The sequence below is a fragment of the Peromyscus eremicus genome, chromosome 5, assembly GCF_949786415.1.
Source record: "Peromyscus eremicus chromosome 5, PerEre_H2_v1, whole genome shotgun sequence".
Classification (NCBI taxonomy): Eukaryota; Metazoa; Chordata; class Mammalia; order Rodentia; family Cricetidae; genus Peromyscus; species Peromyscus eremicus.
Window position 1 is genome coordinate 128,585,512 of NC_081420.1, and position 71,777 is coordinate 128,657,288.

At 47.1% G+C, this 71,777-nt stretch overlaps 1 protein-coding gene across 1 annotated transcript; it reads right to left on the reverse strand.

Annotated features, from left to right (window-relative positions):
• Nucleotides 1-19,273: 19,273 nt before the first annotated feature.
• On the reverse strand, nt 19,274-22,230 carry Cbln1 (cerebellin 1 precursor). Its single transcript, XM_059262668.1, has 3 exons — nt 21,967-22,230; nt 21,683-21,802; nt 19,274-20,410 (listed from the first exon to the last, which is right to left on the reverse strand). Exons 1-3 carry the CDS (start codon nt 22,228-22,230, stop codon nt 20,213-20,215), a joined length of 582 nt encoding a protein of 193 aa, XP_059118651.1. The 3' UTR covers nt 19,274-20,212.
• Nucleotides 22,231-71,777: the final 49,547 nt, after the last annotated feature.

Here is a 71,777-nt window from a genome sequence, read left to right on the forward strand (position 1 = left end):
ACTAGCCAGTTAGCAGCTACACTTGGTGGTCAGGATTCTAGTGTAGCCCCGAGCCTCTCTCAGGTGAGCTTTTAAAACCACATGCTGGGTTGACATACTTCAGCTAGCAAGATCAGTTAGCCAGAAGTGGAACTACAGGAGCCAAAAAGCAAGGTTATTCCATTTAGAGACTCTCCTAGAACTGTGGACTGCGGTGGGTTTGGGCTTTGCTCTTCTTTTAGCAGGTGATGCTGTCTGCTTGCTGAGTGTTACGGCCTGACTGGTACTTCCGTCATGGAGTCAGTTGTACTAAGGTCTGGGAGCTGTTGTAGAGTCAAAACATGTTGGACTCGTAGGGCAGAGAATAGAATGCGGTTTCTGGCAGGGAGGGGGGTTGGCTGGCGGGAAGAATGTGTGGCAAGGGTGCACAACTTCTGTTATATGAGATATGCATACAGAGGCTAGGTCTCATGTACAGCAAGGTGAATAGTGCACTGCATACTGGAAGTGGCTAAGAGAGTAGACTTTGAGTTTCTCACCACACACACACACACATACAAACACATACACACACACAATCATACACACACATATACATGCATACACATATACACACACATACATACACACACATACACACATACATACACACACAGAGACAAACATATACACACATACCTACATACACACACATATACACACAAAGAGGGGTTGGGGGTATGAAGTGATGGATGTGCTGAGCAACTTGAACGAGGCAATTATTTCACAATGTGTGTGCATATCAGGATATAACATGGTATACTTTAAACATATACAATTTTATGTGTCAACAACACCTGCATAAAGTTAGGAAAATTAACATTTTTAAGGTAGATGAACTGGGAAAGCTATATAAATTTCAGGCAATGCACAATTCAAAACAAGGACAGCTATCAGGGATAAAGAGGGGCATTACGTAGAGAGAAAGGAATTAATTTTTCCAAAAAGATACAGTATTCTTTAACATGTATGTAGCTAGCCACAGAGTTACCACATTTCCTGAGGTAAAAACTGCAGAGAGAAAAACAGTAAAACTTAATGTAGAAATAAATTGGAGGCAAAAATATATGAAATTATAAAAAAAAATTAAAGAGAAAATGAACCAAACTTGATTCAGTTCCAAATGTGGAACTAGAACTGATTCTTTAAAAATATCAATATAGTGATAAGCCTCTAATCTCTAAGCTAACAATGGGTGGGGATGGGGAGAAGACACAAATTACTTCTTTTAGAAATAAAAAGGAGTCCTCACTGCTGATTCTGTGAGCATTAAAAGATCCACAAAGGATTAAGAATAACCGCACTTTGATAATTTAGATGAGATGGACCAATTTCTTGAAAGGTATAGATTACCAAAACTGAAGCAGTTATCAAAGAAATTGCATCAAAAACTAGTAGTCTTCCGAGAAGAAGCTAGGCGTGGTGACACACACCTGTAATTCCACCACTCCAGAGGCAGAAGCAAAAGGACCAGAACTTTAAGATCAGTCTGAGCAAGATCCTGTCCCCAGAAGAAAGTGGCAGGGTCAGGTGATTACGTCTGTGAATTCTACCAACGCCTTGAGGGACAGATCAGACTGGCTCTCTATAGTGCCTTCCAGAGAACAGAAGCAGAGGGGCCACTTCTAATCCTCTTGATAAGAGTAATATTAAAACCAGACAGATGCGTCCAAAGAAGGAAGACTCTGGGCCTAGACCTCTCATGAGCACAAATGTAAAATCCTTAGTAGAAATACCAACGAGTCCAATACACCAGTGTGCTAAGAGAATTATACACTATGACCCAGGCAGCGGGTTTATTCAGGTATGAGGCGGTGGCTCAAAATCTAAAACAGATCAAAACAACCCACAATATCAACAGGTTGAAAGAAATGAGAGAAGTTGTGTGACCATATCAATCGATGGAGAAAACATTTCATAAAATCTGTCAGCCATTCATGACTAAAACAAAGGCTTAGAGAAGTGGGAATGAAAGAGTCTCAATCCGATGAAGAACATCTCCAGAAACTCTACGTTAACACTATACAGAAAAGTAAGAAACAGGATGCTCCCCCACCCCACGATGGGGAAAAGGCCCCTCACCAGTCCTGCCCATCATAGTCTTAGCTAGTACAGTAAGAAGGAAGGAAAAGGCAGAGGGGTAGACTGGAAAGAAATAAAACAGTCTTTGTTTGCAGGTGATGAGATTTCCTATGTAGAAAATTCCAGAGAATCAACACAATAAATCCTGGAACTTACAAGTGATTATAGCAAGGCTGCAAGTTACAAAGTTAATATTTATACAAAAATTTCCTTCATTTTAGCAGCACATGAAAATAAAAACACCATTTATAACCAAACTAAAATGGCAAGTACTTAGATATAAATCTAACAAAATATGTGCATTATCTGTATACAGAAAAACTAAAACATTGTGGTGAAAAATGCATCTATATGCAAGATGAAAAGGAAGAATCTGTTTTCACACAGACCTTCCATCTTTTCAGGCTCAAATGGACCTGACTGACAAGTGCAGAACTAAGAAACTCCCAAAAGGAAACATGAGCAAAGTGACCATGTGCTTGGCAATGGGCTTTGAGATGTAATAGCCGAAGCACAACCTATGAAAGAAAAGCCAAGTTGGACTTCATTAAAAATTAAGACTTTGCCAGGTGGTGGTGGTGGCGGCGGTGGTGCATGCCTTAAATCCCAGCACTGGGGAGGCAGAGCCAGGTGGATCTCTGTGAGTTTGAGGCCAGCCTGGTCTACAGAGTGAGATCCAGGACAAGCACCAAAACTACGCAGAGAAACCCTGTCTCGGAAAAAAAAAAAAAAAAAAAAAAAAAAAAAAAGTTAAGACTTCTGCTGTCCAAAAGAGTGGTGTGTTGCAGAATGAGAAGATGAGCTACAGACTGGGAGAAAAATATTCTTAAAACATACATCTAATAAAGAAGTTGTATCCCAAAGACCATTAAGAACTTAACATAAGACACAAAGAAAGCAGCTTTTAAGTGGATCCAAACAGACATCACACTAATGAAAAAAAATTGGTAAAAGAAAATGCTAAAAGATACACAACATCATTGAAATTTGTAAGTTGCTTATTTAAAAGGGAGAGAGAGAGAGAGAGAGAGAGAGAGAGAGAGAGAGAGAGAGAGAGAGAGAGAGAGAGAACTATATACTAATGCAGTTAAAATCCAAAACCCCCAAAGCACTCAGTGCTGGTGAAGTGCAGCACATTCATCGTGGCTGGTTCCTTACAATGACACACATTCTCACCATGATCCATCATTTGTGCTTTGGGGCACTTCCCAACTATTCTGAAAGCCTTTCTGCATCTTGCACGTGTGTGCCTGTGTGTCCATGTTCTTGTGTGTGCCTGTGGAGGCCAGAGGACAGCCTTAGGTGTTGCTCCTCAAGAGCACCGTCCGTATATTGTTTTTAAGACAGAGTCCCTCACTGACCCGGAGCTCACAGTGTGGGCTAGGCTGGCTGGCCAGTGAGCCCCAGGCACCTTCCTGTCTCTTCCTGCACCGTGCTGAGAGTCCAAGTCTGTAACACCATGCCTTGCTTTTTTCCCCCCTGATGTGGGTTCTGGGGTTTGAACTCAGGTCTTTGTGCCAGCGAGAAAAGTATGTTACCTACTGAGTCATTTCCCTAGCCTCTAATCTGAAAAACGTATGTCCACACAAAACCTGCATGCAAGTGTTTCTGGTATCACCTCAGTTGTCCCAATGGTAAGCATTCAGCATAGGCTTCAACAGCTGAGGCTAACAGAATTGGTACCTCTAATGTATGCTAATGAAAATAAATGAGCTGTAGCCCGTGAGAAGATACAGGAGAACCAATATAGGCTGTCTAGTAAGAGAAGCCACTCTGAGAAGGCTACATGCCATGTAAGTTCAATCATATAACAGTCTAGACATGACATATACAGACAGTTCAAAGGTCGGTGATTGCTGTGGGCTCCAGAGAGAAGAGCAGGGGATGAATACATGGGGCATAAGATATCTTTAGGACAACTACATTTTTAATGGTGGATAAGTGGAATTATATAGTTTTGAAAACTCACAAGAGGTTTGTGTTTCAGCACAAACAGTAAACTTTAAAATATGTATGTTTTTAAATTAGGAGGTAGGAGAATCCTAAGACTTACCACAAACCGTGACTAGAGACTCTAAGTGTGCTGTGAATGTCAGTCCTAACCTTGGTAAAGGGAAGGGGCGGGGGGGGGGGGGGGGACACAGAACTAAGTAACTGGAAATGAGGCAGAAGAATGTCACATACACACCCTGGCTGATAAAGTTATTTCCTACGTGGGCACTGGTTCTGAACAGCTCTGAAACCACTACTTGTGCCGTAACTGAACCATTAGGTAAATAGGTGCTGCATGGTCCAAGCCATTTTTCTTAGAGGGTAATTTACAGATAACGGTAGAGGCTGGGCTGGTGGTGGTGGTACACACCTTTAATCCCAGCACTCGGGAGGCAGAGGCAGGTGGATCTGAGTTAGAGGCCAGCCTGATCTCCAGAATGAGTGGGGCAGTGGTAGGGAGAGTGAAGACTAGTACAATCCCCATTATACTGGATTTAAGTTGGAGAAATCACTGTGAGCTCATTTTCAGCAGGTAGAGATACTTATGTACATGTAGATATGTTTACTGATGTACATATATAAATATATATATATTGGTTATAAACCACACACACATTCTTATTCTATCAGCTAAAAGGTCCCACAATCAACAACACTTGATTTCTGTGTTATTCAGCTTTTTATTGCCACAATGAAATACCTGAGACAAACTATTCATGAATAGAAGAGGTTTGTTCAACCCAAAGTTTTGGAGACTCATTGCGTCTGATGAAGGCTCTGTGGCAGCTGGCAGAGCATCTGGTGGATGGTGGGAAGCAATTATGAGTAGCAGACACATCTCAAGCCTGAAACAAAAGAGAGGTATTTGGGTTCTCCACAGTCATGAGGGCATGTCCCCAATGACCTAAAGACTTTGCTTCCCATAAGGGGTCAGCACAGCAGTTTCCAATGTCATTATTCAATGAAAAGAACCAGTTCTCAGTAGAGAAATGGCTGAGTCTAAGACTGGCTTGGAAAATTCTTGGGATGAGCCTGCGGTATCTTGATGGGTCCAAAGTGAAATATCTCTTAAAAATAGACACCCGCCGGGCGGGTGGTGGCGCACGCCTTTAGTCCCAGCACTCGGGAGGCAGAGCCAGGCGGATCTCTGTGAGTTCGAGGCCAGCCTGGGCTACAGAGTGAGTTCCAGGAAAAGGCGCAAAGCTACACAGAGAAACCCTGTCTTGAAAAACCACAAAAAAAAAAAAAGCAAAAAAAAAAATAGACACCCACTGAAGGTGGTATGTCAAATGAACATGGCTGCCAATCGAAAAAGCCTCTGAGACTAAGCTAGAAGAATTGTAATGCAGTGTATAAAACCGTACTCACAAGTCAATACTGGCATAGACCGTTGAATAAAGAACTGGGGGAGGCAGCTCTCCCTTGTACTTTGGTCCCTGATGTCCCCGGCACTCGTGGAGGGAAAACTGCCTCTCACTCCTTACAGAGAGATGGCATGTTGTGAGGCCATGACAGACTAAAAGACATGGGTGGCAGGGGAGTGGAGATGACCTGCTGTGGAAAACCTAGTAAACCCTTCCTTCAGTCAAAAAGCGTTAGTGCCAACAGCGACAAGCCATGGTATACACCTTTACAACAACGTGACAAGACAACATTTTAACTTCTGAAGTCTCCCTACTCCAGTCACTAGCCCCAGTATAATCATGAGGAAAATACTGGACAAATCCCCAATACTACAGAAGACTTGACAGTTCAAAACAAGGAACGGTCCAAGAAATGCTACACTTGAGGGGAGCCCAGAGAAACGTGACGGTCAAATACATCATGGTGTCCTGGGTGGGATAATGGGAGAGAAACAGGAATCAGGTAAAATTGAAGAAAGTTGGCTTGTTAATCATGATAAACACACCACACCAGTCTAAGACATGGTTGCATTTTGGATCTGGACTGTTCCTGTGGGCTCCTGTTTTGAATCCTTGGGGCCCAGTTTGTGGCACTGTATTGAAAGCTGTGGAAGTAGATCCCTAGGGGCAGGACTTTGGCATTTGCCTGGCCCCTGCTTCCGGTTTTGCTAGCCCTTCCTTCTGACCCACCTCTGGAGAGCTTTCACCTCACGCTGCAGCCCACCATGGACAGAAACACTCTTGGAGTCCTGCCTTCCCCACTGTGAGGGACTGAAATCCTTCTGAAACCTGGAGCCCAAAGTCAGCCTTCCCTGCCTTTAAACTGCTCTGTCAGAAGGACACATGAGAACTCCGTGCTGTCTTTTCAATTGTTCTGCAAAGCTAAAACTTTCTGAAAAATTAAAGGCTACTGAGAGGCCTCCTGCCTCTGCCAAGGTCTCATAGGACTATCATTCCCTCTCTGCCGCACACTGCCACTTGCCTGTGTTGGTGATCCCACTAGCACATGAGCCTCCCTCGGCCCATCCCCCACACTGACTGTAAAAGGAAGCACATTCTCTGGCAAGATGACCTGCACTTACAGGCAAGTGTTCCCGGTAAGCCTGGGATAACCTGTCCCCTGCCTGTACCATCTCCGGGGCATGCTGTCTCAATAAGCAACTTGTCTGTCTCCTATGCACTGGCCTCTCTCTTCAGAGCCCTGGAGTACTTTATACATCTCCAGCCCAAACCCCAGGAGCAGAGTTCAGCTCAGCCCTGCCTGGCCCTGCCCAGCAGTCCTCTGTCGCTCGTCCCGGGATCTGGACCCTTTCTGCAACCCTGTGGATCCTGTGCTTGGTTAGAATCAGCAGCCTGGGCTTTCCTCTGGATTGCTGTCCTCCAAATCAGCTAAGCACTTCTATTTTTAAAGTCCTTGGCTTCTCTCTGTCTCACTCAGAAGGGTGCTGTGGGACACAGCTCAGGATGAATGTTCCATCTCTCACCCTCCTTCTCTCCTCCACTTTTATGCCATCACCAATACTGTCCTCCCGTGGTGCTGTCAGGGGAAACTGAGCTCGTAATTCTTCCCAGGAAGGCTTTAGAAAGGGAGGAGATTAAGTTCAATCAAAGTGTCAGGCTTGAATTGTTTGTGTGTTTGGGTGTCAGGTGAGGGGACCCCCCTTTTGGGCCTCATACCCTCTGCTCTCTCTCCTGCCTGAGCGATGTTTCCCCTTCTGAAGTCCAACCTTTATTAGATGACAAAAGGATTGAGTCAAGTAAGTGCGCGCGCACACACACACACACACACACACACACACACACACACACACACCCCTTCTGAGTCTCTGCAACAGTAGAATTACACCCACCCAGAGTCCCCTCATGAGTCTCATGTTTCCCCACAAGTTCATTTCTGCTCAGGGCTTCAAGCCCTACCCTAGCACTGCTGTGGCCACAGTCTATTCCTCCAGCTCAGACCCGTCCTCTGGCCTCCACACCTGGATATCTATTGAACATCTAGTTGATGTAGATGTGGAATAGCTGAGAAGCCCTTCAAATGCTACCTCTCCCCCACTGACCTCCAGCCCCTCTGCCCTAGTTCTTTTCCTCCCTCAGACCATTAGCCACACACCCATCCTACAACACAAGCAGAAATCGTGGGGAAGGTAGGTCCTACCCTTCCAAACCTCTCCCTCATCTTCCTGTCTCCGTCCTTCACTCAGTCTGAAGGATTGGCTGCCAAGTCTCAGGTCCATCTTCGTGCTCAAGCCTCACCACTGCTCACTGCCTTCGTAACCTGTCTGCGTCCCTCAGCCCGCTGCTTCTGTCACAGCCTGCTCCCTTCTGCATGTTGCCATGCCTGCCTTCCAGGCCATTCCCTTCTCAGCAGCCAACATGGTACCTGCTCAGTGCAAAGACATCCCAGCATCCTCTGCTTCAACTCCTTTCTTTCACAGGGCACTCTTGGAATGAAGGTCAGAACCCTCTCCCTGGCTGGCCTCACCTTGACCTCCCTTCCTGCCCTACTTTGGGAGGACATCTTCCCTTCCGAGGTCTTTCGGAGTTTCAAGAGAATGTTTCCAGCCTTGGCATTTGTTTGGACATGCTTTCCTCTGGCTGGAATGCACCCTACCCCTACTAACCTTGGGGAGCTGATGTGTGACTTAAAGATCTGTTTCCATCAGATCCAAGGTTCCAGAAGACAAAAACATGTCTTCTGCAACTGTTTTTTAGATTTATGTTATCTGTTTTATATGTACGAGTGTTTGCCTGCATGAGTTTATGTACACAGCAGAAGCCTAAGAACATCACAAAAGGGTATTCGTTCCCTGAAACTGGAGTTATAGGTGATTGTGAGCCATCATGTGGGTGCTGGGAAGTGTATCCAGGTCCACTGCAAGAGCTCTTCCATCAGTGGTTCTCTACTGTCCTAACGCTGTGGCCCTTTAATACAGTTCCTCATGTGGTGGCCCCCAACCATAAAATTATTTTCATTGCTACTTCAAAACTGTAATTTTGCTACTGTTATGAATCATATTGTAAATATCTGTGTTTTTCCGATGGTTTTAGGCGACCCTTGTGAAAGGGTCGTTTGACCCCAAAGGGCTGCAACCCATAGGTTGAGAACCACTGTTTTAGATGATGAGCCATCCTCCAGCCCCTTCTTCAGTGTTTAACAGTAACTGCACCTCTGTGGGGATGCCAGCATAGGGTATAGCTGTGAGCCTGAAGCCAGATCAGGGGGCTTAGCTGCTACACTGTAAACCCAGGGAAGAGCATGCGGCTCAGAGCAGGAGCTCATGGGTTTGTACATTGATGCTGGAGCCACCTGTCAACCCTAGGAAAGGAGGTTTTAATTTCCTTACTTCCCGTACAGCTCAGTGTTACTCCCCCATGGACCCAGATCATAAAACTGTGGCAGAATTAGGACTGGATGGGGTTGGTGAACTGCCTCCAAAGCCCATGCTGTTGATGGGCCACTTGCCTTGATGTCCCTCTGTTCATGGGGCCTATGAGCCAGGAAAGTCCTGAGGCTGAGGCTCCCTTCTTGCGGCCAGACATCCACATGTGGGGAGGGAAATAGGGAGTGGGGAGGGGACCTGCAAAAGCCCGTAAAAGAGTACTTGATCGATCTCTCTCTCTCTCTCTCTCTCTCTCTCTCCTCTCTCTCTCTCTCTCTCTCTCTCCTCCCTCCCTCCCTCCCTCCCCTCCCTCCCCTCCCCCTCCCTCCCTCCCTCCCTCCTCCCTCCCTCCCTCCCTCCCTCCCTCCCTCCCTCCCTCCCTCCCTCTCTCCCTCCCTCCCTCTCTCTCTCCCTCCCTCCCTCCCTCCCTCCCTCCCTCTCTCTCTCCCTCCCTCCCTCTCTCTCTCTCTCCCTCCCTCCCTCCCTCCCTCCCTCCCTCCTCCCCTCCCCACTCTGCCTTTTGTCTTACTGGTAGCCACTGACATTCCTAGAGTGCCTCTCTGCCCTTTAACACGCCTCACCACAGCCTTGCTGATTATCCCCATTTTCAAATGAGAAGATTGAGTCCCAGACCAAGCTAAGAGGAAAAACTGCTGGAAGCTGCCAGGTGCTCAGAGAAGCACCGAGAGGGATCCTGGCCAGCCAGCTGCAAGAGGCCCATGCTTCCTGCCTTCGCTTCCCGAGGAGCAGACATGGCTCCTTAGGCTGCTGTCTCTGCGCGGGGAAACAATGGAGAAGCCCAGTCCTCCTTTAGACAAGAAGAGCTAGGGACCCTATTTTCTCCCCAGGGCGTGTGGAATGTCAGCTTAGCGACTCTGTTTATTGCACTCCAAAGGTGACACCCAAGGGACTGTCATCATTTCCTATGTCCTTCTTTGTCCTTCACTTAAATTTTTGTGAGCTACCCAAGGGTATGTGGAACAATTCTCATTGTGCTTAAGGTAGCCCGTTCCTATTCCTTTCTACCAGAGCCCAGCTGGAACACCAGGATGAGGCTCAAATCAGAAGACTGGAGCCCTTCACGCCCCCTGACAGGTTCCCTATACTTGGAAATTAAGCTGCTGCCACCCTAACAAAAAGGGGGTGCGGTAGGCGTCATAGTGACAACACCAGAATGGGCACAGGTCTCCCAGGTCATGTCCGAGGTCCAGGATGCCCAGCTCAGGAATGAGGGGACATAAGGAAGGAGCTGGGAATTCATATTCTAGAAGACAGGCGGGCCCATGGGTGACAAAGAGCAGGGAGAGACAGCAAACAGAGTGGAAGTGACAGTGTGGAGGGACAGATTCAACTGGCAGGAGTGTGGTGGGCAGGCTCTCCAGCAGGTGCAGCTGCTACAAGGGCCCTTGTGAAGCTGCCTTCATTACTGCGTGGAAGCCAGACAGGAACACGGAGCACCGCAGTGGGCTGTCAGGGCAACTGCAGGAAGTGCCGCCTCCCTGGCATCCTGTGTGAGGGGAGCCCGCTGGCTACATGGACAAGACGCCTCTCCGCTGCGAAACAGGAGCTAATTGCACATCTCAGATGATCTCTTCCGGATGACACTGTAACAGCCTTTGTGTAATCATGCTTCATTATGGAAAGGAGCCAGTCTCCTGCTTCCCCGTTGCCCTGGTAAGCACACACCTGCGCAGAGCTGCTGACTCAGCCTCTGCGGTCCCACTCCCCTATCCCCCAGCCCAGGCCAAGTACTGGCAACTGGCAAGTGTCTATAAAGACAGGCCTGGACAGCAAATCACGCTGACCGTGTGACACTGCAGAAGCCTCTCACCCAGTGAAGATCCCAGGTTCAGAATCTTCAGGGTCGGGGGCTAGCGGATGCACTTCTCAGGATCTGTGAAGAAGCTGGAAGGAGCAGATGACAAAGGGACGTGATACCTAGTTTATGTGGTCTCTGAACAAGCAGAGACACAGTAGCTGAGCACCACCACGGCCTGACTCGCCTTTTAGTGGGACCATCCTTACCATCCAAGAGAGGAACAACGCCGGGCAGTACAAGAACAAGCCAGAACCAGATGGGCTGCTGCCCTTCTGGTTTAGTTTGAAGGTGATGCTTTCAGGATTGACTAACGGATTCGATGGTGGTTATAAGGGAGAAAGAAGAGTCAGGCTGATGCGAGAGTGTCTGCTCCTGCCACCAGAAGAATGATGCTGCTATTGACTAAGGCAGAAAGGCACAACACACACACACACACACACACACACACACACACACACACACACACACACACTTGCCCATGCACAGACACACCCGCACATGCACAAGCACATATACAATACGTTGAGCAAGAAATCTAATTCTGTTTAGGATCAGTGAGCCAACACCCATGGAAATGGGAACTAGAATTTCTGTGGAAGCTCAAAAGCAAAGGCCTGGACTTCACTGAATGCTGGAACCTTTGTCACATTGTGTGAGATGCTTCCAGTGCCTTCTCTCACAGCTGTTCCCACTGTGATAGGCACATACCAGTGAAGGGAGGTATTTCTTTTGTGTTGCTGTGGAGCCAGCTTAATTGTGAGATGAGCACAGTGTACAGCTCTCACTATTGCTCCCGACACAGTCTTTGTCGGTGCCATGTGCCTTGGCATTGTGACGTCACCAAAGACACACATTGTTTCCCCAGAGGAGCACAAGCCCACGGGTGCTAATTTGTGGCTCCTTTGCAGATTTTTCTGAAATACCAATTCTCATTCCTCAAATACAGGTTGGGGACTGAGAATTTCCAGCTCTAACAAGCCCCTGGTTAGTAGCAATGGCATGAAGCCACCTAGATATATCCCATACATATGTCATATTAGGATCGGCTGGGGGTTCTTTCCTTTCTTAAGAAGAAAACTTACTGTGGAATTACAAGACAAGAAAGAAAGCATGAGAGACAAAGATCATTGTGGAACTTGATCATGGCACCTGGTTTCTGTCTTCGGAAGGCACATTCAACAATTTTCATTCCTCATAGTTCAAGAGAGCTGCAGAAGCTCCAGCCCTTCCATTGTCCTTGCTTCAAATCTATCCAAGAAATCCTGGTAAACCTCTCAAGGCCTTTCATTGACTAAAGAAGTGTCATGCCGGTCTCTAAATCTCACCCTGTGAAAAGACAATGAAGGTGCTGCTGGATCAGGCCAAAGTCCTATCTCCCTAGAAAAGTGAGTGAAGGGCCTCCACTTCATTTTATCATCAAGGGGTGTGTGTGTGTGTGTGTGTGTGTGTGTGTGTGAGAGAGAGAGAGAGAGAGAGAGAGAGAGAGAGAGAGAGACAGACAGACAGACAGACAGACAGACAGACAGAGCAGAGGTTGATGCTAGGTGACTGCCTCACATGCCACGATATTTTTTGAGACAGGGTCTCTCCCTGAATTTGGAGCTCACTGATTCAGTTTGAACTCAGTGCGGATCCCACTTACGACAGAGGCAGAGACTCACAAAGGCTGTGGAGGAAGGCAGCCGCAAGCATCACAGCCTCACAGAACCACACAGCCACTCACAGTGCTACTGTGTTTGGGACTGTTCCTGGTCTTCACATCTTAGTATTGGAAATCTGAGTGAGGCAACATGGGTATGAAGAAAAAGACATGTACAGTGAAGCTGGGATTGGCTGGGTTGTGCTCACTCTAATGAAGGGCACCTACTATGCAGCCCGGAAACTCAGTGACTTCTTTCCGTACAGCACAGGGAACCTCAGCTAGTCTCTGTGGAAAGTCTCTGTAGAGGAGCAGGCAGTCTCAGGCTGTGAACATCCAGGAGGAGGGAGCCACCGTGCAGGCTTTCTGAGAACACTGTCACCGTTTGTATTGGAACCAGGGGAAGACTCTGCCATTTCCCTGAGCCCCACCTGGGTGAGGCTTTGCCATTCCCATGGGTCTGGGTGTTGGGGTCCTTGGCATGGCCAAGCTCGTGTCACTAACACACACTTATTGAGGGCTACCTCTGTTCCTTACACACATTCACTCAGAGCTTCCTCCACCCCCACCCCCACCCCCACAGGTCTGGCTGCTGGTGAACCTCCAGAGCAGTCTCGCACCTGGGAGGCCTCAGAAGCCCCTAGAAGTAAGGAAAAGTACTCAACCCTTGGAAGCCACACAAATAGGCACCTTTAGCCTGGTTGGCATTGAGAAATGCCCTGTCTCTCAGTAACTTCAGAATAACCCATCACCTGGACGGGACTCCTTCCAGAGGACAGAATGAGAGGTAGAGCATGGAGAGCATTGCTGAGGCCTAAGGAGATCAGCATGGATTAGTAGCATAGCAGGCTATGAGCAGCAGCATCTTCATTCCATATTTGGACTGACTTGGTCATTATAAACTCATCTGAACTCTCAGCAAAGCATACAATGGGGAATTTATTTTTGAGCCTCTCAGAATACAAGGGAGAGTCTTTAATACCAGATCTGAGCAGCGCACACAGCTTCCTTTCAAATGAAGAGGAAGAAATGCCCAGTTGCCTCTCTTTCCTCTTTGAAAGCTTGCAGTAATTTCTGACTATGGAAGAAAGGGGCCTGAGTGCTTCACCTGGTGAGCAGGTTTAAGTGGGCTTCAGAACATTCCAGAGAATTCCCTGTTGGATGCTGGGGCCGAGAAAAGGAGGGGGCATAAATGTTACAGCTCTGATGGGAAAGGTTTCCCTTACAGAAGTGTTGCAACTCTGAGAGGCAAGGTATCCTGGTAGTTGGGAGCCATGAAACACCACAAAGTCACAGCGTACAACAAACTTCACTCAAGAGATTTATTGGGAAAGACACAAAAGGGTGGCGGCCTCTGGGCAAGAAACAACAGGGAACTGAGCATGAGGCAGGCTACATATAGGGTCCCTTGGGGGCGGAGCTTTCTAGGGTGGAAATTTCCAAAGTGGGGATTGGTGGGATTTCAAGTCCTGAGCTTGGGGCGAACCCAGGGATGGGTGGGATTTTGAGCTCAGAGATTGGTGGGTTTTTAAACCCATAAATGAGCTTGGATCTTTTACTCTACAAGAGGACTTGGGGAATTCTTGATTTTTTTTTTTTTTTTTTTTTTTTTTTTTTTTTTTTTTTTTTTTAGGAGACAGCTAGGCCTACTTCACCCCCAGGATCTTCACATCCCAAGGCTGTGAAGTAAATACAGATCCATTCTCTGTTAATTAAGACAAATTCTCGGAGATGGTATGGCTGCCATGAGTGGAGTTGCCATCCCCTTCGCTGGCCAAGGCTACTCTTTATACCTGGCAACCTACTGGGTTTCACCAGCTCCTGGACACTGTGGGGTCTCTGTATCCTACCACTCATGGTTGGTGCTTCAATACCTACACATTACTGTAAACAAACTGCTTGATTTCAGATTCCTGAAACAACCCATCAACTAATGCTAATCTATGATTTTTTTAAAAAAAGATTTTAAATTTGTAGTTATTATTAGTGTGTGTTGCAGACTATATTCCTCTTTTGGGAGTCAATCTTCTTCTGTAGGGTCTAGGAATTGAACTCAAGTCAGCACACTCGTGTGGCAAGCACATTTGCTGGTGAGCCATCTTACTGGTCCTGATTCATGGTATTTTATGCTGGAGGGAAGACAATATTGTTCTTGTCCTTTAAGAAAAATCAAGCCTGGCCCCTGCCCACTATGGTGCTCACAGCATGTTGGGCATGGTTTGGGCAAGCGGCAGGGGAAGATGAATTGTAGGTCCACTACAGACAACCGATGCAATACAATTCCATTCTGACACAAATGTGCCTGTCCAGAGGGACAGTGGGGGTTTAGGGAGGTCCCTAATGCTGAGCTGTACTTCAAACTCTTACAATCCAGTGAGCCCCATAACCAGACTACCTATAACTATTCATCTGTTCATCAAGAGATACTTTTCTTTTATGTATTACTGTGAGCCGGTATAATCTAAGAGGTCAGATGGGGAGTCAAGGGGTAGGTGCTAGATCGCAGTTAGGAAAAGCTCTGTAGAGCTGAGGCAGAGTCCTAAGGTCAGGTTGGAGCCTGAACACAACAAGGAAAGTGTCTCTTGTCCCTTACTTCACACCCATCACTGTATCCTCAGAATGATGACATACCTGGGCTCTGGAATGTGTCCACACAACTTCGCAGGCAGTCTCATCTATGCACAGGAAAGCACCTTCTCAAAGACAAAACCTAGCAGATCTGAACACCATCCCACACATCTTTGCTTAGCCTCCTTCTTATTGCCCCTGCTTGTTGCCATCCTAGGGTCACAACTGGGACTTCCTGGGGACAGACTTATCCTCTACTGAATGGGGAGAGTAAGTGGAGAGGGCAGGAAGGTCTTCCCAGCTACCTGAGGCTGGGGGATATTTCCATATCAGTGTTCCTGCTGGAGAAATAGGGGATCAGGGGGGAGGGACTTCGGACTCCAAGAAGTCCTCCAAAGAACATTTTCCTTGACTGTGCTCATATCCTGCAGTTGTACCAGGCACAGTTTGCTTTAGATCATGACATCATCACTGGACACTGGCCCTCCACCAGGTACTGTGATATGAGCACAGAGCCAAGGAAGGAGAGGACGAGGAAGATACAGCTTTGGAAGGAATCACCTACGAAGGCACACAGCCCCATGCCAGCAGGGAACAGTGTTCGGGGTCTAATAAAGAGCACACAGACCTGCAGACAGAAACATTCATCAGCATTGAACAACGCAAATCTATAAGCAACAGGAATGAAAAACAATATCTGGGGTGAGGGCTGGGCCCTGACATGGGGACCTGTGCTGGTGGAGGACCCTCACAGGATCCAGTCCTGAACCCACAATGCCCTGTATCTGCTGTATGCTCTTTAACCTGGTTTCAGATGTCCAGTCTGACCAAAGTGGAAGTTCTCCCAGATGTTTCTTTATGCCCCACCCCTGTGATGGTGCGGCACACCAGGCCAGCTGTCTACTACTCTTTATTGTCACTACCATTCATGCAGCACCTACTATATACATCAGCTGGGGATGAGCACGGAATATCTTTTACCATAGTGAAGACTCTATTGTCTCCATTTGAAATATGAGGAACTGAGGCTGAAGAGAGAGTTGTAGCCTATGATGAACCCTATGCAAAGAACTCAAGAGACCTTTGTAATGATCTCTGGGAAACCTATTTCCTCCACAGTATTAGTTCAAAGGGGGGAAGACGGGTGCACCTGAGTATTCCCTCTGGCCTCTCCTGGTCATTCCTTGGCTTCACTGTTTGACGTGACTGTGATGGGAGTGTACAAGCTCCTGTTGAGAGGGAACCGGCTGAGTGCTGGGAAGCAATGGCTTAAACTCAGGTTGGGATAAGAAAAGTTAGACCAACTACCAGAAACTGTAGGCCACCCTTAGCAGTCTGGAGCTGAGGAAAGTAAGGCTGAGGGTAGCATAAAATCACAGTCCGAGGCGGGAGGGACCTTCCCCTAGGTCCAGGGCCCTGGGATCCTAGTCCTCCTCCTCCCCACCAGCGCCTGCCCCTCCCCTCTCCCACCCCATTAAGACGACAATTAGAGGCGGGTGAGGCGCTCTCTCCACCTGGGTAATTATGTTCTCATTAGGAGTCGATCCACAGCAGCATGCTGCTCATGCTCAGGCGCAGTCCCCTGTGGGCTCCCCCAGTGCTGCAAGCTCCTGGCGGCTCCAGGGAACTTGGATGGGCAGCCTCACCCAGCGGCCCACAGGACTTCTAGGCACAGTGTACTCTATGAAGCTTTCCTGGGTTCCCCTCACCACAGCCTATGCCTCTTAGCTCACATCGCCGCAGAGAATAAGCTTTAACCTCTGCCCTCAGAGAGGCAGAGGTGTGCGGAGGTAGAGCTGGGTAAGAGTCTACACTCCTTAAAGGGTCGCAGAGAACCGATGACAATTCTGCCGTCCTGGGGTCAGTTCTGCCGTCCTGGGGTGTAGAAGGGGCGACCAGACACTCTCCAGGCTGACGAGGAGGAAGTAAGCAAGGTGACCAGAGTCTTGAGGGAGACGTTTTTTCAGACCCAAGGTGAGGTAATATTCGGGGTGGTCCTGGAAACCCTACAGGTTGGGATCTGAAGCAACTTATTTTAAATGAAAGCAGGAGGTTCGGCCCAGATCTGCCAGGATCAGAGGCTTCAAAGCCTTAAAGGGAACCAAAGTAAGGTATAGGTTTTTAAATCGCCCCACCCACCCACCTCCCAAGCTTCTGAATGGGACAGGAAGGAAGTCCCCAGGAAACTGCGGCTCTCCGGGCCTTTCTTCCCCACCCATCTCCAGTCTGCCACTTGGAGTCTCTCCTGACCCCATCTAGGGCCCAATTTTCATGCGTAGGTTGGCTCACCTGTTTCGCATCAAAGGAATACTCAGCCTCCATCTTCACCCCAGAGGAGAAGATGCCCAATTGTCACATGCCGGGAGAGCGTGGGGAGAGGTGTCCACCACCCTGCTCAGGCAATGTGGGTGGCCGTTCCATGTGAAACCCAAAGCAACAGGGAGACAAGCCCAGCCCCAAGTGGCTCCTTCCCTGCCAGCACCCACCCGGCCCTCCCTGGAGGGCAAGGAGCAAGTGGGCAGAAAGCCTCCTAGGGAGAGCATCACCTGCTCTGTGGATTGGGGCAGCTCCCAAGAAAAGGCAGCCTTTTAGCCGAACTTGGGTGCTCTGTGGAATGGGATTTTGAAAAACAAAGGAAAGAAAGAGCAGCTTCAACTTCAAGGCTGGGGTAGCATGTGTAGGTACACAGAGAGAGGCACGGGAGATGGATAGTCAAAGGGCACGGGGAGGGGCCTGACATGTGAAGGAAGAGATGCAGAACCAGATGCTAAGTGGTTTCAATGCCAACCTCAGGAGCATGGACCGGATCCTACCAGGGGCCAGGTAGAGCTGGAGCAGAATCAGAGAGAACTTTTCCTCTTCTTTCCCCTGGTCCACTGGCTCTGCCTTCACTTGCTGAGACTCTGATCTGTGCCCCAGTGGGGACCCACAGCCTCCTGCCCCCTTCCCAGTTAGTGTAGTGCCAGCCACTCACTGAGGCAGTGGAACCTGCAGGCCCCTGGCTCTAGACCAGAGAATGGTTGGGTCCTCAGAGAAGGAGGGACTCGGGAGATGTTTAGACTCCTCCCTGCCTTTGTGCAGAAGGGCAACCTGGGGGCAGAGAGACTTGCCCATGTTACCCGGGTGGAACTCAGCCTGGTGGTTCCCCAGCATCAGAGCCCTGGCCACTAGAACTGGGATGGTTCTGCCCTCAGAGAGAGGAATGGACAGCATTCTGGAAGCTCCCTGAGCTCCAAGATGTTCTGGAAGCAGCTTGCAGGCGTAGCAGGCACTTAACCCCCATAGCCTGTATGTAAGCCGGGATAGGTGGAGCTGGCCTCTCCACTTTGGAGGGTAGGCTCTGCACAGTTGAGTGGTTGGTCAAGGTAGTTCCCTGACAGACTCACATTGTCCTTGACCTCTCCTTCCCAGCATGAAGCCTGAAGACAAAGCTCTTACAAAAAAAAAAAAAAAAAAAAAGGAAAGAATCGCTTTTCCACTAAACTCCTGTAAGGCGCCTCTTCCTTCCGGTGGGACTGAAGCGGGGAGGAGACCTGTGGGGATGGAATAAACCAGCACTTGATTAAGCCCCTGTGGCCCCCCACGGTCCCCTGGGCCCCTGGGTCTGTGAAGGGTGCTGCTGCCCGAGGCACCTTAGACTGTGTGATTGAGAAACAGGACTGAAGTTCCCAGTCCGGCGGTGTTTGTGAAGAGATCAGTGGGAGCAGAAGGCAAAATACCAGAAATTTTGCCTGCCGCGCTGCTATTAACCCCGTTTCCCCGTCCTTCCTTCCAGAACCATTTAAACTCGAATCTGAATCTCAGTCCAAGAAAAACCCTCGACGAGGGCCCAGAACCACGGAAGCCCACCCGGGCCGCGGATCACCCGCTTCTGGCATTGCGTCACCGGCGCCCAACACAGGCTCAGCGTTCCAGACTTAAAACGAAGTCGTTTATTTCAATTTTGCTTTCACATTACGTTTCGATACAATCAAAACTTCTGGACGAACCCCTTTAAAGTCCTGCGACGGAGCGCAATCGCAGGTCTGAGAGCCCGGGTTGTTTGGCGGGAGGACCTCGGGTTCAGAGGCGCTGGTACAAAATGTAAGGTGCTTCGGGAGCTGCGAAGCGGATAGAGCTGGAGACATCCAGGGACAGTAGGCGCGAGGACACTGTCACACAGGGCAGGCGGGGTTGGGTCCTAGAATTGGGAATAATTCCTGATGCATTTGTAATTGAGGATGGACAATAATGCTTCCAGGCCCTCAGTTACGCCCTGCAGGATTTGGGTCAGATTTCTCTCGTTCCTTCAAAGCAGGGGTCACCAGGAAGGCAGACCGGGCCTGCTGCGGGAGGAAGCGCAGAACTCCCCTTGTGCCCGGGCCTCTCTGGTTGCATCTTCCAAGTCTCCTGCTTCTCCGCCCGTCTTGGGCAGCCCAAGCCCTCAACCTCGCAACCCGGAAAATGCGAAGTTTAGAAAGCTGTTTCAGAAAAATAAAAGTCCCACTTTTGACTTTATTGGATTAAAGCAAAATTAAATTTTGGCTATTCACACGTATGTTACAGAGGGAGAGGAAGCGTCCCGAAGAACCTCGTTGGCGTTTGGTGGAGCCACAGAACACGGGGCATTGACAAGCATCAGAAAACAAACACCAAGCAGCCTTAGATTTCACGATCACTCCGAACAGGACAGAAATACGGAATACAGCCAGCGTCCACCCGTAAGAGTTCTTCGTGTACAAATGATACATATACATATTTATGTATAGTTAAACCAGTCACCACGAAGGCGAGTCCTTCCTCCGCTAACAAGCAGCTGAGGACGTCTCCACAGCTTAACTCGCGCGTTTGAAAAGCAAAACCTGTTATATTAAAACTACCTGCCCCATTCAAAAACAGAAACAGAAAACAAACTGATCCCCTCTTCAAACTGGTGGGGGGGGGGGAGGGCATACTAAGTTTCAGTAAGTGGCAGGGTTGGGAGGGGTCGGGTCGGGAGAAACATTTCACATTACTTCGTTAATTGTTGGGGACGTGGACGTGGGTAAGGAACAATGACAAGGCAGTCTCTTCCTCGATTACTGCGACTGGCTTGGGGGAGGCGAGTTTATTTTTGGAAATAAGAGTGTGCAGAGCTAAGCGAAATTTACTTCTCTTAGTAAGGGAGCGGACGAAGCTGGACCGCGGGCGGCGCGCACCTCTGTACCCAGTCGTAGCTAGGAACACGTAGGAAGTTTCCGGTGGCGCCGCTTCCTCGCCCTGGTAATTTTCGGCCTCTTTCTCACTCCCCTCCTGCCTTTCTCCTGCCTCCATTCCCGTTACGAGCCAGTCAGAGGGGAAACACGAGGAATCCAGAAAAGGTTGAGTACTTCCAGCCCCCCATCAAGTTCCCCCGCTCCAGCTTGAGGTATGCTCGGTCGCCTTTCTCCATCTGGATGAGGACGCCGTTGCTGGCGGCCTCGCGGGTCACGTCTTGGTCACCGGCGAAAGCTGAAATCACCGGCCACCCGTTCAACATGAGGCTCACCTGAGAAAGAGAAAGGCCTGCATCAGAAGCGCCACTAAGCGGGTACCCAAGCGGCGGGGGAGAGAGCCAACCTAGGTGCTTGGCTAGCTGCCGCAAAGGCCTGGGGGCACTGATGGGGCACGAGGCGTGCGGGGCGAAACGGGGCTTATCTGCTCACTGCGGAGGCGCTAACAGGGACCCACACCGTATCTAGGTAGAGGAAGGGTCTGCCTCTCCAGAGCGGCAGTCGGGTTCCTTCCAGTTTCTCGAAGGAGCGCGCCAAGCGAATCCCGTCTGGGTATAACGCAGTTTAGTAAACCCGCAGGTGGGTGCAGCGTCCTGAGACCTTTGGCCTCTCGCCAGCTCGCCCAGAGCAACTCTGCTCCCCGCGCGTCCCGAATTACTAAGCAAACACCCGCACCCCGGGCCTCCTCCGGTGTCTGTAGCCAGGACACGGGGGCAGGGGGCGCACAGAGAAGACGCAGCGCCAAACGAGTTAGAAGCGGCCAGGAATGGCTGTCCGGAATTCCAAGACATGCAAAACAGCACTAGAGCTCCGTCCCTAAGCCATCCGCTCAATTCTCGCCCCAGATCCTGCTGCGCCCGCCATAGCCTGGTTGTGCCCTTGCGGTAGCAGCGTCGGCCTAGGGCCAGGCTCCCTGTCCCCAGTCGCGCTTTCTGCCTCTGCGGGAGCTCTAACGTAACCTCTCTGGGGACCTGGCTAGCGGGTGGGTGCTGGCCCGGACACGGCTGGACCAGGAGGAAGTAGCACTAGCCCTCCCATCCCCACCTCGACCTTTTTCTTTTGTCCACCCTTAGACACTCAAGTTTAAAAACAAATCTGCAAAGGAAGGCTGTAGGGTTAGAGAATGAGATTCTGTTCGCAGGGCTGAAGAAAAGCGGAAAAGCCGCCAGAAAGGCTGTGGGCAGCAGAGAATTGTTGAGCCTAGAAAGCGGGCGTGGAGGAGATCTTACAGAAGCCGTAGCTGTCTGTGGAGCTAGCAACCCTTACAGGAAGTCCCCGGAGTCACTAAGGAAAACCGAGGGACCTTTACAGAAGGGCTTGGAAAGCGAAGGCCAGAAAACTGTCTCTGGAGATGTAATTGAGTCTCAGAAACTCGGGACAGCTTAAGGAGTGATGCATACCAAAGAACCAGGAGGCCCTGCTATCCATCCCCGGAGCAGCCGGGGCGTGTGCCGCTGATTCCTGCCTCCCGCTGCCACAAAGCCTTCGACAGACCCCTACGGCCAGCAACCCCCTACTGAGAGTCTGGCCCCCAGGTGGCACCTGACCTGGATGGTCTGTCTGTTGTAGACTTTCACCACGTGGAAGTTAAAACTGTAGATCCCTTTGCGCGGGGCGATGAAAGTGCTCCGTTCTGAGTCAAAGTTGTTCCCGATGTTCACTAGTACCTATAGGGAGACAGGAACGAAAGAGGATAGACCGGAGCCCGTTCCAGCGTGGTCCTCGCGCCTCCGCAGAGCCCTTGGAGAAGATACCACATCTGATTTCCACGCTCTCCCTGTCACCCCCTCACCAATCCGTCCTGGATGCTGCCAGAGAACGGGGAACTCACCTGGTCGAAGTAGATGATCATGGTGCGATTACTCATCTCGGACGGCTCATGGTTGGTGCTCCTGATGGCAGAGAAAGCCACCTTGGCGCTGCCCGAGCGCACGGAGATGCCCAGAGCAGTGCCCGTAGGGTCAGACGTGGGGTTGGAGTCACACACCACCAGACACTTGCCCTCCAGCACGATGGGCTCTGTCTCATTTTGCCCGCGGGCTGGGCCTGCCAGCCACACAGCCCCCAACAGCAGCAGCTCCACGACGCCCAGCATCGCGCCGCCGGCGCCCACCCCGCCCCCCACCCCGGGGGCTGCCAACGCCAGCCGCCCCCCTCCCCAGCCCTGCTCCGAAGCCCCCTCCTCAGCTCTGTGTACAGCTCCTCCGACGCCTCCCGGGCCGCTACGCCTCTCCCTCGGACTCCAGGACAAACGTCCCCTCCCGCGGTGCACCCGGAGCCCCGCCCGGGCCTCAGGGGTGCCGCGGCCGCCCAGCCGCACTTGGATGCATAGCCTCTGCTGCCTGGTCCCCGCTGTTGCCGCCGCCTCCTGTCCGCACTCGCCGCTGCCGCCGCCGCCGCCGCTCTGAATTATTGATGCAGCGGGCGCTGCAGCCGGAGCGGGCAGAGAGCGCGCGCCGGGCACAAAGGCGCGGACCAAGCCTGGCCCCGCCCCCGCCCCTCCCAGCCAGCCTCCCTGAGCGGCCCCGCCCCGCCTCCGTCGGGGCCCCGCCCCCCAGCCAATCGCGACGCACCGCGCTCCCCGCCGAGCCAATGGCTGCCCTGTCCGCGCGCGGCCACCTGACCCAGGGCGCCGTTGTTATTAGGCGCGGCGAGGCGGGCGGCGCGCGGCAGCGGGGCTGGGCTCCGGCCGGGAGTCGGTGGAGGGAGCGCGCGCGCGCTCCCGGACAGTCCACCGCAGCCGCTTGCCCCGAACCTTCTCCCTGGCCGCGCTGCCCGCAGCCGCCTCGACCTCCTCGCGCGCCCTGTTCGCGGGCTCTCAGGTAGGAGGTGGCGCGCGGCGGCGGGTCGCGAGTGCAGGATCACACCGGCCCAGAGGCGCCGCGCGGGTGCGGGGGGCGGGCAGGAGCGCCCCCCCGTGGGCGCGGGCGCGCGGGGCAGCGGCAGCCGCGGGCTGGTTAAGGGCACGTACGTGCGGGGCGGGGCCTGCGTGGCGGCCCGGGGGGCGCACGTGGCGCGGGCTGGACATCCGAGCGACCCGGGGTCACGCGTGGACTCGTTCGCTCGAGGGCAGGTGTGCGGACGAGACAAGGTGGGCCTCGCGCCCGGACGCCGCGTGCGAAGCGAAAGCCAGTAGTTTCCTCCTTGCTTCTTGGAACATGTTTTGCGTCCGCGTCCATAGGAGCTTGTGCGCCTTTCCGGCGTGCCTTGTGCACCTGCCCCCTGCCCCGTAGACTTAAACCACACACGTATTCGAAAGCAAAATGAAAATACATCCTCACTTGGTGTGAGGAAAGGAGCTGCGGAGGCGGGCCGGTCCCGCGCCTCGAGGCAGGATCGCAGACAGGTAGGCCGAGGCCGGAGGGCCGCGGACCTTGGACCTTGCGTGGCATCCAGACTGAAGCGGGCAGGGCTGGTACTTGTGCGCGGCAGGAGCACCCCAGCGGCCACCCGCCGCGGGAACCTCGCTGAGTGCAGCGATGCTGGCCGGGCTGTTGGTACCAAGGCCGGCAGCTTTTCCCGTGTTGGCCTCGGAAATCCGGAACAGCCACCCCTAGCCCCTTCCCCAGCCTTCTTTCTCGAAGATTTTTTTTTCTTAGTAGCAACTTAAAGAATTACTGGAGGAAACCCAGTAGCAGACCTCCGCCTCTGTTCTGAACCCTGCCTATAAGTGCCAGAGGAAAGGGGTGGACGAACAAGCAGCAGTTTCACTTTAAAACAGGATACTTTTTCCAGCTCCTGTATTTTGAGAAATCCCCAGAAGGCATTGCCAGCTGTGGGTATGCCTAATGTTCTCATGCTCTGGCATGAAATAGGAGGTGAGAGCTGGATAATGAAGTGATGGCTCTAACCCTGAAAGGTGTCCGGAAAACACCCGCGGGAGCAGTAACCTAGCCTTGCAGTGTCCTGCCCACTAGCGACATTGTTGTCCACTCGAATGTCTCCTAGCGCCTGCTGAGTGATGCCCAGTCGGGTGCAACCAAGAGCAAGACATGAGGGTCAGAATTCTGTTTTCGTGGAGCACGTAAACAGGGAAGATTGTCCTCAACTAGCCTGTGCATCCTGCCCTCCGAGGAGGCGTTAGTGAGCCGTGCCCACTGCTGAACGACAACCTGATGTCAAGGATTCCTTCTATTTACATATCATCGCTCTCTGATCCACACCTGTGCTTCTCAAGGCCTGCAGGCCTTCTTTGCATGTACATTCTTCAGACAAGTTTAATTGACCCATCCTCTGTTTTCTTCCTTCCCTTCAAAACTCAACGCTTCTTTTCCTGTCCCAGTGAACAGTGGGAGAACCTCCTACATGTGACCTGTTTCCATCCCTGTGGCCTGTTTGAGCCATTCTCATAAGGCTGCACTTTGATTCGTGGTCTCTAGCCTGGGTCACTTGCAAGAGCCTGGTGGTGTACCGTTCCCAAATCAGTGACTCACTTCGGGCCTTACCCTCTTCATTTGATGAGTATCTGTGAAGGCCTGTGACCTCCACGTCTCTCCATGTGAGATTTATTTCAAATCCATCATGCCCCTAGTTCCCTCGTCCCTTTCCTGTGTACTGTATGAAAAATAAATGAATGTTAATGTAATGTTTTAAGTATATGCTGTCCCGAGTTGTGATGACTAAAGAATGCCATGCAAATGAGAAGTCATTAGGAATGTCCGACTCGGTCACTTTTAGGCTTCTCATGTTTTTAGAGGCAGGATCCTTCTAGAGCGGTGGCTTCCAACCTTCCCAGTGCTGCGACCCTTTAATACAGTTCCTCATGTTGTCATGACCACCATCCATAAAATTATTTCATTGCTACTTCATAGCTGTAATTTTGCTACTGTTATGAATCATAACGTAGATATCTGGTCCGTGACTCCTGTGAAAGTATCCTTGGATCCCTGAAGGGATCGATCTCGACTCACAAGTTGAGACCTGCTGTTTTAGGGGCAGGTGAGAGCACCAGTTCAGACTGGCTTAAAATTTTTACTTGGTCAATGGCAAATTGGCCATTGTCTTGGCCTTTAAAGTACAGCACGATTGGATACTAGGTTCTCTTCAAGCTTTGGCTGCATATTCGGACAGATTGTTTTTATATGCTATAAACCTTTACGAGGTACTGTCACCTTAGTCCTAGTAAGAAACAGCCCCCTTTTGTCAATACTTGCAGCTAAAGTCTCAGAACCTTTCTTACATGGGGCAGTTATTCATGATGCTTTCTGAGGTTTAACCTTAAAGCCAAAGTGCAGCTCATACGGTAGAACCAAATAAATATCAATAATTGATTGTAACTTTCAATTTTTTTCAAAACTCTGTTGGAATTAGTTTTTATCTTTTCATTTTTTACATTTCCAGAAGATAGGTTCCTAAAATTCTTTAACATTCATCAAATGATGTGAACAAATGAAAAATTGAGTTGGAATAATAAAAAGAATTGGTTGTTTCTGAAATGTTCGGCTGTGAGGTTTAACTTGTTTCGGCCTTCTGGTATGAAATATTAAAAACTGCTTCCGTGAGGCTTGTAAATTAATGGTAGAAAGATTTAGTGAACTACAGATTACCCAGGATGAATTTGAACTGCTTTAGTTATCCTTTACTCCGGCCTTGCATTGTGGTGAACTCCAAGGCAGTTTCCTCTTGCTGTGTGCTGAGCTTTGAGAAGGAAGTCAACACGTGAGCAGCAGTGTCCACAGGCATCATGCTCCCATGCTCCGGCAGCCCTGCTCCCCTGCTTTCACCCCAGGGAGAACAAACAGCCTGCGGATGAGAGGGCGCATCCAGGAAAGGCAGTCTTTTCTCACAGGACTCGTTCCTTTGTTAAATCAAAATGGATTCTCCACACCAAACAGGATTTCCTCTCTGTAGTCTTGGTTCAAAGGTGCAGTCAGTGCTGATCCCTGGGATTTGGTTCATTTTTTCTTAAAGTAAAAGGGAAGGACTGCTTGATTCTGAAGAGTATTACATTTAGGGTATCAAAGGCCATTTCAGATCAGTGCCTAGGAGACAGATATCCTACAAAGTATGGGTCTGATCATAAGTTATTCCAAGTATGAAATAGTCTTTCAGCTTTCACCAAAACCTGTCTTCCCATGGTAGATGTAATATTTTTGCTTTCCAGTCCTAAAGGTTTGCTTCAAAATTAACCTTGTAATTGAACACTTTTAATAAAACTAAGCCTTTTGTTTAGTGAAGACTAGGTTTTTAACATTCTGCTTTTTAATTTTTTTTATTTAAAAAATACATATAAATTGCTCTTGGCTCTTATAGCAGGTTCTGCATTTTCTTACCATGTTCAGAAAGAAAGACTGTTTTCCAAATTAAAAGATACAACACAGTTTTCAGAACGATACCTTTAAGTATGCTGTAGCATGTGCAGGTAGGAGTCTCATGTGAAGGTTTTCTTCAAATAGATGAGATTTCCTTTAAAGTCCAAGGAAAAACATAATGTGATCTTGCAGACCTGCTCTCAAAAGAATATATATTTGTGTGTGTGTATGATTGTATGTATGTATGTATGTATGTATGTATGTATATGCAACTTCAAACACTAGTTGGATTTTTTTCCCAAGAAGTAATTTTGTGCTGTTTTCGACAGTTGAGTATGGAGACAGACGAAGGTTTAGCCAGTTCAGGAGACATTCGTGGAGTGCCAGCAGTGTGCGAAATCAGGCTGTGTGTTCCACAGCAGCCAGCAGTGAGAATCATTTCTCACCTTTGCCTCCAGCTCTGCTGAGCAGGCTTCTTGGAAATGGTGGCTTTGACTCTTCCTTATTTATCTTTATCCTGTAATCGGAAGGTAAGGTGAAACCTACACACACACACACACACACACACACACACACACACACACACACTGCACACATGAAGTTAGTAAACGAGAGAACTTCAAATGATTTGGGTGTACACTTCACACTTAATGTGTGAGGAGCTGTTTGGGACTGTCATTGTGGGTGGCTGGGTCGCCATTTTGGAAGTTATCTCCAGTTTTAGGAGGGCCTCTGGTAAACCCCTGCACGGTATGTTCATTTACAGTTATATGAAGATTCCCCATAGCTCAGAGAGCTCTCGGATGAGCCTTTGAGAAGGCTGCTAACCAGAGATCTTTGAACCTGGAAAAAATTAAATAGATCTTTAATGATGGTGAATGCAGAAACATGAAAATAGAGACTGTATTTTTTAAAAATTCCTTTCAAAGAAGAGCATTTCCAGATGGTATTTTCTAGCAGACTTACTGCAAATTAAATCAGAGGCACGTGCTTGGTTCTTCCAGGTCAGGCCTCGGTGACAGATGCATATGCCCTCACTCTCCCTGTGTGCCTCCACTGACCCACCCTTCCTTGCCCTGCTCTTGCCGTGGCAGCTGCCCTCTTAGAACTCTCCGTTGGTTCTGGCTCATGAAAGATACCACAAGAGGTCGGAGAAGAAGCTGGGGTACCTGCCTGCCCCCTTCCTAGTGCAGCCAGGGGGTGTGGGGGATAAAACGACCCTGCAAGATCCTGGCTGTGATGTCTCCCTTCAGTCATCAGCCCCTACCCAGCGGCCCTGTCTCCTCTCCAGAGCACCAGTGTGCTCTGGGAACACTTTCTTCCATCTTCTGCCCAAGGCCAGGAGGTCTGTCAGTCTGTGGGTCCTCAGCATCTGCTAATGAGCTCTGACCCTGCCAACACCTGTTTGGTGAAATCTCTCCATTTCACGTGAGTTTAGTTCCTTTTCTCCTATGATCCCACAGACCTGCATCAGTATAAAATCTTGTGTCTGAGAACCAATACATCTAACATACTTTATTCTTTTGTAGGACCAGTAGTTGTCTAATTATAGAAAAATGGCTATGAATTAAATGCTGACTTACTACAAATTTAGATTAGCTGCATGACATTACCAAAACTATATACTTTGAATTAGCAAATTAAGCTTATACAGTTTTTAAAAATATTAAAGTGAAAAAATTTTAAAAAATATTTCTGATATTGGCCAATTCTGAATCCCGTAGTAAAGCTTGTGTGTCCTCACAGAACAAACAGGCATTAATGTCTTGGGAAGTCATAAAGCTATCTCGAGTATTTGAATTATGAAGACCTTGCCAGAATATCTTCATTGTTGAAAAAGCATGACAATTCTTGCTGTTCGGTTTTTAAGCTTGTAAACTTTTATCTATGCCTAGTTTAAACAAATAAGGATTTTATTGTTATTACATAAAATAGGTGATGATTTATATTTTAAAGTAACAGATTGGAAGCAAGCCACAATAAAATATATTTCAATATTTAGATACTTATGACGGAATCCTTTTCATCAGCCATTTAACTTAACTGTGCATTTTATAACTATTCCTTACTTGCTTGAGGTTTTTGCCAAAACCAAAACCACAAAGCCATTAGAAAGCAACCTTTGGCAAATGAGCTATCTGAACACAGCCACGAAAGCTAGAACAGATTCAGTGAAAACACGACTCAGCTAGTGCTCACAGACTAAAACAAGCTGTCTGAACTCCTAATATTGTCTTGTAATGACTGTAAATAAGTATGGATGTATCACAATTTATCTCATTTTCATGCCACATTAAAATATTTCCTGAAAGTTTTTCTAACCTACTCAATTACTATGAAGTTGGTGCCAATATGTAGTGTATCGACATTATCAAGATGTTAGGGTTGTATTGAGATAAGGTTTCTATAGCCTTTTTAGGCAAAACCAAAATTTTTGAGTGCCTGAACCTTAATTCTTACTGGGTCGTCTGCTGCATTTTCCAGATGGCTCTGGATTGTATGTCGTCAGAGTGTATGTTGTCAGAGTGCACTGCACAGTGGCTTCTCTGTAGTGATTCCAGAAGCAGGTTGTGAGAAAGAGCGGTCTCTTTCCTGTGCCCACTAGACTGGCATTTGATCAGCTGTCACCTCTCTGTATTTACCTAAGAGGTTGACTGTGAAGATGGATTGAGAGAGTCCACACTTCACTATAGCTAAGAGCTGGCCCCGCGCCCAGGACCCCAAGTTCATCTCCACTGTCCTGTGTTGCAGTATACCTCCTGAAGCCGGATGGGTGGAAATCGCTCTTGGCCTGCTTTCCTTCTCTGCCTTGGAAGGCAGACAGTGTCTTTCTTTAGTGTTAATAGAAAGTCTTTGACCTTCAAATTTAAAGCAAAGACTACCTGTGTACTTAGTAACAATGTGTACATAACTGGCAGTTTCACAAACACTCTCAGGCCTCTTTTCCTGTGTTTGTTCAACCAATGTGTATTGACTACCCTCCACATAACATATTATTTACTGTGGGGACTGGACATTTGTTAGTAAACAAGCCCAGAGTATTAGGAAGTGTCTGATTTTGTAGCAGTCATGTTTTCTCCTTGTAAGTGTTCTCCCTGGCACAAAGAGTGACTGACTTGTTCTGCACCCTGCGCATCAGACTGACCACCTAATCTAGGCTGCTACACAATGATGACAGCTATATTATTTTTTAAGTTAAAGCATCCTTTAAGAAATACTTTACAAGCCAAGATTTGGTTGTTTTGTAGATGACATTTAATTTTTTTTTTGCCATTTCTAACTGAGGATTTAATTGGAAAATCAGCATTATAAATTTTATGTTGTCATTTCTATTTTTAAGTTTAAGCGATTTCAAGGATTGTGGGTCTGGCTGCCTGCAAATTCAAGATGAAGGTAGTTGTGATGTTGCATTTATACATTCTGCCATTTTAGAGTGGTTCCTGGGCTTTTGTCTATGGAAAGTGTAATTTTGATAGATTTGATTAAGAAGGGAATGTGGTACCCACATTTAAGGTCAGGAACAAGATGTGTAGAGATTACCGCTCTGGTTCAGCCTTCCCCAGTCCCTGATTACATTCAGTCAGGGAACCACACCTTGCCTGTCTGACCTCTCAGCATCCATATGAGACCTCATGCTCATTAAGTGTGTGATCTTTCCTGTCCCATTGCCGTGGCCACTTCATGGTGTTGTTCTTCCTTCTTATAGACGGACTCTCTTGGCCTTGTCCCTTCCATGATGTGGAAGGGAGGGTTTGACATTATGCTTGTGTAAACATAGAGCTTGCCGTGTCTCCTGTATCTTCATAAATGACTTTTTTGTATTATGCTGGAAGAGTGGTTCTTTAAATAGAATAATCTCCCATGGAAATTGCCCACAATGCTGAGTACACCATGTAAAAGGTGAGGCTAGAATATGAGGGTGCATCCTCAGCATTGCCCAGAAGCTAAGTGCAGTCTCTGGGCATCCAAACCAAATTTATAGCAGTTAATTAGTGTAAGGGATCACGGAAACCGTGGATTGCCGTCATCATGGTGGCGACAAAGAGCTCAGACAAGGCTCGCAAAATGGAGCCTTGTGGCAGGTTCGCCCTTATTCTATAGAAATCCACACGCCTGTTTTGAGCCCAGTTTTCTTTAGAGCATATGTCTTGCTGAGCAACCAAAAGGATGTTTATATCCTAGTCACTTGGCACAGAGTCTGACACTGCTTCGGGGAGATTCATTTCAGACCTAAAGGATGGAGCTAAAAAACAGATGAGGTTTGGTAGTCCCAAGAACTGGCCCTACTGCAAATTTAGTTTTTCTCTTTTGTTGCTAGATGGAACTACACTTTTTTTTTGCTAGAAAATAAATAGGGAAGCCTAAATCAGTTTGGTTAGTCTCACTCATTCTAAATGAACACAGGTTTGCTACTGTCCAAGGAGATGAGAACTATTTGCAACTCTTCATGATGGCATTACCCACAGAATTGTTTCAATTATATCAAATTGCCCTATGTTCCTGAGACAATTTCCAAATGATTGCCCATGAAGTCTACTTGATATTAATCAGGGTAACAAGATGCACTAAAGGACTTAGAGTATTTCTGTCCGTGGTTCTAGAAGAACACCGACAGGGTAGGTGTGAACACACGGATCCTTAGTATCCTGGGTTAGGATTGCATCCTTTAACCTTTTGTAATTTTGTGTCTGTCTACTCCTAAACCTCAGCAAATGGGTGTTTAATACTTTCTCCTTAGATGCCTAAGGGAGAGGGTCTCCTTTTAATAGTTTTAGAATTCACATAACGTCTGCTGGTAATATATGGGCATTTCCTCATCCCTTTCAGCCTTCCAAACCACACATGAGGGTCCTTGTGGAAGGCCCTCTCAGGCCCTTGTTGGCTTTCACCAATAAATCATCCATAATTTGAAGTAGAAATCCTTTCTTCCCAGCACAAACACATCTCTTTGAAAAGCAGTTCTCTTTTGTGGATGGTGGATTTAACACCTGAGAAACTAGGATAACCTTTTTTATGAGCACTGCCCTAACCATTGTATTGCTTTGTGGGGGTGGACTCAAGGTTACATGTTTTAAGGAAAGCATCAGGTAAATTCCACTGGGAAAGCCATCTTATTCAAAACTGTGAATGCCCTGAGGAGACACTGTCAAAGCCTGTATGGGTACATATATACCTGGATAGAATTAAGTAGGATATCAGAGAGTTGGCAAAACTGTTGCTTACAGAGTGCTGGCTGCTGAAAACTAGTATTCCTCCCACAGACAGATGCATGTCACTCAACATAAGGCCTTCAGGTGCTTGTTAGTACCAGTGTCTGGGCCTGTAAGGTGGTGTGGCGGAGGCAGTGCCTGCACAAGGCCTTCGGCTTGCAGCGGTGGGATGCTTTCTGTTTCCTCCCCGAAGCCTCTTCTCCTTCTCTTGCAGCACTGTCCCTTGGGAAAGAGCCCTGGCTCAGGCTCAAGTCCTGGCTGGCTCTGACTTACCTTTAATGTGATAGCCTTTTCCTTCTAAGCATTAACATTTAATTTGAAATTCTTTTTTGTTGTTTTTGATGGGAGTCTCACTATGTAGCCCTGGCTGTCCTGGAGCTCACTCTGTAGACCAGGCTGGCCTCGAACTCACAGAGATTCGCCTGTCTCCACCTCCTGAATGCTGAGATTAAAGGTATATGCTACTATGCCTAGCTTAATTTGAAAATTCTTAAAGGTCGTAAATTCCTGTTTTCTTTTCATTTGTCCCTAAATGGTATACAATGTCCCGTTATATATCACTGCCAGAGAGAGAGAGTATTGGCTTGCCTGTACCTTACAGTCATTTCTACAGCTGTGACATGACAACAGTTATATTTCTACTCTTAAAAATTGTGTGTGGGCAAAGGGGGCCTGAGGAGATAGCTCCGCAGGCAAAGTGTTCACCTTGCAGCATGAGGAGCTGAGTTCCATTCCCAAAACACAGATTAAAAAACAAGCAAGCAGACAAAAAAACAGCCAGGCTTGGAGGTACACGTTGAGGAGGTGGAGACAGTTGGGACCCTGGGACTTGCTGGCCAGCCAACCTACAATACTTGGAAAGTTCCAGGCTACTGAGAGGCCCTGTATAGATAAGAATAAATGAATAAATGAATGGTGGGCAGCACTGTAGTGTAACTGTCCAGTTACCCTCTGGCCTACACACACACACACACACACACACACACACACACACACACACACATACACACTCGCACGCATGTGTGTTAGTGTTAGAGGGATACACAGAAAAAAGGAAGGCAGAGGAATAAATGGAAAGCAGTGACGTGACACTTTCGCCATCCGACATTTTGATGGCTGGGTAATGTGTTACTAATCCTGTTCTACTTTTAATATCTCAGCTTTAATCTCGTCCTTCCTGAAGACAGAATCCAGAAGCTTTGATCTGGCCTCAGTGTAATGAGGGGGCCTTTGCTTTTTAGTACTTAAAAATCTTCCAGTTTTCACACAGAGGAAGTCTGCTTACTTCATACCAGGCTAAATGGTAGTGTCTAGTGATGAGTATGATAATTTACTAATATATCCTTTTGTAAAGCACGTTGGTAACAAAATGAGAAGTAACTTGATTAAACTGAAACTTTTGTCATCTAGCTCAATGTGCAGAGTGAGCAGCTGAGTTTTAATATGTACATCGCACACATCGCTCTTCCCAATTGAAGAGGTGACAGGGGTTGACGAGTTCTTAGGTTTGTGGATCATTTCCGTTTTCCTGCCATTTTATAGATTTAGCCTCTCCAATTTTTAAGTCCCCTTTTGTTGAGAGGCGTTACTGTTTCTTCCGTAGCTTAACGGAAAGCTCCCCATTGCCCCTCCTCTTCCGCCACTACTACTTTTGTGCCTTTTAATATCCTTTTACAGCGACAAAGTTACAGACTTGAGGATTCTTGAGATACCACCCCCACCCCCAAAAGGAGCTTTATTTTATAAATTCCAACTTCATCTTCTTAAAGGCATTCCAAGAATATGAGTTCCCCTTGTGCAGTATGCAAGGTTGGTGTTTTAAAAAGTGTACTGTGACTGTTGTACACATAGAAGTGAGTGATACACAAGATGCTTACAAGATTGCTTTAAGTATGTTTTGATTATCTCTTGTTTTGTTTTTAAAAATGCATCTGGAGCCAGGAATGTTGACTTACTCTTTCAGTCCCAGAATTTGGAAGACTGAGGCAGGAGGATGACAAGATTGAGGCCAGCGTGTGCTACACAGACCCTATCTCAAGAACATAGAGACTAGAGTTGTAGCTCAGCAGTAGTCCGCTGGCCTAGCATGCAGAAGGCCTTGGGTTTGCTAAGCAGCATTGCCACCAAAGCAAACAAAGGCACCTGTCCCGTTTTTATATATTAGCAAGCACCCTAGCCGGGAAAAATGTCCCAGGAATCAACCATAGTGAGAATACTTTTCCCTTCATGTGTATGCATATATGTATGAGTGTTTGCATGTGTGTGCGCAGGTTCATGTGTGTGGAGGCCCAAGGTTGATGGTGGGACTCTTCCTTCATTATCTTACTCCTTATTCCTTGAGGCAGAATCTCATTTAAAACCAGAGCTCAGCAGTATGGCTGGTCTGACTAGCCAGCTTGCTCTGGGGAGCCCATCCCCATCTTCTGGGAGCTGGAGTTCCAGGTGAGCCAGCACACCCACCTGGCACTTCCATGGGCTCTGGCGATCCGAACCCCTGTCCTCACACTTGAGGGGCAGATGCTTTAAGTTCCGTGAGGATACTTTCAGACAGTAGTTAGTGTCATCACTTACTTGTCTCTGTGTAACTTCTAGCTTATGTTCCTATTGATTTACTCTGATCAGGTCACTTACTGAGTGAACTGGGAGTCTGAGGGAAAGAAAATGACAGAGGTGTCTTTGCAGTCTTAAAGCACGTGATCTGAAAACACACCCGCAATACCACTTTTCTCCCACTCAGTGTTTCTTTGCCATACAAAGTTGATTTTTCTGTGAATTCTGTACCAACAGACACACAACTGTAGTGACTCTTGGTTTTAATATTCCTTGAAAAATGCGTGTTTTCTGCAACCAGCACACCAGTTTAGCATCTTTATGGAATATAAAGGAAACTTTGCCAACCAACAAAATCTGGAATCTGGTGATTCAGATGCCATTAGAACCAAATAACTGAGAGCTAGAACTAAATGGTAGGCCTCATGGCAGCTCGCCATTCGCTCAGCAAGTGTTCCTAATCAGATTGAGTACTCCCTGTGTGAGCATAGTGAAGTGACCATGTTTACGTTGATAAAACTGGGTTGTAGCTATCCAGAAGGGCTCCAGACCCCTGCAGCCAGCAGAGGTTATCTTCGGTGTGCTGAATACCCACACAATACTCCATATTTAACTTGCAGTTTCCGGTAGCTAATGCAATAAGTAGCATGCTTAATTCTCTACATGCATTATTTCAATTAATCGTAGGAATAATCTTATGAACTAAGTACATTTATCTCATTTTGCAGATGAGGAAATGAAGAACAAATAGTTTGCCTTGCATCCCATGGGATGTGTTGAGTAGACATTCCAGTGTGTTGTGACTCTGGAGGCTGTGTTCATGGCTAGTCATAACACACAAGCCCAGCTGTGCCCACATAAGCCTTCCTGCCAACTGCACAATACACATAGGGATGGGTTATATTATCTCTATTGCAAATGGCGAAACTAAGCTCTTAAGGCTTCCAGAGGCCCATTCAAAGTTGTAGGCTAGTGACCGTCTGGTTTTGACATTCTACACGGAGAGGTCCTTCCCGACCACTAACACCACTATTTCCTTATGGCCTGGAGATGCTGTGTTAGGTAGAGTTCTGTCTCTGGTTTGGAGTGAGCACTCCATGGATCTCCTTGATCAGTGTCTTCTCTCCACCATGCACCACTGCAGCAGGGATGAAGTGTAATGCCTCCATACATGGTCTGTCTTTGTTCCCAGTCCCACTTTAGCCTACAATAGCGAGGGCTGGCAAGGTGGGAAAGGAAGGATTTGTCTTGGTCATCATTAACTCCCCCCTTCTCTGACCTCTGTACATTAAGCACATGCTTTCCAGACCCTTTAGTTCATTAGTACCTTGTGTTCTAAAGCGCCTCCCCACCATAAAAATAGAAAATGATCTGTGAGTCATTTACACTTTAGCTTCAATGTGCTTTCGTGACTTTCCCAAGGCTATTTGTGCTTAACTCCTTTCTTCCAACTGCAGAGTGAAGGTCTCTGGACTATCTTGGTTCCTTAGACAAAAAGAATGAGCTAGGAATCGTTGGCCTAAACATTGGACCACTAGAGACCCATTGCCGGTAAATGCTTGCGCTGCAGTTGATGTAGCTTGCACTGCAGTTGATGTAGCATCCAGAGCATCCTTGCTGGGCAGTGGACTCTCAGCCTCGGCTCACTCGCTCTCCCTCTCTGCTTAAGTAAGGTGGATTCTTGCTCTTCTCTTTCCAATTTTTCTGAGAACATTTTTTGTCTTTCTAGTGATCACATCTTGAATCTCATTTTTCTTGTGTCCTGTAGCATGATGACCTGGCTGTCCCCAGGAATAACTACAGACTTAAAGTACAGCCCTTGTGCCATCTGCAACCACCTGCTATGCAGAGAACCCAGATGTGACTGTCTGGCACTCCCACTCAGACTCATGCAGTTGGTCAGTGTGTGTGATCACAGACACCATGAATGTGGAATAGGAAGCACCTGTGATTTATGTATTAGTTAACTTTCTCAGTTGCTGGGACAAAATGTCTGACATAAACAACTTAAAAGGAGAAAAGATTTTCTTAGTTCATAGCTTCAAAGGGTTCAGTCCGCCAGGCATGGACAGCATGGAGGAACAATTGCATCATGTTGACAAATGGCAGACAGGAAGAGACAAAGATGTACCCCCAACGATCTCCTACCTACCAAACCAGTGACATCAGCTAGGGACCAAACATCTAACACATGTCTGTAAGTGACCTCAGATTCACTGATAAATGCCTGAGAAATGCTTGGGAAACCTCTGAGACCTTCAGTTCCTCCATCAGATATCATCAACATCTAGTTTATGTTGGTCCCCAGAAACCAAAAGAGATAAGGATCCAAGTTCATGGGGGTTTTTGTGGGGGGAGGTGATGCCACGAGACACTAGTGAATGGAGAGATGCATCATTCAGAAGGTAGCTGTCTTGGGGGCATTTGGAAGGCAGGCAGTCTTCAGGATCTCTGGGAGTCTGAGATGTAGGCTGGATGAGGAAGTTATCCACAAGCTCCCAGCAGCTGGAAGGGGTTATTTCCTCTGGTCAGTTCCAGTGTGCTTATAGTGAATCATCAAGCTCACTTCATAAAAGTCTTTCAGACAAGATCTAGAGACTAGAGATGGTTTGCAGGAGCCCATGGATAGCAAGGTTTGAAGGCCACAGATGAGCTCCCATGTGCTTCCTCCAGGGGTGGAGGTGGTAGGAGCAGCGCAGAGAGCCTCCTGTGCAAGACCATCCTCAGTGAGGATTTCTGCAGCAACACACTGGGAAGAATTAGAGTCTTCATGTCTCCTGAGCAACCCATCATTACAGGCATTGGTGTAGCTGGGAATAACCAGCACCTAAGAAGGAAGAAAACCTACCAGTAGTTCATTTGACTAAACACAGGAGTCTACACTCATTGCTGTGAAGTGCTTATTATTAATTAATGCTTATTACAGTGCTGCCTAATTATGATTAAGAATCCATTAAATATGTGTCAGATTAACTGTCATAAGATTCCCAACATCAGTAACTTTGATTCATACATGCAGCCTTCATAATTTATTGCTCATATAGCATGGTTATGACTTCAGAACAACCTCCAAGACAGTGTTGGTTTGATGAGTATGTTGCTTATCATAGGACAGTTTCTCTATGAATGAGAAATGTCCACCATGCATGACAGTTGTCATCAACTCTGCCTCCAGTGGCAAGATAGTTTCACTTGTCTAATCAGGTTCCTCAGAGATTACTCCCCTTTCTCTCTTGTCACAGATCATTGACTGATCCAACTGACTTATTTGAACCAGTCATCCAGCTTGCATTGTGCCAGGTGCTCTGAATTTAGAGGTGGATTTAAACCTGATTTCTGCCCTTGCAGCTCCTAGTCTAGCAGAGATTCACGCTTATTTTATAAATGATCAGTAAAGAATGAAGTGGACTTAAACCAGATGTGGTAGTGCACACCTGTAATCCCAGCATCTCATTACTTCAGAGTCTAAGGCAAAGAGATTGTGAACTTGAGGCCAGCCTGTGCATATGTAGTGAGAAACTGTCTCAAAAAATAAATAAATAAAAAGCAGAATGAAGCAAAAGTAAGGACTACATACCTTGTTTCCCAAGGTGTGGAAGAGTAAAGCTTTTGGTTTTTGGTATTGGGAAAATGTCTGTAAAGTAGCCAGTCATTTTCCTTTAGAAATGAGTAGCATCATAGGGTATTTCCTGCACGGCCTTAGCTTTTGTGCTGAGAACTTCCTGAAGTCATTTACTGAGAAAGTCTAGGGCTTCCTTCTGCTGAGTACATAGTGATAGCACTTTTGAAACCGAGTTTTAAAATGTCATCAGATACTTGACGACAAAAAGCTAACCAGATCTTCACTACTACAACAGAAGCGAATGCCCTCGAGAATGAGGCTTAGCAGTCTCACAGACCAAGCCAGATATGTTCTTGAAGTTTACAAGTTCACGTGAAAAGAATCCATGGGAATCTGTGGCTTACCACATCTTTCAGAATTGAGCTTAGAGAGCTGGAGATACAGCAGCCTTTAGTTCTGTGTTCATCGCCATGAAGGAAGAGGAGAATGAAGCTTGGCAGAAAAAGTCAAGGCCAAGAATGGGATTGAGTCAAAGACAGGTAGGCTAAGGAAAGGGCTATGAGACCCAGGACCAGAAACCTTCGTCTCTGGGGAGGCCAAGTGTGAGTAACATAGACAAACCAAACCAAGTCATGTTGAGACCTTCCCATTAAAAGTTTAGTGTGAAGATCACCTAAAGAGCCTAGCTACCGCATTCCTAGCTGCCAACCTAGAAACATGCAAGATGACCATACAGTTTGGGGCTGTGATAAACCCAGTGTATATAAAATGACCTATAAATGGGAGGCATGGTTTAAAAGGACTTAATCTTTGATTCTGAGTGGAGCAGTGGTCAGAGACAAATACCAGCTTCAACAAATGAGTGTCTTAGTACTTCCCTGGCGTTAGAAAGGACCTGGGTGAGCCTGAAGTCAGCCTCATTTTCCCTCCTATCCAAATTGCTCAGTATTCCTTTCTGTGTTCCTGACATTGCTATACACACACACTTCATGCTAGAACTTCAGAGAACCTTGAGATCCTGCCATCACCCTACCCTCAGCAAGACACAATACTCTTCCTCATCTAAGACCTGGGCTTCACATCTTAGTTCTCCAGCCTCCACTGTGGCCATAGCCCTTCAGGAAACCCAGCCTGTTTCTCACCTCCACTTTAAAGTCTGTTCTCTGAGCCTGGTCAGTGGCTGCCTGGGCTCTGGTGAGGTCTTGGTACCACCTCCCCTCCAGAGCCCTCCACTTTCCTGTTCCTCCAAAGCCACCTTCATTCTTGGGATGTACCTGGCAGAGTCCCACCTGTGCCTTCCCTCTGCCCGGATCACTGCCTCTCTAGAATATTCCAAACCATTCCTACATCACTGAGCATACCTGTGTCTGAACTCCCAATGCCGAGACCCATCAGAATGTTTACCATGTTGGTTAGAGCTGTTGACTTGACATCTTGCATAGCTTCGTAGCACCTAGTATAGTAACTGAAGATGCAAGAGAAGCTCAAACAACGGGCTTAATCTTTAGCTGCAGTATTTGGGAAATCAGACTCTAGGCTTGCTCTTTGTATCACTGGTCTTAGCTCCTAACTATATAACAGCTGTGGTTTATTTGAACTGAAAAGGGAAGGAGGCTTTGGTATCCCAGAGGAAGGAGCCAAGCAGGAAATCTCTTCAGAGGACCAACTTTGCCCACAACTGGGTCATATTCTGCCATTCACTCATGAGCCTGACACTCGAATCTGTCACTCCCTCTGGACACTGACATGGGCTACCTTGTTGTCGGCAAACCCCAGTCAGCCTGGGCTTCTCACCTCCCTGCAATCGTGCCAAGACTCAGGTTATCTGATGGTTGAGCCTGGCTCATGTTTGAGCCCAAGCTGCAAGAAAAATGGGAGAAGGGACCTCTGTTTTCCGTGGGATTGTTAGTCTCCACTTCCCATCAATACCTACGAGGGAGGGAGGTCCTTCGACTGTGATCAGTTCAGATGCTGGGCCATCCTTGGAGGAAATGAGTAATAGAGGGCGCAAAGAGAATGTCTGGTGCTGCCATATGCAGCGGGACACACCCGTAGTCCCCACACCTGGAAGGGCTAAGCTACAGAGTGACACTGTCTCCAGAGAGAGAGAAAGAATGCCACTTGTCTACTAGAACTCCCTTTCAGATACCTAAGCCCTAATTAAGAGCTCCTTTTAACAAATTCTAGAACTTAGCAGAGAAAACACAAGAGTATTATGTGAAATGGTGGACAAGGGGGAACCTAAATAAAGGTGATGTTAGCTAAGGACATGTAGACCATGGAAGACTATGACAGACGGGCACCACTTCAGAGTGGCCACTGTGGAGGCTCTGACCACAAGCCTCAAGAGACAAGGATTTCAAGAGAAGTCCTGACTCCCAGACCTGGACATGGGCTGCAGTGGTGTGTGGAAGGGACTGTGTTAAGGGGGGCACAGTCCCCAAGCAACCCCCAGAGTGAAAACAAAAGGAGTGGGTATGCTGGCTCTCCTTCATTTCCTGTGAGCCTGCTGTGGGCCCAACCCCTCCTGGAGGCCCAAAGGCCAGCGAGCCCGTGCTGGCCGCCCGACTGACCTGGATTGAGATACCAAGCATGCCACCAAAGGGAACGACCACCAGGAGACTGAAACAAAGACAGACATGCTACACAAGGCTTGTTGGTTTCTCTTTCTTTCATTCAGTGTCTCCTTTGGGGTGTTGCTTTACATTTTCAGTTCCCCAGCCCACAAGATCAGCGTTCTTCAAGTGTTCTGATGCTGCATTTAAGGACCTATTGCATTCCCTCCGTTTGCTATTTAGAACATTCTAGGGTATCGCTCAACAACCTGCACCATTAAAGGTTAGCAAATATCAGCCAGGACATCTTTTTCTTTTCCCAGGATTGTGAAAAAGGGTGAGCTGTGTGGCCTGTGCAGACATGGTGTCAAGAATCTCTCAAATCTTGGTGCAGAAATCCCCTCTCCATCTGGTCCGACCCATGTGGCCTCCTGCTGTCACTCTGCCCCTCCTTATTAATGGCTAGCCTTTTAAAGGGGGCAGATAGAAGAACAGTCATTAAACAAGCCCTATGTCATCACAGAAGTATAAGGCCCACAAAGGACCTGGTGACTCACGCACCGTAACTCTGAGCTCTTCACAGTGGAGGGACACCAGCTGCTCTCCCATGAACTAGTAGAAATACAGTATCACATGAAAATCTAGATAAAGGAGTTTTTGTTTTTCCTATTTAAAATGACATTAATATAATTCTTACTTTGAAATAGCAGATAATAAAAAAAATGTGCCAAGAGCAAAAGAGTGTGCCCACTCCCACCCCTACTTCACCCCTACAACATTAGTAGTGGGCAGGAAAAAGATGCTTTGATCCATGTGATCACATGCTATGATACTGTGTCCCAGTGGTGTTGAGGTATGTGCTCTCCCCATTTTTTTTTTTTTTTAATTTTTGAGATGGGGTCTTGAGATGTATCAGAGGTTGTCCTTGAACTTGTGATTCTTTTGCCTCAGATCCGTGAGTGTTGCATTATAGGTGTGTGCCTCCGTGTGTATCTGCTGCTTGCATTTTTTGAGACATCTCACTGTGCTGTCCAGGCCAGGCTAGAATTCACCATCCTCCTGCCTCAGCCTCCCCTCTGCTAGGATTGCAAGCACGGCTACCACACCCAGACTGAGGATGGGATCTTGAAACAGTCTGTACTCCGCTGCTCTTGCAAAGTCCAGGCCAGCTTTGGGGCCAGCTGGCAGAGCAGAAGCTGCATCTCACTGAAAACAGACACTATTTATAAAGTGCAAGCCTGGGCTGTGTCCCATGGCAGCCACCTCCAAGGACCCTCGTACTTGAGCAGCTTCTGTCCCCTTAAGTGTTAATTATACATATACAGCTCTCTTGCCAACATAGGAACTCTCTTGCCAACGTAGGAATTTGGTTTCTTATGTTAGAAAGCATTTAGATGAAAGGATCTACTGGTACTGAATATTTAAAATTTCTAGTGTGGCTTCTGTCATAGCATTTGTAGACATCAGTTGCTTATATATTTTTTGTTAGAAGGATGTGTCCAAGAAATAAGTGTGGTTGACACTTACCCAGAACATAAGAACCACATTTTTCCAGAATCATCCCACGCATATGGAGATTCCCACGTGGGTTTACCAAACTTCAGAAGCTACTCATGTACTTCACCCTGCAGTAGGACCAGCTTGGGTCGTGTTGGTCCTCTTCACACAATGTCACTGCCCCTCCTTGTGGCCCGATCACTGGTCACAGCACAGGAGATGGGCAGACTCTGGGCTCCCAGGCTCAGCAGACTCACTGCAGGCAAGCAAGGAAATTGTTCTGCGAGGAACCAGTAGCCACTGGGCTGAGTTTACTTAGTGCTCTTTCAAGACCCTAACCCTCTGTGAGGACACCAGTATTCCATTAGGCTGAGTTCTTAGCACTCCTTACGTGATCCTAACCCTCCTCTCCACTGTAAGAAAGTATGACCTCTTCCATCCCTCTTCACTTGGAAGAAGCTCTGTTGGCTGTACTTGGTGCTTCCAGAGTACAGCTTCCCCGAGGGCCTGTCTGCAGCCCACTTCGTCTCACAGCTCTCCCAGGACTGCCCAGCTGGCACCAGAACAGCTGTTTTGTAGCATTTGCCTAGTGTCTGTCTTCCCTACCAGACTGGGATCCATGAGGGCAGGAACCGGACCCATTATACTTAGATATATTTTATTCATCATTGTGTTAACATTTTACAAATGTATGATAAAATGTTTTAATGCAGGGATAAAGTTGGTTAAAAGGCTGTATGAGCTGCTTTTAAATTTATTTGAGTGTTTCCACATTTATTACCTGTATTAGTTACCCTGCTGTAACAAAATACCCGAGAAAGACAATCTAAGGGTGGTCTAACATTTGGGCTTAGGTTTGAAGGCAGTCTGTCATGGAGGAGAAGTCATGGCGGCAGGACCATGAGGCAGCTGCTCACATTGCATCCACAGTCAAGAAGCCAAGAGAGATGAACGCCAGTGTCCATGCTCTCTCCCTTTCAGTCTGGGGCTCGAGACTGTGGAACAGTGTCACCCGCACTCAGGGTGGCACCCACTGCTCAGTTAAACTTTTCTGGCAACATCCTCACGACACCTCCAGGGGTATTTTTAGGGTATTGCTGAATTCAGTCAAGCTGACAATAAGGATTAAGTATCACACTATGTAAAATGGTTTTTTGTTACTGTTTTGTTGTGAAATTTGGTGAATCCTACCTTTAAATGCATTTTGTACATAAATGTACATTTCTGTCAGGTGTACCCCCTACTCAGCCTCTCTCAAATGTCCAGCTTCCACTTGCACACCTCAGCCTGCATTTCCCAGCAGCCAGTTCAAATACACATGGCTCTTTCCTCACTGTGCACCTTGCCCCAAGTTTATAATTTCATCTGTAAATATTCTAGTCTTTAGCTTTCTACCAAAAAAAAAAAAAAAAAAAAAAAAAAAAAAAAAAAAAAACCTCTTAAAAAAATTAAGCCATGCCAGGTGGCACGGGCCTATAATTCCAGCTGCCCAGGAAGCTGAGGCAGGAAGATTGCAAGTCCAAGATTTACTTGGACTATAGAGTAAGTTCAAAGTTAGCCAGGGCAACTTAGTAAGACCCTGTCTCAAGAAGAAAAGTAGACAAGGGCTGAAGTTTAGCTCAAGGTGGGGTGCTCACCTAGCAAGAGGCACTGGGCTCAACCTCAGGACCACAGAAAACAGAAAACATAATCTTGAAGTCATTTCTTAAAGCATTATCTGGGAAGGCACTGGGGGAAACCTAAGCATGACTCAGCATCACTGGGGTGGGCTCTGCACATGACTCAGCATCCCTGGGGCACCTCTCAGCTAAGTGTCCTCCAGATTGGCCTGTACATTAGTGACCACGTTTCCTAAGTCACTCTCCCTGTCCCCTGTCCAGTCTGGTTGTTCTCTGCCACTGGGGATGTGTGGCGTGTCCCCGGTCCCATCCTTGTGTCTCTGTTTCCTCTGAATCGACTCTGTTGGAGATTCAGATTTTGTTGTTCCTTTGGGAAAGGGGCAGCAAGATTGTTTCTTAAAGGTTCTATACCTCCTTCTCACGGTTTGTCTGGAGATGGGCGTGGCTACCAGCCCAACACACAGGAGGCTGAGGCAGAAGGATGGAGCGTTTGACCAACCTGGGCTATAGACAAAACCCTGTCTCAAAGAAATAACAAACAATAAACAAAAATAGTTTGCAATGTCCTACAGTCTCTATTTTCATAATAATATATCCACCTAGTTTTTAGGAGTTGTGAAAATGGTCATACTCCCTTATCAGTTTTCTGCTCATTTATTAGCTACAGTGTTCTGTAGAGAGCATTCCCCTTTTCGCCTTTTCAGCAACTGTCGGGTGAAGTCAACCCTGGAGAATGTGCTTTTATTTCCTTTTACAAACTGGTTTGCCAAGTAATGAGTTGTTTCCTGGTATCTTTCAAAAGTGATGAAGGAATGAAAGAATGTGTTCACTTTTGTTTTATTGTTACTTGTATCAAGGTTATGTATAATATTTTTAGGTATTGGCAACATTTACTTCTTATTAAATTATGCCTCTAGCTATTGGAAGTCAAAACACATCAGCTTGAGTACTTTCTGCAAGACAGTAATTCCTGCTGAAAGCTGCCTTGCTAGAGATGGAGCTCAGTTTGTAGAGTGCTTGCTTAGCATGTGCGGACCCTGGGTCTGATCTTCGGCACCACATGAACAAGAATGGTGGCGCATGCCGTGTGGAGGAGCCAGGATCATCCTTAGCTACATACCAAGCTAAAGGCCAACCTGGGATACACGAGACCCTATCACATACACAAAAGATCCTTGATGTGTGGTAAGGGACATATTTTGCCTCAGACCTTACATTTTTTAAAGGTGTGTGTGTGTGTGTGTGTGTGTGCATGTTCCCATGGAAGTCAGAAGAAGACATGGATGCCTTGGAGCTGGTGTTTCAGGTGGCTGTGAGCTGCCTGATATGGGTGCAGGGAATGGAACTCTCATTCTCTACAAGAACAGGGAGTGCACTTAACTACTGAACTACCTCCTTAGCCCCAGACCTCATCCTTCAGTAGGAAAGTTATTTTAGTGACCACAGTCTTGGGAGTAAAGGAAGTGGTTGTTATTTACAGTAAACGAAGTTAGAAAATGTGAAATAAAAGGGTTAACCAATTAACCAATTCTACACCTACTCGAATTCAGCATAGCGGTATTTTTACCTGGCTTACCTTACCCTTACCTCCCTCTCCTGGGCTGAAAACCCTGGTTCCAAGGTATGCCAGTGTCCTTACAAATTGGCTGTACTTTGCACTGCTCAGAGCCTCAGGGTCATCACATACAGACTGGTCAACAGCGAGACTAGTGAATAAGCTGGCCCTTTTTCTTGGTTTTCAGGTATCCCCTACAGCAGGCTGTGTGTGGCCAGACCACCAACTATTTACATGTGAGGTTCAGTCCTTTCATTTTGCTTTACAATTTTAATAGTTTTTTTTTCAGCTTTGTAGTACTTTATAAATACCAGAGTATCTGCATGATTGCAAAGTCAAATCTATAAGCAAAGATAAGGGAAGTCTAACATTCCTCCCTTATCCTCTTCCTATAAATAATGATTTAAAAATGTGATTTATTCTTTTCCTTCTTGTGCCAGGTCTGGTGATGCACACTAGGAGTGTAATCACACGGTGCTTATAATCCCAGCACCCAGAAGGCAGAGGCAGGAGGATCAAGAGTTCCAGGTCAGCCTGGGCTACTTTTGAGGCTAGTCTGGGTTACATGAGACCCTGTCTTAAAAAAAAAAAAAAGTGACTTACCCCTTCTATGTGAGAATGTGTTTGTGTGCCTCTTTTTCCTTGATAAAGAAGCACATCTAGAAAGCCTTGTTTTTACTTAATAAAATGTGGCAGTCAGGCCTAGGTATGGCTCAGTGAGTAAACATCCATGCAGTGCAACCATGAGGCTCTGAGTTGGGATGCCTAGTACCAGCTTTAAAAGTGGGAGGTACACTCAAGAGCCAATAAGACGTCAGTGCTGGTGGCAGGGGCCCGTAGAGGATCTCTGAGGGCTGCCGGGGTGCCAGTTAGCCTGGCATCAAGATGGAGAACTCAGGTTCAGTGAAAGAGCCTGTCTCAAGTCATTAAGTTAGAGGAATGAAGAGGATGCCCGCTGGCACCTCCAGCACCCATGCACACATACTTGCACACATGGTTTTTTACAGTTGGCAAGTGCACATTTGTGATGTAGGCTTCTGTTTCAAGGCACAGATAGAGCAAACAAGTTTACGGGTTTTTGCAGGTCTGGGCATGGTGGCACATGCCTATAATCCTAGCACCCAAGAGGCTGACACAAGAGGAAAGTGAATTCTAGGCTAGCCTGGGCTTCATTGTGAGACTTTGTCTAAAGCAAAAAGCTATCTGCAGATTCTGACTCGTCTATCATATGTCACATCTGATCTGTCAAGATATAACTCTAAAACCCAAGGCCTACCAGGCTTGGTGCATAGGCCTATAATCCCAGGATTTACTTGAGAAGCTGAGGCAGGAGGATCATCAGTTCCAGGACAGCCTGGGCTACAAGGAGACCTGTCTCAAAAAACAACAAACAAGCCAGCGTAATAAAATGAGGCCTTATGGTTTCTCACGCCTCCCCTATGGTGTCCTCTCACACACACACGTGGTGTGCCTTGGGGTTACTGCAATGCCTTCTAGTCCTGCCGGCCATCTGCCCTTGGACCTCCCTGGTGTGTTCTTAGCTCCGCAGCTACCACTGCCCTCCAGACTAAGTCAAGTTTCATCACTCCTCCCCTCAAAAGGCCCCCCAAATCCCATTTTCTGACATCAGGGCCAAGTCCTTCCCAGGGCCCAGGTCTGTCCCCATTGGCTTCCGGCTCCCCCATCTTTAAGCACTCTCCTACCTCCTTCCTCTCTCACTACACTCCAGCCCATGGCTGCTCACTTCAGGGCCTTCCTGCTGCCTACCATGAACTTCTTTCTAGAATTTTCAGTTCCCACTCACCTCCTTCAAGTCTAGCTCCTAGGCACCTTCTCAGGGAGCATTACCTTTCCTGCTCCTCCACAGCCATCTATTTCCACTCTTACCTCCCATCTGGTCTGGGAAACTTACTCTAGATACATTGATGTTCTGTACTAGGATGGGACTTCCTCAAAGGTAAGGACCCTTACCACATTAGTTCACTAATGTGTCCCCACTGCCTACACAAAATAGGTGCTCCTTAAGTATGGAATGAATGAGTGGAAGCACAGAATAGGTGCTCCTTAAGTATAGAGGGAATGAGTGGAAACCACAGAATAGGTGCTCCTTAACTATGGAGTGAATGAATTGAAGCCATAGAATAGGTGCTCCTTAAGTATAGAGGGAATGAGTGGAAACCACAGAATAGGTGCTCCTTAACTATGGAGTGAATGAATTGAAGCCATAGAATAGGTGCTCCTTAAGTAGGGAGTGAATGAGTGAAAACTTTCTGAACTTCAACTGAAAAAGAATGAGTAAACCATGAGCCAGTGTTACATGATCATTCAGAGACCACAGGAGAATAAGGCTCTCTTCCCATCCACCAGAACATGCCATCATTCTTCCTCTATGTCCAGTGGCTCTGGAAGTAATAAGCAATACCAAGGGCCAGTGGCCCTTGACTGCCATCAATCAGACAACTGAAAGGTAATAGTAATGGCTTACTGGTTAGTTGTTGTTCACTGTGTTAATATGAGCTCTACAGGGACTCATTAAATCATATCCATACAACAAATCATATCAGCAAGGGTGGCATGGTTTTCCCATTTTAGAATTAAACCAACAAAGCTTAAACAGGTTATTTTTAATTGCCTATGACTAAATATTTCCTAAGTGACACAGCTGGAGCCAGAGTCCCATGGAGTTCATTTGTAGGAGCCAGGCTTTAACCCAGTGCTGTGCAGGACTTCAGGAGGTGATCAGCTCGGTACCTCTACCACAAATGCCTACTGCGCACTTGACATGAGGCTAGTCGCCCTCAATTCCACTTCAATTACATTTAATTACTGGAGTCTTAACTAATGATGTTTAAACAAGGACACACGGCTGCTACATTGGAGCTTTGCAGACATGACTGGCAGAGTGGCAAAGAGTTATTCAAGTCTTTGCTGCAGTTGTTGTCGTTTAAACCCAAAGGTACAACCTGTTCCCAGGATTTTAAGAAATGCTAGAACCCATGAGCTTAGAGTCAGTCCTCCAGCAGTGTCATCCGTAACTCAGGAAGTACACGGCTCTGTCGCAAACAAGGACACACTGGAAGACTGCTGCCCACTTACGTATGCTCTTTTGTGTCGGAAGTAATGGAGGCACAAAGTGTTCTGACTTCAGTTTGTCCTTTCTTAAGAGCATAATTGTGTAAATTAAAAATTGTTCCATCATCAGAGCTAGAGCATGGCATTGGAGGCTCTGCTGAAAATCAAGTTACATTTTTATTGATTTTTAAATTAATTTCTTTTTTACTTTAGAGATTGAAATATATATATATATAATTAATTTTTTTTTTTCGAGACAGGGTTTCTCTGTGTAGCTTTGCACCTTTCCTGGAACTCACTTGGTAGCCCAGGCTGGCCTCGAACTCACAGAGATCCGCCTGGCTCTGCCTCCCAAGTGCTGGGATCAAAGGCGTGCACCACCACCGCCCGGCTAATTTATTTTTTTAAATGAGGGGAAAGACCAGTAAGACAAATTCTCAACACCCAGAATTAACCACTGGTATATTCTTCCTTATGTATATAGAAACTATGTATATATACATACATATATGTATATATATAATACAAGTGATAATGAATACATTTTTTTCTTTTTATAAAAAAGCACATTATTAAGACCACTGTCCTCTGCATGTGCCTCCAAACACAACCTCTTCCTTTATTCCTGAGAAGTAGGCAGTATTGTGAACTTGGAGTATATGCTTCTAGCATTTTCTAAATAATTCTTGCAAGTGTATATGCATTTGCTAAGAAACATACAGTGAATGGGGCTTGATGGTGCAAGCCTGTAAAACCAGCACTTGGAAGGTAGGAGAACTGGGAGTTCAAAATCATCCTTGGCTGCTTACAAGTTCAAGGCCAGCCTGAGCTAAGGGAGACCCTGTCTCAAAAAAAAAATATAAAAAAAATAAAAAAAGATGATGTCTTTATTTGTGTGAATGGCAACACTATTTTTGTTTTATGTTTCCATTCATTTCTGAGCTCTACATGAATATGCCATATTTAATTATTCACTCCTTTGTAATGAATATTTAGAGTATGCCCAGTTTTTTGTACTTCTAATTATGATAAGGGACCATATCCTCCAGAGTATCTGTACAGATACCTGTCTGAAAAGATAACTTCACGGCACAGAACGTAATCATCTCTGTAATACTGGGTACTAACAAACATTCCCAGTTATATGCCATTTAGACACTCACCAACGAGTGTATGAAGCCTTCACTCTGCCTTTCACCAACCCCAACAGCTCCTTCTGGCCAACTATAAATATTGACCTATCTGAAATAGGTGACATAATTTCTGTTTATGTTCCCCTAATTATTAATGAGGTTCATTGTTCTTTATTGAGCAGCAGGACACCTGGGTTTTCAGATATTGTGAAATTCTTAAATATATGAACACTCCTTTGTGTACCGAGTGGTCTATGTGATTGATTTGTGGGGTTCAGTTTAATCCATGGCCAGCCCTTTTGTTCACCAGCTCTGTGACAAATGTTGACTCCCTCTTGCAGCTGACTTTTAACCTTTTTGTGAGTTATTTTGTCATGGTGAAGTTTTGTATTTTAGAATTTCATGGTGGCCTCTTAAGACACCTCTCATTCTTGTTGAACTGATTACAAGTCTTATGGAATCTTCTAGAAGAGATGGAACTAATGTATGACTTCCTGATATATTGGTTGATTGCCATTTCTAAAGGAACACTTTCCTTGTGCATATTTATAGCATTTCCTTAAGGAACAAAGTTCATTTTATGTCATATTTTGTGAGATGTGCTGTGGAGGTAATGATTTTTTGATATCAAATAATAAAATGTTGACAGTGGAAAAGCCTTACAATAGATTTTAAAGCAGGAATTGATTTTGCTTTTCATTGCCTGCTCTTTGTGGTTGTTTGTTCATGGCTCTCCTCTTAGACTTTTTTTTAAAGTTGTTGGGATCTGGTGTCTATAATTAAAAGTATTCTAAATACCATCTCTCTTCAGAGTGAAATTAGAGCAGACCAGAGTTACTTCACCAATCTTGAACCCCACTCTGCAGCCTGCAGAATAGAAAGAGGCAAGCCATTGAACTTGTTGGTTGGTTTTCTTCTCTGTACGATGGGCAGTGATAGTGCAGCCCTCGTGGGACTGCTCCAGCAGTTGAAGGAAATGTGACTCCTCAGAGCATCCTAACAGGGCCCCAGTACAGAGGCAGCACATGGAGTCAACAGTGGCTGCCCAGCCAGTGTCTTCCGAGCCTCATGATTGAAAAGAAACAAACAGCACTCTCCGGAAAGTGTATTTTAGTTAAGGTGCAGCTACCATCACTAAGTGTCCTTTTAAGCCATCAGTGATTGGGGAGAGTCAGCATTGCTGGGTATAGCTGACTACATGGCTGTCTTTCACTTCTAGGTCCCCACTGCACATTTCCAGCCACCCAAGCTCAATGCTTTCAAACACAGTAAATGGAAAATGAAGAAAAACCCGGAAGGAGCGAGCGAGCGAACGTGTGTGTGTGTGTGTGTGTGTGTGTGTGTGTGTGTGTGTGTGTGTGTCTGTCTGTCTGTCTGTCTCTCTGTGTGGGGAAAGAGAGGGGGGGGGGTCTCAGATGCAGGGCCCTTCACACGTGTGGTTGAAGATGGGTTTGGCTCCACTTCTCCCTCTGGTCTACTAGCTCTGTGGAAGCCCAGGCAGTGTACGCACTTAGCCTCAGATTGGTGGCCATTCTTTTCTTGTTGTTTCTTAACTGACAGCTAATAGTTGTATATCTAATATATTTGTGATACTATGTAATTAGACCACAGGAACAAATGTATTACCTCCTTGCTTATTTTTTATGGTTTAAAAATATTTCAGATCCATTTTTATCAGCTTTCAAATATATCCTGTCCTGTCATTTCAGTTCTTATTCTGTGCAACAAGACTGAAAGCATTCCTCCTTGCTGAAATTCAGTACCTTGTGCTCAGTACTTCCTCCCCTTTGTCTTCCCTCCAGCACCCTGGCCTCGGACTCCCACCAGTTTGCTCTACTTCTGAGTTCAGTTTTCAGTTGCACATGAACAAATCATACAGTGCTTGCTCTATTCCACGTGACACAGTATCCTCTAGGTCCATCCATTCGGTCACAAATGGCATGGTTTCCTCCTTTAAAGGCTGGGTTTAGTCTAGTGTCTGTGTGCGCTCACTTGTTGATGGATACAGTTGCTTCTGTGCCTTTGGTTCTTGTGGACCGTGCTGCAGTGGACATGGGGGTGTGAATGAATGTCTTTTCAATAGACTGATTTCCATTCCTTAACAAAGAAATGGGAGTTGCTGGGTTGTTCAGTGCTGCTTTCCATACTAGCTGTACTAATTCACGTTCACACCCTAAGAGTGGGCAAAGGTTCCTTTTACTACAGCCTCACTAACAGTTGTGACCTTTTTTAGTGTGGGAACCATTTTGATAGAGAAAGGGGCCCCTCAGCTTTACCAAGAATCTTGTCATTTGTTTGGCACAGTTCCTGGCTGGAGGGTAACCTGGAGCCTTGCATGTGCCATCTCAGTCAAGCACAGGGCAAGTGTCAAGAGTCAGGGAACCCTCCTCCCAACTTCCACTTCCATTTTTTAGCATAAGGGAAAAGCCATCGTCAACATCTAAAGTAATACAAAAGGAGAATGGTGGCAGTGGAGTCTTCCCCAGCATGACCTTGACCATCATAGCTACATTAGAACAAAGACTGGCACACATATGACAGGGCCCAAACCACGGCATCCTTGCCTTGATCATCATTCTAGAGCAAGCACACCTTTCCCCCAGCTCGGCTCCTGTGTACTGGCGGCTGAGCTGAAAGCATTGTTCATGAGACAACCATTCCCTGCTTCCCAGCACCACAAAATCCCCTGGCCTGCCAAACAACGGCTTGGAGGCCTAGCATGTAAAGGAGTCAGGAGCAGGGCAGAGGGGGCCTGCCATTGGAGCTGGCTGCCTGTGTGGGTGGGATACAGCCCAGTTCTCTGCCTGTGTGGGCGGCATACAGCCCAGTTCTCTGCCTGTGTGGGCGGCATACAGCCCTGTTCTCTGCCTGTGTGGGCGGCATACAGCCCTGTTCTCTGCCTGTGTGGGCGGCATACAGCCCTGTTCTCTGCCTGTGTCAGGCTGTGCATCCTGTTCACTCACCGTCTTTGAACTAACAGGACCGCAGCCATAAGTGTGTGGGTGTGTGGGATGCTTCCCCAGAGGGACCTCCTGACACCTCTTTACAGTCCTGGGTAAATGAGGCCTCTCTGTTAAAGGGAAGGCCACGGCCAATTTTCCGTAAGAGCAGTAAAGTTGAGAAGACTGTCCCGAAGAGAGAAAAATAACAAAGCCGGGGGGCAGGGGCTGTACTCTTTCTTACAGTATTTATTATCCCCATCCCTGGCCCGGCTATCCTGTCATACCCAGTCATGAAGGAACTAGTCACTTAAGCAAGTTAACAGTACTTCAGATCTCAAGAACCTCAATTTTCATTCTTATCAGTGTCTTTTTAAATGAATAATACAGTGACCTTCAGCTTTGTCCTCCATTATGGGAGGCTGATTCACAGAGACTGCTATACTTTCTTAAATTAAGGCAGCTGCTGTCTGTATTCCGTTCAGCTCTAACATTAGTGTTGTCCCAAGTGTGACATTTATGCTCTTTCGCTTCTTCCTTATAAATAAATATCAAAGGAGGAAGACCAGCGTGAACTCCACAAGGAATAATAAACTACAATAATACGCCATTGATTTTTGTGCATGATGTCTAAGTGTGTTTTTATGATTGTGTATGTTTATAGCTTTTTCACACAAGTGACATGAATTCTGGGCAATTAAAAAGGACGTGAATTTCAAGGCATTTAGGAAGAAAATCTGCTCTTAACGCTGTGCATTTTAGCAAGTTGGAACTCCCAATGTAAAGTGTAGGTTTCAGATCTCCGCCTTAAGAAAGGAGAGTTACTGCTATTTCATATTGTTTTGCAATATGATTACCCTGAGACTACATTTGGGTACTTTATTTTGGCTGCTAACATGGATGTAACAGTTTAATCAGAAGAAGATAAAGAGTCGTTTACCCATTGTGTATCCTCCTGGGAGTTCCCTCCCAACCACCAAGCTTCAGCTTGAGTCCTGTGAGGTGGAGAGAGGTAGGCACGCCCCCCTCCTCACCCCTAGAAGTGGGGGGAGGACAGAGAAGGATGCCTGTGAGCCCTGCAGAGTTGCCAAGGACTGTGCAGAGGGGAGTCCCATGCCAGCAGCCTTCCAAAGATGGCTTCGGGACAGTCATTGTTCTTAGGAGTTCGGTGAGGTCATAGACAGACCCTGGGCACTGGGCACTCTCTGTCCTTCTTTCTGCCCTTCTTAGAGTGCCCGTGTTGTTCCCTTCAACTCTCGGTGTGTGGTTTCAATTATTTAGTAATACATAAACACCAACCCCTTGAAAAATAGCTGAAACATTACAGAGAACTTAGTCGCTTAGGCTCCTCCCCAAGACAAATTCCTATTCCTCTCCTGTCTCCACTATCCTTCACCCTTTCAGTGGTCAGTGGCTGCGTCCTCAGACACCTTTCATACATTCAGGCACAGTGTGAAAATCAATGGCAACTAGATAGAACTGTTCTGAAGAGGTTCTCGCCTCTTTATCTGAGCACTCTGTGTCTTTCTGCACCCGACTTCCTTCATTCCTCCCATGAGAGTCTGCCCAGATCACTTCATTGTGATCATTCTTAGGATGTGCCTTGCTGTAGTGTGCTTAGCTTTTCTCCCACTCCAGGGCATTTGCTCTCCCAGTTTTCGGCTGTTGGGAACCCCTGAAGTCTGTGACTTCCTTGGGCACGTGAGTGTTTCTCTAGGTGTGTACCCACCAGTGGAATTGCTGATCATATAATAAGCATGTCTTACCTAACACAAGAAAGTGACAGCTATGTTAAACTTCTCTCCAAAAGGGAGGTTTCCATCTATTTCCCCACCTGGTTCCCTGCATCCTCACCAACTCTTAATGTTACTAGACGCTAAAATGTCGATTCCTTTATTCGGTGCCAGACAGCGTCTCATTGCTTTAGTATACATTTCTTTTATTACTGAGGAGATTGAACCACTTTTCATGTTTATTGGCTGCTGGTGTTTCCTTCCTGTGCTGTAGCTGTTCACACACTTTGCCCATTTTTCCATTCAGCTGTTTGCCCTATTGATCTACAGAAGTTATGCATTTGTGTGTGGGGGGGGATACCTGTGAGTGTGGTGTGGGGGTATTGGTATTTGTGTTGTGTGTACACTACATTGTAACCTCGTGTCTGCAGGCATGTCCTAACCTCCCAGATCATGTATTGGGTTTTAAATTCATTTATTGTATCCTTTGGCTTCGTTGTGTTTGACCTGGGTTTATTCTTCCCATTCTTATTCCTTTACTCACATTGCCTTGTGAACCCATATGGCACAGTGATCATCTCATAAGTAGCATACATGGGTGATGTTTCCAAATGACTGTGCTCATTTGAAGCTTAGAACTGGGACTGTGCAGTGACTGGGTGCTTGGAGCATCTCTCTCATGCACACATGGAATGTATCTGTCACCAACACCCATTTCCTCAGCCAAGTGGCATAACAGCCTGGGCATTGTGACAGATGATACCAATAGAAACAACCGGAAGGGGGAATGTTCCCTTTTCTCATTGGTTCAGAGGATTCAACCCATAGTCCTTGGCTCCTTTGGTTATGGGCCTGTGTAAGGCAGAGCATGCTGGCCCCAGGAGCATGTGGAGGAAGACAGCCCCAGAGTGAGGAAGGCATAAACCAGGTGCCTACAAAAGGTCACCCCAGAGTGAGGAAGACGTAGACCGGGTGCCTGCAAAGGGCTACCTGCAGTGGCCTACTTCCTTCCGTTAGGCCCTCACCTTGTAACATTTCCAGAATTTTCTCAAACACCACCAGCACTGGAAACCAGGTATTCAGCACCTAAGTCTGAAGAGGACATTTCATATTCAACCCAAAAGAAGTGTCAAGCTCCTCTCTCCAGTGTGTCTCGGGTGCAGGCTGGATGTCTGTATGTGGAAAGGGTGTATGGAAATGATGCATGCATTCATTATACACTGGAGGTGTGCGTGTATGTGTGTGTCTTTGGAAAGGAAAAACCTAGCTCAGCAGTTTCCCTACTGTCTACTTTTCAGAAATTGCTCCACACTCCCAGGGCTGCATTCCAGGTTTTATTGTACACTTTAAATTGGGATATATCTCAGCAGTTGCATTTAATTGGGTGATTATTAAAAACCATGAGCAAGTTCAGTCTCTCACCCAGAAAAGCTCTGGTGTCCAGCTTGAGTGAGACCACACTTGCCTCACTCTCACTGTCCTGCTGGGAGCTGCATGGTGGGGGTGCACAGACAGAGCTGTGGGTGGACATATCCCCACATGACAGGGCTTGGAAACCACCTTAGCGAGGGCTGCCGTAATGACCCCCCACCCCCGCTCGCAAGCCGCCAGGGTTTGCTCCAGTGTCCTTAAATGACCTACTTCTAATCATCAATCCACTTAAAGGAGAAGTTTAGCCTTGTCACTGCCACAACGGAAAGCAGTTTCACAGTGGCACAGAAGTGCACACAGTTACACAGTGTGGGATAGTCTGCCCTAACCTGAGGTCTGAGCAAGGGACCTTGTTTCAAAGGGGTACTGAGTAACAAAAGGTGCGATTATGTAACAGGCCCCAGAAGGGTTCAGAAGGGAACTGAAAGAGCAGTCACTTGCTTCCTGATAGACCCAGCTGCATCCTCTAAAGCCAGTGTGGGAATCCACTCTCCCACACTTGGGAGCACGTGGCAGGGACAGTAGTTGGGATGTCTGGGGACTCAAGAATCCGTGGTTTAGGAGTGAGTGCATGGGCATTCTAATGCCACTGACTGTTTGACTGGCAGTTCTGACATCAAACTGTATCTTCCCTCCTCAGCTGTGCATCCCTCCTCCTGCAGCGAGGAAGGAAGAATGCTTTAGCTGGTGTTTCCAGAGGCTCCAGTCCAGGGTCAGCTGCACTGCCTTCTCCCCTGTGGTGAGCTGAACATCGTAGCGGCACACGTCGTACAGCCCGTTGACTCGTCTCATGGCGTCAGTAGTGGAATCCATGCATGTGTGGATCATAGCTGGCCACAGGCACTAATGTGTGATTTGGGATGCCTGGACATATGAAAAGTGCAGCATCCATTCAGTGTGCTTTGGGCTCTCATGGCAGCATGTACCCATTGTATCTTTAAAGAATTTTGAAGTTACTTTCAACAGGTAATGTAAGTAGGATTTTTAGTTACTCGCTTATGCCCAGGCCCATCTTCTTGTTCTCTGGTCACACTCCCAAAGACAGGCAGTTTTGTTTGTTTGTTTTTTAATTCAATTCTTTATTGTTTCTTTGGGAATTTCACATCATGCACCCCAATTCTGCTCACCTCCCAGTCCCCCCACCCCTGCAGCGGTCCCCTCCAAACAAAAATATTTTTTAAAAATCAAAACAAAACAAGCAAACAAACACAAAGTGAAAAACAAAAGAACAAAAACAAAACAACAAAAACCCTCTTTGCTCCTCCATCTTTCTCACCTCTCCAACACCTCTCTTCATTCGTCCTGATGGCATTGGAAGCCACAGTGTGTTGCAGAGTAGATAGACCCTTTTGTCCAATCAGCTTTAGTGGCAAATCATTGCAGTGAGTCACTGGTCTGGTTCAAGGCCTCTGGTTTCTGGTACACCATCATCACTGGATCCTCACCAAAACTCCTCTCGGATATCTCGCCCTGCCCCAGGTCATGGAGATCGTGCAGTTATGGTTCCACAGGGCCAGTCCCTTCACAAGCTCCAGCAGGTCCTAGATGTTAGGGTGAGCCAACCCCAGGACTAGCTGTGGGCCTGCGTGGTAGCTGAGTTGGTCAGTCCAGGCCACTGGGGCTGCCCCTTATTCAGATGAGGGGCAGAACCAGCTCCCCAATGCCCATGCAAAAGCAGGCAGTTTTAACCCATTCTGTGTGCAGACCTTCTGGTTTTTAGCTGTACATATCTAAATAAAATGCTTATATTTTTATTTGGTAGTTTTCTACCCTTAAATGATGAGCAACCTTTTCCCGTGTCAGATGGGAACTTATCCAGTGCTGTCACCCTTCCGTTCTCTCTCCACTGTTTTTCCTATGGAGACATCTGATGCCACTGCAGTCCTCAGCCCTTTGTCAGTGATCTGTTTGTTCTGGGGGACTTTGGGGACCCTCTGTGTATTTCTATGGCTCAGAAATTTCACACTGACATGTAACATGTCATACCTAACTTTTTTAGGTGTTTTAAAAAATAACCTCTTTCAATAAGTTCTTGCTACTTGGTATCTATTGGTGTACAAGAAGCAGGGGAAAGACCTCACTGTCTTCTCATGGTGCTTTTTCTGCCTGGAAATGTACATTTTTTAACCTTAAAGATTGACTCTCTCACTGCTTTTAGGCAAATTGTAAATGGCATACCTTGATGGAACTTGTTTCCTATCTATTGTGCTTTATGAATCTGTGGTTTTGTTATTTGGTCACAATTGGATTTGGGGCCATTGTTTTTAAACCTCAGGGAGTTACCTGACTGCCCATGCTGTGCTTTGATTTATAAAATCCTCCTCCCTTTTCTTTGTCTTTGGTTGTTAATGCTTTCTCTAACCAGCCTGCGAGTTCACTGGTATTTCCTTCTGTCCTCCAGTGTGCTCTTTTTTAATATTAGATGTTATGGTCTTCATCTCCAGTGATTCAGTTTGGGTCTTTTGAAGTGTGTGTGTGCCCGTGTGAGTGTGCATGTGCATGTGTGTTCTTAACATCTGAGCATACAGATGCTATTAAAGCCTTTCGAGTGCTCGCTGTGGTGATGTGGGGTCCATTTGATTCCCTCCTCCTGTCAGCCCTCCCTTCTCCTCTCTCACTTTGTGAGGTAGTGTTTCATTGGGTACTGCAGACTGTAGTCCGTGTTTGGCTTGGTTTTTAAGACACCACTGTTTATAGAAGCACACTGTTCATGCTTAGTTCACCACTGTAACTATTTATCAAAACTCGTGTTCTCTAAGTGGACTTGTCGAGGAGTAGAAACCACAACTCACTGATTTTGAGGTCGCTGGAGTGCTAGATCAGAGCTCAGTAGATGTTTGTTGAGTGAATAAGTGAGTGGCTGCTGCCTTATTGGTAATCGAGACTACAGGTAAATGTGTGATTCTTGAAACATTTACAGGCAAGGGCAGTTTACCCTTGTTTCAGGACATCTTTCTTTCAGCCTGCAGCTCTTTAGGAGCTGTTAACATTAGCGCCTGCCCAGCCTTTGTGGCAGGGAGCACTTCACAAGAATGCTCTCACGCCTTCTTCTGTTAGGATCAGTCTACAGGTCACTTGGGGGAATTTATTCTTGGTGATTTGTCCTAGTTGCTTTCTAATCTGATCTCTATGTGAAAATTATTGAGGAATGATGGGAAAAATGTCTTTCCAGCCATCTAATTTTTTGTTTTATTTTTGTGCAGTTTAACTCTCTAAAGGACCCTTAAGGTCCAATGTATAATTATAAAGACAATGAGTACATTCTAAAGTTGGGTTTCTTCACTATTTTTCCTTTCCCAAAGCATGTAGAGTTGTAACTTATGTTGACTTAATCTTTCAAAGATTGAGAAGCTGAGAAATTAGAAAGCCAAAATATGTCCCACCCCTGGCTTGGAAAGGCAATATCACAGTGAATTAGGATACCCTGGAGCCTGACTGCTGAGAGAGCAGCCATGCTCCTGATGGCTGTGTGGTCTTGGGCAAAAAACTCAAGCTCACCAAGCCTAGTTGTCCCTATCCATAAAGTGCTGTCATAATCGTGTCTTCTCGAATTGTTAAGATGATAAAAACTGGCTGTTATGAAATGCTGTAACTGACCCTCTTCTTTGGTGAGTGCTGTAAATGTTGATGTGAGCTCAGAATGTGATCAGACAAAATAAAAATAAGGTTTTACTCCATCTTTCAGCATTTTATCCAGTCTACATTTTCCATGGAGGAAAAAACCCCTTTTATAAACATGTGTCACTGTATTGTTAGTGACAATGTTAGCACGCTGTATTTTTAGAAGCCAGTTGAGTGGGGGGGGGGGGGCGACTGAAGCTTCCTGGCTGCCTTCAGGCCCTCTGTAGCAATGCCATGACCTCCATGCTGGTCTCACTAGGTCGCGGCCAGCGAATGTCTACCCCTGTACTGGGATCTCCCGTCTACCCCTGTACTGGGATCTCCCGTCTACCCCTGTACTGGGATCTCCCGTCTACCCCTGTACTGGGATCTCCCGTCTACTCCTGTACTGGGATCTCCCGTCTACTCCTGTACTGGGATCTCCCGTCTACTCCTGTACTGGGATCTCCCGTCTACTCCTGTACTGGGATCTCCCGTCTACCCCTGTACTGGGATCTCCCGTCTACCCCTGTACTGGGATCTCCCTTCTAGTCAGAGCCTACAGTTCTCTTCCGTTCAACTTTAAATTCTACCTCCAAACTGCGCTCTCCCCACTGCCCAGGGACTGCTCGAGAGCTGCTTTGGAACAGTCATCTTATGCTGGAGCTATTTCCTGGGATGCTTGCACACTATTCCCACAGCTTGCAACCTTACCAAATTCCTTTCCAACTTAACACCCTATTTTCTGTAGTATTCCAGTGTCACAAACATCTGCGGCATACAGAAGAGTCTCCAGTTGTTAGAGACAAGCTTGATTTACCATTCCTTTTCTGTTTTTCAGTCTGTCTATTTGATTATCAGTGTTTGGCCATTTTTCCATTTAGCATCATCTGTCTAGGTTGTGGTCATCCTTACATCTCATGGCTCAGCTATTAAGAGCATAAGCCACTGAAACAGTTTAGTCAGCAGTGCATGGCTGGCTGTGTTTTGTAAATAGAAGACTTGGCTAATGGGCTTTTGAAATTTATGTTGGCTTATTTTTTAATCTAGTCATTGTGCTGGCTAGTTTTATGTCAACTTGACACAAGTTACAGTCATCTGAGAAGAGGGAACCTCAGTTGAGAAAGTATCCCCAACAAATTGGCCTGTGGACAAGCCTTTGGTACATTTTATTGATTGGTGGCTGATGTTGGGGGGCCCAGCTCACTATGTGCCACCCCTGGGCAGGTGGTTCCCAGTTGTATAAGAAAGCAGGCTGAACAAGTCATGGTAAGTAAGCCAGTAAATAGTGCTCCTCCATGTTTTCTACTTCGGTTCCTGCCTCCAGGTTCCTGCCTTGTGTTTCTGCTCTGACTTTTTTTCATGGTGGACTGCAATTGGGACATGAAAGGTCCCTTTATGCCCGAGTTGCTTTTGGTCATGGATTTGATTACAGCAATAGAAACCCAAAGTATGACAGTTATCTTGGGCTAGATAACGCTGTCCTTTGTCCTTAGGAGACTTTTATGTGTTGTCACATCCTAATCTTATGTCTGTTCCTAGCTGGGAGTTTGTCAGATTCACAGGGAGATGAGGCACATGAGTATAAAATCCAAATCTCATCATTACCTTTGGACTTACTCTCGATCTAGACCAGTCCTGGGCCACATCAGAAGATGTGGCAGCTGTCAAAAGGGCATCGGAGACACACGCATACCCCACCTCCCACTCTGGAGAATCAGTGCCCTGCAGGTGTCCGTGGCAGTGGCTCTGTGGGTGTCTGAAGAGGTGGTTTCAGTTGTGCAGGCCACACACTCCACCAAACGGCAGCCTGAGTAATGAAAATGACTTGTGCGAATAAAAATTAAATAAAGGTACATTGTGACCGGTCACAATTTCTAAACGAATCTCCCGACTGATTGGGGCCTGACATTGCCAAAGCTGCTGCTATTACTGAACGTGTGGGAAAAACAAGCCGAGACAAGCCGGTGGGGTTCTGGAATGCTTGCTGTAGAGTGCCAGTTCTCTCCAGAGTATGATGGGCGAGCGTAAGCTGCTCAGAAGCTGTGCCCCTACCATGTCGCCTAACAGCCGCTCTGTGCTCAAGCCACACCAGTGCTCTGGTGTTTAACAAAACAGAGGGTCTTTCACCATGTGTAGTGGTGGGTTTTTCTGGCTCTTCAGACTGTCTCTTGTAAGTCCTTAGCTGTGAGAAGTAGGGAAAGAATGTTTCCTTTAAATTTAGCAAAGAGCATCTCTGTGCATATGTGCTCTGCCACATCCACACTTAGGTGGTAATAGAAATACCATGGGAAAGCAAACCTCAAGCTTTTAGTGCCGTGGCCTGGGCTTCCTTCTCTCATCCCTCCTGGGGAGCTGGCTAGGAGGATGAGTGGCTTCTCCAGTCTGAGTTGATAGGCTTGCTTGCAGTAAAATGTCAGTGCTTTTCTAGGCTCACGATCACACTATAGTAAATGTGAATGTAAGCAATTGTGTGAGCGCTTTCTAAGCAGTTCTTCCATCTACAGTCATGTGCATTACTATTTAGTATTACTAAATACTTTGATTTAGTAAATGCCAGGGAACGCTGATGAGGAGGCAGCACCATGTGCATGTTGTACACTACTCAGTGTGGAGTCCAGCAGGCTCGCTCAGTGACCGGAGAGTCAAATAAATTCCATCTCCTGGACCCCACAGTGACTTTCCCCAGATTAAGAGAGCAGATGTCTTTAAAATGGGCATGAGATAAGAATTCCACAGCCAGCCAGGCGGTGGTAGCACACGCCTTTAATCCCAGCACTCAGGAGGCAGAGCCAGGCTGATCTCTGAGTTCCAGGTCAGCCTGGTCTCCAAAGCGAGTTCCAGGAAAGGCACAAAGCTACACAAAGAAACCCTGTCTCGAAAAAAACCAAAACAAAAAACAAAAAAATCCACAGCCTTGCTACCACAGACTGGGCATGCCTAGGGAAGTTGGTGCCTTTGCCACTTGAATAGGCTCTTGTTTTAGGATGTTTTTCCTTCGTTGTCCTGGTATGAGTCAGGACCATATCAATTAAGACATACCCAACCAATTACCACAGGATTTATGTTTTTAAAAACATTTGATTATCAAGACATTGTCGTGGAAGAAAGATAATACAGAAATATAGAATGAGCGCAGAGAGCTAAGGAAGTCCTGAATGAATGTGTTGTGGATGTTAGCACAGTCATGTCAAGGACCTGATGCCTCAGAGCCTTGGGAGCAGGCAAAACCGTCCTTGGGGTCAGGCTCAGAGAAAGCCCTCCTCTGATCTGAGTTCAGATGTTGGCAGTGTGTGCAAAAACTAACAACCACAGCTTCCTCCTCCCCAGTGACTGCGGCCTAAGACTGGTCACCCCTGGAGACCTCGAAGACCAGCTAACTCCTCCCACTGTGTTGTACATAACAGCACAATGAGGCTACAAGTTATCATGTGATTGGTGCTGCTCCAGCAGAGCTCCGCCCACCTGATCCCAGCTGTCCCTGTCTGTGCATCTGTCTTTCCTTCACTTCCTCGTGGCCCCCCCCTCCCCCGCCCCCCCAGCCAGATTTCCAGGACCAAGCAATGCAGGACACAGCTGGAGGATTCTGGTCACCTGGGCTCAAATCCCGACTCTACTTCTCAAGTGGTACCAGGCTAGTCACTCACTCAACCTCTCCATGCCTCAGCCTCCTCTTCTGGAAACAGGAAAACCAAGACCTCCCCCACAAGCTTGGTAAGAGTCAGTGCATATAAAAACAATCCATACTTAACATGAAATAAATGCCAACTTGTGGAATTTTTATATTTTAGGCATTAAGAAAATATTTTTACAACTGAAATATCAAAAGAGGTAGAGGCTCTGAGGAAATCTTTGGCTTTAAAAGGTGAATTCCAATATAGAATGTGGCCCATCTGACAATTAGATGCCATGAGATTAAGCTGCTCCTGTTCAAACATATGCACCTCTGCTTTGCCTGGGGAAGATGCTTAAAAGTACCAAGAGTTTTGATGTGTGTGTGTGAGCGTGTGTGTGTGTGTGTGTGTGTGTGTGTGTGTGTGTGTGTGGTTTTTTTTATTATAATAAATTAAATCCTCATTCCTTTCTTCCTGTCTCTGTCAGTGTGTTGCTTTCTCTTATGCTATGGTCTGTAAATGTATTTCTCTTCCTAATTTGGCTGTTTTTAGATCGAGCTGTGAATTCTTTATTCTCTCACATAGACATATGACAGTGGGGGAGGAGAGCATGCATATTTCCTAAATTTTCACAAGAAATCTGTCTTGCTGTCTCCAAAGAGCGGAAATTTAGCAAGGAGCATCCAGTAGCCTCTGCTTGCTTCAAACTGTGTTCAGTAGCATGTTCAATATGCCACAGGCACCAATCAGACATTGGTCACCAGCACAGCGAAGGCTTCAGAGGTGCAGGATGGGATGGACTCGTATGTGCAGAGGGAATTCCACATCCCTGGGTAACTTTGGGCGCCATCTTTGTTGATACCTCACCCACATTCACTGCATTTTTGTCATGCAGGCTTCTGGAAGCCTTTGTCCAGAGCATGGCTAGAAGCCCCTAGGAACTGCATTTCCACAGGCAGCCCTAACCAGCCATTGCCAAGGAGGTGAGTATGAATCCAGCTCCCTTGCTGTGGGGCTACAGCATTCTGGGACATGCACTTTGACGTTGCCCAGAGTTCCCTCTGTGATCCAGCAGCAGCCTTCACTGCGTGGCTGATGTCATGAGATCCCTTTACTGCCGAGCCACCTCCTGTCCCTGTCTGTCCTCTCAGTTCCCCAGCACCTTCCACATCTCAACCAGCCACTCACTTCCAAGTGCTTGGTTCTAGGTCTCTTTGGGGGCTTCCAACCCAAGATGGTTTGGACACTTTCTAAAGCACAAGTCTAAATTTAGTTTTGCCAAAACCACTGTGCACCCTGAGTTGACAAGACACATTTTGGCAAAAAGCTGGGCAAGCATTTGGAGCTAAGCTCATGGTGAATGCCTACCTATTAGAACGTAGGTAGAATTAGAATAGTGTGAACTAGGGCCATGGCTACGCCTTCCCTTCTTCATTCATCCTCCTGCAATACAGGACAGCCAGTTTGTGTTAGAGGTTGGAGAGGATAGGAGCTCAGCAAGAATGCTGAGCACACTGTGAGTGTGCTTCTGAGCGTGCTCCGACCTGCTTTGTCTCTTCTGGGGGTGGGGCAGGTGGATAGTTGGTTGGTTTGGTTTGGTTTCTTGAGACAGGGACTCACTCTGTAGTCCAGATTGGTCTGGAAGTCATTGTATAGCTCAGGCAAACCTCAAACTCATAGGCATTCTCCTTCTTCAAGCCACCTGAGTGCTGGGATTACAAGTGTAAGCCACCTCTTCTGTTTACAGGCCTAGCAGACAAAAGCTTTAGGGTTTTCTAGTACCAACCTGAGTAAGCCAGCCACCATTCCAGTCTAAGAAAACACTTGCCCTATCGCATTTCCCACTAATGGGTAAATTAAGTTTTACCTTAAGAAAATAAGGGTGCTCCTTGCAGCCTCTTCCAGCACACCAGCCTGTCCCTGAGACCCAGATGACACGTCCAGCGAGGCCACTGTCCTTTCTGTGTCTCCTTCCTTCCTTCATGTTATCACCTTCGATGCTCTAACACACAGAACACCATTGGAAGCAATGCGGCTCTGTATCAGAGCAGATTAGCTTCGGGAAAAATGCAATCGGGGTAGAAGACGATACATTTGATTCCACACAAGTGGTGTCCTTCTACTTCACTCCTAGGCAATTCCTCAAGAGGGGCTTGTTTTTGTTTCTGAAACACACACAGTCTGTGGGCTGCAGAGCAGTTTGTGCTCAGCAACAAGAACTCAGACAAAGAAGCCATGGCAGTGTTCTTATTTACAGAGGTTGCCGTCTGAGAAATTAATGTCTGCTGTTGCTCAGTAATTAGGAAAATTTAGGGCCCTCGTGCTCCAACATCTTGCATTGAAGGTTGTGTGTTATCTGTGTTTTCATGAGAATCTGTTGGATTTCTGTCATTAATAACAGGCATAAATGCAGCAAGCAGCAGGACATGCGTTACATTTAATCAATTTGCCATTTGTATTCATTATGCATGTCCTCCATTTTGAGTCATGAAAAATTGAAAGGCCGTTGCAAATAGAAAGAGCATCATGGATTACAAATGATGTAACAAGAGCAGAAGTACTATTAATTGGTCAATTGTGCTTGTCAGCCCATTTAAGGTGATTAAGGCAGAAGGATTAGAAAGGACATGAATGTGCTTGGGAACAGGAGCCTGAGAACGCTGGGGACCCTTTCAGTCCTCAGTGCCCAGAAGAATGCAGCAAAACCAAGTGGTGTTTATTCCAATCTCATTCAACAAATAATGGATGAGCACCTTCCATGTGCCTTAGACTGTGGTGAACACAGCAGAAAACAATGTAAATGCAGCCTGTGACCGCAGGATGACATTCCAGTGTGTGCAGAGCAGATGGGTGTACAGGGGGATCCCATAGTGTAAGTCACAAAACCCAGCAGGAGGCCAGGTGCCAAGTGATGCGCTTGGGAGGAGGTGTCTGGGAAGTGACATCTGAAGGGAGGTTAAGATGAAGATCCGGGATGAGAAGGTTTGGGTCCAGCACCCCAGTCTCCTTCTACCATTAAAGAAGAATTTCCGTGTAATAGTTCCTGGGATGTGGGATGGCTTTACTTGAGATTTCAGATTTCACAGTGGTGAGGAAGGGAAGCATGATGTAGAAAGTACTTTGGGTTTAATAATTTCTTAGGCTTGTGTATAGCCCCACCCTCCCTCATGATGCTGGGCAGTAGCAGTGGCCCACAGTGTGGTCAGCCACATAACCACAAGGGCACATGGATGTTCCTAGTGTTTTGGATTTAAGCTTTTAATAAATCTCATGAGATAGTCAACACTTTCCTAAAAGTAGGTTTTGTGTGGGAGAACTCTCCCCAGCGTTGAGCTCATCTCTGAGCATAGGTAAGATAGGAGCAAGGTTGAGTACACTAAAGGCGTTCTTGGGATAATCTTCACCTACTCTGTTTTATTGAGATGTAACCCCATCATAAACTAACATATGAGGTTTTGGTTTGGTTTTGTTTACTTATGGGATTAGGTGAAACACAACCCAATGAACGGCTTCCCAAGACAGGAAAACTCACCTTTCCGGTTTTCTTGTGTGGACTCTTGTGTGGTAGCAATTTGGTTCAAGTAAACGGATGGTGCATTTACCACTGTAACCAAGTCCTCCCACACTCAACCAGGGCATGCCGATGAGAGCAGACTGGCTCTGGCTTCTCGGTCACACAACCCTCTTCTCAACCTTTGGGTTGTCCCCCCATCCGGCTTGCCTTGGCCCTGCCCCTGCACATCTGCTGTCTGGGGTCCTTAGAATCCCAGTCCTCCGTGCCCCAGCTACTTCCTCAGGGAGCCCTTGCCACCAGGGCCCCATTCCCAGGGCCTCAGCAGACTTCACTCTGCTCTACTTAACCGCATCATTACAGCCTGAGTTAGATGCTGTCTGCTAACCCACTTCTCAGCATCTTGCGCTCTGCAATCTCAGTGCCATGAACCCCAGTGTATGTTCCTCAAGTTCAGTGTTGTGTCCACACCCTACAACAGTGCCTGCGCCATGGTGATCCTCGAGAAGCTGGCGTGAATGAATAAAGGACCATGTCGAAAAGAAGGAATGGACTGCTGGGTTTATGCCTTTTGTGCAGAGAGCTATTTAACTGTTTCCCTGAGACCCACATGGAAGAAACAGATGTTTATTCTGACCAGTGTTCTGTGTGGACCAGGTGGCATCACAGTACAGTTTATTAGCATATATTTCTAACCCCAATGCTATGCCTTCTCAACATACTGATTTGCTCCTACTGACTAAAGTGCTGTGGCACTGTCTTTACGAGACAGACCCAGGTGAAGCACAGTGATTGAGTACCACAGCAACCCTGCTGTATAGGATAGACAGTCTAGGTCTCCTGGGCAGTTCGGCGGAAGGAGGTGGTATGGTGTGATGGTCCAGAATCCCAAGCACTTTGCAGGTGTATTCTGCATATGACTCACAGTGGACTTGTGAGGCTGTCTTATGCCTGGCTCCATGGCAGGTACTGGAGATGCCAGATGGAAGAGGGCATGGTGCTCAGCTGCTGGCAAGAGCTGATCGTCATTGGAAGTTGTTCCTGCACCCACCCAGACATTAGCATCATTGGGACCAAGGCCTACCTCAGGCCAGCTGAGTCGAGTCGAGGTCTCTGGGACAGGTGTTTCACAACTGTCCAGACGTTTTGAGCTCTAAGCTCTGCTCTTAGGCAACCAGGTTGAGACCCACAGGTCTGTCAGAATGGCTGCATAAAGACAAAAACCAAAAAGCAGCAGAAGGGAGGCCATAGTGGATGGCAGGTGTGGGTCAGGCAATGGTGATATTTCTCCTTAGTGTGTAACTACACACAGAAAGCAAGGTTTCTAGTGCTCCAAGACTGCTGTGCAGCAGATAAATGTTGCCCTTGCCCATCACCCACCCCCAAAGAACTGATTTTAAAATTGCACAAAGCATTCATTAAACAATTATTTTCCCTCTATAGGCCAAATGAGTGATCATGGTTTTCCTGTATGCCAAGTATTGAACGTTGAACACTTAATCAAATAAAGAATTTTTATTAAGACATAGCCTCTCCTAATTAGGGAAGCAAGTGGTCCAGTGTGGCCATCAAAGAGAAGGGGTCAGCTTGCACTTGGAAGCTGGTTTGAAAGCACAGGACATCTGAATGTCAGAGTTCTCTGAAACTCTCCACTTAGACTGTCTGCACCTTGGGCAAGTTTAGACCTGGGGTGAGGTGCATTTTTCTGGGTAATAACTGAGTTTATGTTATTCAATTGACAGTGAATTGGTTGGCCCACCAAATGAGGGCCACCAGAAGACTTTCTCAGTACAGGTGGCTCCTGAGGAAGACCTGCCAGTTGGTGGCTGTCAAGGCCACACTCTTCCCTACGAAGTACAGTTGTCTGCTGTACAGACATGTACAGCTGTACTGCATGTACAGCTGTCTGTATGCTGCAGTCACCCACCCATGAGCTTGACATGCCTGTGCCTAAGATGCTTGGGCAGAAAGTGAGTTGAGGATGGCGCTGAGCACAGGTATGTTTTTGGAAGAACTCTGCAGTGAGTCTTATGTGGAGCCGGGATGGCAAGTGCTGGTATATTCAGGTGAGTGACTGAAATAGATCAGAGGGAAGTCACCCTGGTGGCACATACCCCAAGCTACGGGTCTCCACACATCCCAGCATCAGCAAGGGCAAGGACTCCAAAGGGGGCTTCAGTGGAAAAGATGAACCCAAGTCCAGGCAAACACCCAGTCCCTTTGTTGACTTCTTGATTCCAGGCCCTGCAGAAAAGGCACAGAACAGGACCAAGTAGCCAGCGGGCACAGACTTCACGCTTCTACACACACTTGGCTCTCTGGCCCCTCCTAGAGAAGCCGCTTGGAGATGAATGCTTGAGAGTCAGAAGCTAAGCCAGAGTGGGCCTGTGCATTTGGACCTCGAGTGCACCTGGAGGGGAGCTTGACAGTTCAAGGCAGCACATGCTGGGGTCTGGGTTTCACTGCCAAGTTCCATGAAATCTTCTGTTTGTCCCCAAACCACTTGTGTGGTGTCACACCTCCATCTTCTCCAGAGCTCTTGGAACAGCAGTGAGGACAGCTGGAAAGACACTCAGGAGCTCACCCTGACCGGGGCTAGCTCCTGATCGGATATTGCACGGCAAGCTGGCATGGAGGTGTAGAGGGAAGTGCTTGTGTTCTGTGTGGTTAGCCTCTGGCAACCCTGAGCTTCGTGCCCAGTGCACGGAAGAGCTGTCTGTAGCCATGCCACCTCACACACAGAGGCTGGGCCGAAGTGCACGGAGCAGATCAGAGGTGCTGTGGTCTGTAGGGCAGGTCATGTTTGCTCCAACATCCATCAGCTGGCGTCTGGATTTCTGTAGACAGTACAAAAGGGGCTTCTGCCTTGCCCTTCTCCCATGAGGCCTCTGTCCGGTCTAAGCCATCCTCTTCCTTGGTGGCATTTCCTTATTTCCACTGATTTTTATTTCTCATTGCCACTGGAGTGGAAGTCTAGAAGGTGAGGAGGAAGGTATGACTAAGGAAATGGAGCAAGGAGGCCACTGTGTTCTTAACGGTGTGTGGGGAGATAGTGGTGGTCAGAGACGAGAGCCTCTGTTCCAGGAGCCTCAGAATGGGAGATGATCGCAAGTGTGCTCTGGATGGCTGCTCCCAGCCCATGGATCTTCTTCTACCATGGAAGCGGGGTGCTGCAGTAGCCCTGACATCAAATCCTCATGTAGTCATGCTGCAAAGTCACAGGGAGCAGCCAGCTTCCCTCACACTCCTCTATGTCATTGAGGAAGAAGTTCCCAAGTCCACCTTTTCCTGACTTTGCAACAAAGGAGGGATTGGCCATGACTTGATACCAAGCTACATAGCTGTAGGGCAAGCTGGGGGACTGGATGTGTTTTAGTCTCTCTGCCATGCCCTGCTAAAGGAGGTTCTTCTCCAGGAGGTCCTCCTCTAGCCTGCTGCCTGCCCTGGTCTGTGGAGGCCGCTGTCACTGGGTCTTACTCTTACCCGTAGTAATTACTTTTTCTACCACTGTGACAAAATACCTGACCTAAACAATTTAAATGAGTGAAGTTTTCTCGGGGCTCCTGGTTTCAGGTGTCAGTACATCATGGTGAGGGTGTGTGGTGAAGCAGAGTGGTGGACTGGGAACTGGAAAAAGGACATTCAGGAAGGATTCAGGCGAGATTCAGCCCCAAGTGCGTTCTCCAGTGACCTGCTTCCTGTTTCCAGGTCCCACCTCCTACTTCCCACCATCTCCTGGTAACACCATCATGTTAGGATGCCTCATGTTCTAATCACCTCTGGAAATTCCTCTCATACTCACAGGCATGTCCCACTAGTGCCCTGGGCATCTCTCCATCCAATCAGGTAGACAAGATTAACCATCACCAAGCCTGAGGAGATGGCTCAGCTAGCTGTTAAATATCACACAGGCCTGAGGGCTTGAGTTTAATCCCCAGATCCTGTGAGGAGAAGGAGGAGGAGAAGCAGGTGAAGAAGACAGGAGGAGGAGGGAGGAGGGGGAGGGGGAGGAGGAGAAGGAGGGGAAGGAGGAGGAGGGGGAGGAGGGGAAGGAAGAGGAGGGGGAGGAGGGGGAGGAGGAGGAACTAAGAAGAAGCAGCTGCCTCTATCTGTAATCCTTGTGCTGAAGAGGAGGAGACAGAAGGATCCCTGGGACTTCCTGCCCTGCCAGTCTTCAAAAATGAGTGAGTTTCAGGCTCAGTGAGACATCCTGTCTGTAAACTGGAGAGTGATAATGAGGAATAAATCTGACATGAACATACACATCTCATGTATGTGAGAGAGCCAAAGTTACATTTTAAGTTTTAATTGTTATGCCTAAGAGATCCAATGAAACAGAAATGTCTCTGATCTGCAAGCCTCTTGCAAGGACAGATAGTTCCTGAAATGCTGGTGGTTGTTGTTTATGGGAGATGACAGGCCACATGCTTTCACTCCCCTAAACAAGTTTGCTTGACCCATCTGGACAGGACATGCTCGATCACATGTGGGTGGGAGGTTCACAGGCAGGAAATATGTCAGGATGTATGCTTGCTCTTGATTGGACCTGATGGGAAATGCAATGAATTATGGGTTTTCCTTCTTAAACTACTGCAACACATGGCTCAGGGCCATTTCCCAGGAACCTGGGTATGGACCTGGCCAGAGCCCATCCACCTGGCCAGTATTTAATTAAAGCTTGCTTCAAATTTGGCTTTAAACTGAGATAGTGGTCTTACTCTTAATTGGTGAAATTAACATATGTACACAGATACACAGATTAACCATCATTCCTTTAGACTGTAGACTAAGTTCAGGTTCCAGAGGGAAATCAGGGGGATATGGAGAATGTTCTAGTTAGTTTTCTATTGTTGTGATAAACACCATGACCAGAGCAACTTGGGGAGGAAAGGGTTTGCTTGAGCTTACAGTTCTCAGGTCACACTCCATCACTGAGTGAGGTCAAGGTGGGAACTGAAGCAGAAGCCATGGAAGAATGCTGGCTGATCATCATGGCTTGCTCGGCCTACTTGCTTGCTTTTAAAAAATGATTTATCTATTTTTATTTTTGGTGTATGGGTGTTTGGACAGCATGTATGCCTGTGTATCACATACATGTAGTGCTCAAAGAGGCCAGGAGGACAAGGCATCAGATTCTACCCCTGTAATTAGTCTTACAGATGGTTGTGAGCCACCATGTGGGTTCTGAGAATTGAACCTAAGTCCTCAGAGAGAGCAGCTAATGTTAACTGGTGAGGCTCTCCAGTACCTAGGCCTGCTTTCTTGCACAACCCAGGACCACCTGTCCAAAGTGGACTGGGCCCTCCCACATCAGTCGTGAATCAAGAAAGTGCTCCCCAGACCTGCCTACAGGCCAGTGTGATGTGGGCAATCTTAAATTGAGGGCCTCTCTTCCCAGATGACCCTAGCTTATGTCAAGTTGACATAAAAACTAGCAGCCCAGAGGAACCTAAAGAAGGCCACTGCCTCTCAAGAGAGAGAGAGAGATACCTACAGAAGGCTGTCACCTCTCTAAAAGAGAGACCCACAGAAGGCCACCAGCTCTCTCTAAGAGAGAGGGACATACAGCAGGGCACCAGCTCTCTCTAAGAGAGAGAGAGAGACCCACAGAAGGCCACCAGCTCTAAGAGAGAGGGACATACAGAAGGCCACCAGCTCTAAGAGAGAGGGACATACAGAAGGCCACCAGCTCTAAGAGAGAGGGACATACAGAAGGCCACCAGCTCTAAGAGAGAGGGACATACAGAAGGCCACCAGCTCTCTATGGAGTGCTGCTTGTTCTGACCCATTTGGGCGTTTTACCATTTTGT

Bases quoted from the DNA above. Each gene is read 5' to 3' on its own strand.
- Cbln1 (XM_059262668.1), bottom strand. From the start codon at position 22,230: ATGCTGGGCGTCGTGGAGCTGCTGCTGTTGGGGGCTGTGTGGCTGGCA. The intron at 21,803-21,966 runs GTGAGTTCCCCG...GTCTCCCTATAG, and splicing joins TGATCATCTACTTCGACCAG to GTACTAGTGAACATCGGGAA. The intron at 20,411-21,682 runs GTCAGGTGCCAC...TCTCTTTCTCAG, and splicing joins ACAACAGACAGACCATCCAG to GTGAGCCTCATGTTGAACGG.